Source organism: Microcebus murinus, chromosome 1 (assembly GCF_040939455.1).
Source record: "Microcebus murinus isolate Inina chromosome 1, M.murinus_Inina_mat1.0, whole genome shotgun sequence".
Taxonomy (NCBI): domain Eukaryota; kingdom Metazoa; phylum Chordata; class Mammalia; order Primates; family Cheirogaleidae; genus Microcebus; species Microcebus murinus.
In genome coordinates this window covers 3,800,201-3,870,852 of record NC_134104.1, presented here as the reverse complement: position 1 = coordinate 3,870,852, position 70,652 = coordinate 3,800,201, and the positions used below count along the sequence as shown (strand labels likewise).

At 59.5% G+C, this 70,652-nt stretch overlaps 1 protein-coding gene and 1 pseudogene across 1 annotated transcript; both read right to left on the bottom strand.

Moving 5' to 3' along the window:
* Window positions 1-33,118: 33,118 nt before the first annotated feature.
* On the bottom strand, window positions 33,119-33,723 carry LOC105863080 (large ribosomal subunit protein uL6 pseudogene; annotated as a pseudogene).
* An 8,730-nt stretch (window positions 33,724-42,453) lies between these two features.
* RIPK4 (receptor interacting serine/threonine kinase 4) lies at window positions 42,454-70,069 on the bottom strand. Its single transcript, XM_076000036.1, has 8 exons — window positions 69,822-70,069; window positions 60,906-61,197; window positions 56,056-56,204; window positions 53,769-53,818; window positions 51,387-51,545; window positions 50,564-50,667; window positions 48,995-49,259; window positions 42,454-44,983 (listed from the first exon to the last, which is right to left on the bottom strand). Exons 1-8 carry the CDS (start codon window positions 70,001-70,003, stop codon window positions 43,824-43,826), a joined length of 2,361 nt encoding a protein of 786 aa, XP_075856151.1. The 5' UTR covers window positions 70,004-70,069; the 3' UTR covers window positions 42,454-43,823.
* Window positions 70,070-70,652: the final 583 nt, after the last annotated feature.

The window sequence follows — 70,652 nt, the reverse complement described above, 5'->3', positions numbered from 1 at the left end:
AGAATGGAAGTGAACTCCTAGCACCCTCAGTTTCCTCCCTGCCCTCTGCCTCCCCACCTCTGCACTGAGCTAGAGTGAAGGGGCACGAGGAGCCCTGGCCCTGGCCTAGGACCCCGGGTGGGCAGCCAGCCCTGACTCCCCAAGGTAAGCATGTCTGAAGGTCAGATTTAGACTCCCAGTCCAGGGCTCCCATGGCTTGGAATGACAGAACAGGAAGAGCCGGTTCCTCTGGGTGCAGAACAGCACATGCCGGGTGAAAACTGCAGGCATTTCTGCATGCCCAGGGCCGCTGGGAGGAGGCTCCATGGTGGTCGGTTCATCTGTTTCCAGAAGGGTCTAGAATCCCACACCTGTACCCTCCCCACTGTCACGGCTGGTGCAGGGGACAGCCTGGGACGCCAGCCACCCGGGGCTCCTGAGCAGGGCAGGGCCTTCCGGAAGTCTCTGCTCCCATCCCGAGGGTCCAGGGCAAGGCTGGGCACCAACCCCCCAAGGGACACCCGCAGCCACCCACAGCTTTCGTGTGACTCCCCCGAAGAATTGGGGCCTTTCCTCGTGTTCGTCACACTTTCCTCCGTCTGCACCACAGCCTGGGAGCGAGAACTCCCTGCGCCCCCCTTCACAGCCCCAGCACTGCCGGCGGGACCCAGAACCGGTCAGATCCTGCAGCCCCCCGGCATTGCTCAGCGCTAGCAGGACTGCCTCGGGCTCCTCGTGCGCTGGTCCGGGCCCTCCCGACTCACGCCGCACTGCTGGCCCCTGGCCTCCCACCACCGGGCCAGCAGGCGTCATGCATGAGACCTTCACACCTGCTGTCATCCAAGAGGGCCCTTGTGCACCTGGGCTTCCTGGTGAGCCCCAGCACCAGCCTCCCAGGGAGGGTCTCCTGGTGACTCTGACGGCTGCACTCTCCTCTGGCTACCACGGTGTGCCGGGTCCGGAGCCCTTCACAGAACGACACGCTTATCGCAGTCAGAAATCACCTGTTTGCACGTCCAGGGCCCTCGTCAGGCTTTGAGCTCCTTGGAGCAGGTCGGCCCCTCCATGATGGACATTCTATGCCCCACGTAAGCAGGCCTGGAAACGGCAGCCCCCGAGATCTGGGCAATTCATGGGCGTGGGCTCTGGGCCCCAGATACCTGGGCCGACCTCCCGCTTCTCCATGCAGCTGGGACCTCCATGCAGGAGGCCACTCACCTCTCGGTGCCTCTGCTTCCTTATCTGCAGAATGGGCCCAACCTCTGACTCAGAAGATGCAGAGGCGCCTGTTGCAGGCCTCGCACCTGCACAGCACAAGCACCCCCAGACAATCTGCTTGCCCAGAGTGACCCCCACACCCCGCCTCCCCTCTAGCCAGGTGGAGCACCGGAAAGAAGCGGAGCACCTGCACTCGGGGAGGGAGAGGCCAGGGAAGGCCGGGCCACCCGTTTCCAGAACAGCTGTCGCACGAACGGCCCCACTGCCCAGCCAGCACTCTCTGCATACCCACTTGCACACATGCACAGCACAAACACACACACACACACATGCACACACACACCCACCTGCACACACACACACACACACACACACACACGCACACGCACACCCACCTGCACACACACACACACACACACACACACACACACACACACGCACACGCACACCCACCTGCACACACACACACACACACGCACACCCACCTGCACACACACACACACGCACACACACACACACACACACACACGCATGCACATGCACACCCACCTGCGAGCACGCGCGCACTCGCACACGTCACAGGCCCAAACACATCACAGGCACACCAGCTTTTATCATTTTTGCTTCAGGTTTTCACAGAATGGAGACAACTTTAAGCTGAAAACGCAGTAAGATTGCAGGTGGCTCGCCGGTCTTGAAGTCTGTGTGGGTAAGCACAGGTGTGCGTGCGGACGCCCGTCAGACACCCACAGGGAGCAGAGACGGAGGGACACGGGACTGCACCTCTGACTCTGAGGGCGAGAGGACCGCCATCGGCTGCGGCGGTGGCCCCGGAGGCTGCGTGTGCGCTTCGCCCGGCACTGCAGGACGTGCCCACGCGGGGCGCCACGCAACTGCGGGCACTAGCAGGTCGGCGTGAGCCCCACCCCAGCAGCGGGGTCCCGCCGAGTGAGCTCCCCGGCGTGCAGGGAGGAAACGGCTGAGGCAGCCCCCTCCCCCGGGCTGGGCAGGGGTCCCACGGGCTCCGAGTGGGAAGGGGCTGCAGCCGTCTGCAAGAGCGTCGGCCGCCGGGTGCTGACCCCGCGCCAGCCAGAAAGGCCGCAAGAGCCAGCGTGTCGCCGGCCGTGTAGATGAGGGCCCCGTTGCCGCCTTCCCTGCAGCCTAGTTTCCTCGTGCAAAGCTGGGGAAACACCGGCCACTTGACGGGTCCTGTGGAGAAGTGTCCTGACTCTACGCATGGCGTGAGCAAGTGTGCATGACCAGCAGCTGTTGTTAGTTCGCAAAGAGGGGACAACAGGCCACCCAAACGGGGGGCAGGGAGCTCTGCATAGAAAAAGAGCCACTTTGCTTAGGAACATGCACCTTTGGAAAGGTCCCCTGGGGAGCCGGCTGTCAGCAGGTGAGAAGGGGGGTTGTTTTGCAGGGGAGGAGGACGACTTGGGGGAGGGGAGGGGCGGGAGGAGGGCAGGGCTGCTGGGGACAGGACATTCCTGGGCGCTGAGTCAGCCGGGCAGGCAAACTGAGCCACGCTGGGCCCCGTGGGCGTGTGAGTTTTCTTCTAGCATAGCTGAGCACCAAAACGAGGAAAATAAAAATCTCCCTCGTGGATCACTCCTGACGACACTGCAGAAAACAAAAGCATTTATTGGTAGAAAATCCAAACAGCACAGGAAGGTACAGAATGAGTAGAAAGCCTCTCCCAGCCCCATGAAATGTGCGCCCAGGTGCTTTCTGTCCTTGAGACGCCCTCGCGGGGGCAGGGAGGGTGAGCCCGACTTCCCCCCCACTGCCCCTGACTGTCCTGGGACCGCAGAGTCGCCAGCAGCTGCCGCAACCAAGCGCCACAAACGCAGTGGCTCACAGTGGCAGACCTGTGCTCTCCCACACTCCTCCAGGCCAGAAACCCTAAGTGAAGCTCAAGGGCTGAGAACCACAGGTGTGGGCGGGGCCGCTCCGTCCCGCGCCCTGTCCCAGCCTCGGGGGGCTGCCGGCTGGCGTTCTGGGGCTTGTGGCCGCGTGGCTCCAGTCTGCACCGCCGTGGTCACTTGGCCTCTCTTCTGTAGTAACCTGTCCTTCTGCCTCCCTCTCACAAGGGCCCTGTGACTGCACCTAGGACCCCCAGAGAGCCTCGGGTGACCTCCCGCCTCAAGGTCCCTACCCAGCCACAGCCGCGAAGTCCTCGTCCACACCAGGCCACATCCCCAGGTCCCGGGTTTAGCATGAGGCTGCCTGTGGCCGTTATTTGGCTGAGCGCAGGGAGCAAGTCCCACCCAGCTGGGCGTTCAGTTCTGACCTGCTTTCTCCTGAGGAACCCCTCGGCTTGTACCTAAGCTAGCACCTGTCCCTCCTCCTCCAGTGCCGGCCACCCTGCTGGGACGCCTGCTTTTCTAGAGCGCGAACCCCTGATCCCCGTACTCACTGGACACGCCAGGCCCTTCTGGGAACTGGAGCTGCCCTGAGCTCCAGGCATGCGGTGTCTCCCTGCTTCCAGCACAGCCCCAACTAGCACACCCCCAACCAGCACACCCCCAACCAGCACACCCCCAACCAGCACACCCCCAACCAGCACACCCCCAACCAGCACACCCCCAACCAGCACACCCCCCAACCAGCACACCCCCAACCAGCACACCCCCAACCAACACACCCCCCAACCAGCACACCCCCAACCAGCACACCCCCAACCAGCACACACCCAACCAGCACACCCCCAACCAGCACACCCCCCAACCAGCACACCCCCAACCAGCACACCCTCAACCAGCACACCCCCCAACCAGCACACCCCCCAACCAGCACACCCCCAACCAGCACACCCCCAATCAGCACACCCCCCAACCAGCACACCCTCCAACCAGCACACACCTCAACCAGCACACCCCCAACCAGCACACCCTCAACCAGCACACCCCCCAACCAGCACACACCTCAACCAGCACACCCCCAACCAGCACACCCCCCAACCAGCACACCCCCAACCAGCACACCCCCAACCAGCACACCCCCAACCAGCACACCCTCAACCAGCACACCCCCCAACCAGCACACACCTCAACCAGCACACCCCCAACCAGCACACCCCCCAACCAGCACACCCCCCAACCAGCACACCCCCAACCAGCACACCCCCCAACCAGCACACTCCCAAACAAGCACACCCCCAAACCAGCACCCCCCAAACAAGCACACCCCCAAACAAGTGTACCTCCTCAAACCAGCACACCCCCAACCAGCACACCCCCAACCAGCACACCCCAAACCAGCACACCCCTAACCAGCACATCCCCCAACCAGCACACCCCCCAACCAGCACACCCTCAACCAGCACACCCCCAACCAGCACACCCCCCAACCAGCACACCCTCAACCAGCACACCCCCCAACCAGCACACCCCGAACCAGCACACCCCGAACCAGCACACCCCTAACCAGCACATCCCCCAACCAGCACACCCCCCAACCAGCACACCCCCAACCAGCACACCCCCCAACCAGCACACCCCCAACCAGCACACCCCCCAACCAGCACACCCCCAACCAGCACACCCCCCAACCAGCACACCCCCAACCAGCACACCCCCAACCAGCACACTCCCCAACCAGCACACCCCCAACCAGCACACCCCCCAACCAGCACACACCCAACCAGCACACCCCCCAACCAGCACACACCCAACCAGCACACCCCCCAACCAGCACACCCCCAACCAGCACACCCCCCAACCAGCACACCCCCAACCAGCACACCCCCAACCAGCACACCCCCCAACCAGCACACCCCCCAACCAGCACACCCCCAACCAGCACACCCCCAACCAGCACACCCCCCCAACCAGCACACCCCCAACCAGCACACCCCCCAACCAGCACACCCCCCAACCAGCACACCCCCAACCAGCATACCCCCAACCAGCACACCCCCAACCAGCACACCCCCCAACCAGCACACCCCCAACCAGCACACCCCCAACCAGCACACCCCCAACCAGCACACCCCCCAACCAGCACACTCCCCAACCAGCACACCCCCAACCAGCACACCCCCAACCAGCACACCCCCAACCAGCACACCCCCCAACCAGCACACCCCCAACCAGCACACCCCCAACCAGCACACCCCCAACCAGCACACCCCCCAACCAGCACACCCCCAACCAGCACACCCCCCAACCAGCACACCCCCAACCAGCACACCCCAAACCAGCACACCCCTAACCAGCACATCCCCCAACCAGCACACCCCCCAACCAGCACACCCTCAACCAGCACACCCCCAACCAGCACACCCCCCAACCAGCACACCCTCAACCAGCACACCCCCCAACCAGCACACCCCGAACCAGCACACCCCGAACCAGCACACCCCTAACCAGCACATCCCCCAACCAGCACACCCCCCAACCAGCACACCCCCAACCAGCACACCCCCCAACCAGCACACCCCCAACCAGCACACCCCCCAACCAGCACACCCCCAACCAGCACACCCCCCAACCAGCACACCCCCAACCAGCACACCCCCAACCAGCACACTCCCCAACCAGCACACCCCCAACCAGCACACCCCCCAACCAGCACACACCCAACCAGCACACCCCCCAACCAGCACACACCCAACCAGCACACCCCCCAACCAGCACACCCCCAACCAGCACACACCCAACCAGCACACCCCCCAACCAGCACACCCCCAACCAGCACACCCCCAACCAGCACACCCCCCAACCAGCACACCCCCCAACCAGCACACCCCCAACCAGCACACCCCCAACCAGCACACCCCCCAACCAGCACACCCCCAACCAGCACACCCCCCAACCAGCACACCCCCCAACCAGCACACCCCCAACCAGCACACCCCCAACCAGCATACCCCCAACCAGCACACCCCCAACCAGCACACCCCCCAACCAGCACACCCCCAACCAGCACACCCCCAACCAGCACACCCCCAACCAGCACACCCCCCAACCAGCACACCCCCAACCAGCACACCCCCAACCAGCACACCCCCAACCAGCACACCCCCCAACCAGCACACCCCCAACCAGCACACCCCCAACCAGCACACCCCCCAACCAGCACACCCCCAACCAGCACACCCCCCAACCAGCACACCCCCAACCAGCACACCCCCAACCAGCACACCCCCCAACCAGCACACCACCCAACCAGCACACCCCCAACCAGCACACCCCCCAACCAGCACACCCCCAACCAGCACACCCCCAACCAGCACACCCCCAACCAGCACACCCCCAACCACCACACCCCCAACCACCACACCCCCAACCACCACACCCCCAACCAGCACACCCCCAACCAGCATACCCCCAACCAGCACACCCCCAACCAGCACACCCCCAACCAGCACACCCCCCAACCAGCACACCCCCCAACCAGCACACCCCCAACCAGCACACCCCCCAACCAGCACACCCCCCAACCAGCACACCCCCAACCAGCACACCCCCCAACCAGCACACCCCCCAACCAGCACACACCCAACCAGCACACCCCCAACCAGCACACCCCCCAACCAGCACACCCCCAACCAGCACACCCCCAACCAGCACACCCCCAACCAGCACACCCCCAACCACCACACCCCCAACCAGCACACCCCCAACCAGCACACCCCCAACCAGCATACCCCCAACCAGCACACCCCCAACCAGCACACCCCCAACCAGCACACCCCCCAACCAGCACACCCCCCAACCAGCACACCCCCAACCAGCACACCCCCCAACCAGCACACCCCCCAACCAGCACACACCTCAACCAGCACACCCGCAACCAGCACACCCCCCAACCAGCACACCCCCAACCAGCACACCCCCAACCAGCACACCCCCCAACCAGCACACCCCCAACCAGCATACCCCCAACCAGCACACCCCCCAACCAGCACACCCCCAACCAGCACACACACCCCAACCAGCACACCCCCCAACCAGCACACCCCCAACCAGCACACCCCCAACCAGCACACTCCCCAACCAGCACACCCCCAACCAGCACACCCCCCAACCAGCACACCCCCAACCAGCACACCCCCAACCAGCACACTCCCCAACCAGCACACCCCCAACCAGCACACTCCCCAACCAGCACACCCCCAACCAGCACACCCCCCAACCAGCACACCCCCAACCAGCACACCCCCAACCAGCACACTCCCCAACCAGCACACCCCCCAACCAGCACACCCCCCAACCAGCACACTCCCCAACCAGCACACCCCCCAACCAGCACACTCCCCAACCAGCACACCCCCCAACCAGCACACCCCCAACCAGCATACCCCCAACCAGCACACCCTCAACCAGCATACCCCCAACCAGCATACCCCCCAACCAGCACACCCCCAACCAGCACACACACCCCAACCAGCACCCCCCCAACCAGCACACCCCCAACCAGCACACCCCCAACCAGCACACCCCCAACCAGCACACCCCCCAACCAGCACACCCCCAACCAGCACACCCCCAACCAGCACACCCCCCAACCAGCACACCCCCAACCAGCACACCCCCCAACCAGCACACCCCCAACCAGCACACCCCCAACCAGCACACCCCCCAACCAGCACACCACCCAACCAGCACACCCCCAACCAGCACACCCCCCAACCAGCACACCCCCAACCAGCACACCCCCAACCAGCACACCCCCAACCAGCACACCCCCAACCAGCACACCCCCAACCACCACACCCCCAACCACCACACCCCCAACCAGCACACCCCCAACCAGCATACCCCCAACCAGCACACCCCCAACCAGCACACCCCCAACCAGCACACCCCCCAACCAGCACACCCCCCAACCAGCACACCCCCAACCAGCACACCCCCCAACCAGCACACCCCCCAACCAGCACACCCCCAACCAGCACACCCCCCAACCAGCACACCCCCCAACCAGCACACACCCAACCAGCACACCCCCAACCAGCACACCCCCCAACCAGCACACCCCCAACCAGCACACCCCCAACCAGCACACCCCCAACCAGCACACCCCCAACCACCACACCCCCAACCAGCACACCCCCAACCAGCACACCCCCAACCAGCATACCCCCAACCAGCACACCCCCAACCAGCACACCCCCAACCAGCACACCCCCCAACCAGCACACCCCCCAACCAGCACACCCCCAACCAGCACACCCCCCAACCAGCACACCCCCCAACCAGCACACACCTCAACCAGCACACCCGCAACCAGCACACCCCCCAACCAGCACACCCCCAACCAGCACACCCCCAACCAGCACACCCCCCAACCAGCACACCCCCAACCAGCATACCCCCAACCAGCACACCCCCCAACCAGCACACCCCCAACCAGCACACACACCCCAACCAGCACACCCCCCAACCAGCACACCCCCAACCAGCACACCCCCAACCAGCACACTCCCCAACCAGCACACCCCCAACCAGCACACCCCCCAACCAGCACACCCCCAACCAGCACACCCCCAACCAGCACACTCCCCAACCAGCACACCCCCAACCAGCACACTCCCCAACCAGCACACCCCCAACCAGCACACCCCCCAACCAGCACACCCCCAACCAGCACACCCCCAACCAGCACACTCCCCAACCAGCACACCCCCCAACCAGCACACCCCCCAACCAGCACACTCCCCAACCAGCACACCCCCCAACCAGCACACTCCCCAACCAGCACACCCCCCAACCAGCACACCCCCAACCAGCATACCCCCAACCAGCACACCCTCAACCAGCATACCCCCAACCAGCATACCCCCCAACCAGCACACCCCCAACCAGCACACACACCCCAACCAGCACCCCCCCAACCAGCACACCCCCCAACCACCACACCCCCAACCAGCACACCCCCAACCAGCACACCCCCCAACCAGCACACCCCCAACCAGCACACCCCCCAACCACCACACCCCCAACCAGCACACCCCCAACCACCACACCCCCAACCAGCACACCCCCAACCAGCACACCCCCAACCAGCATACCCCCAACCAGCACACCCCCAACCAGCATACCCCCAACCAGCACACCCCCAACCAGCACACCCCCAACCAGCACACCCCCCAACCAGCACACCCCCCAACCAGCACACCCCCAACCAGCACACCCCCAACCAGCACACACACCCCAACCAGCACACCCCCAACCAGCACACCCCCAACCAGCACACCCCCAACCAGCACACCCCCCAACCAGCACACACCCCAACCAGCACACCCCTAAGCACGACTCTCAGCTGGGCTGCCTCCTGCCTTGTTCAGCCACCAGGGTGACACCCCCACCCCTCACCAACTGCTCCCAGATCGTCCGGTCTCCTGCACCTGGGACACCCCATGCACGCCTGGCTCCCAGGGGGACTTGGGACCAGTGCAGTCCAGACAGGTACACAGTCCCGGGTGCACTGGAGCTGGGGCCGGGAGCGGTGGCAGTGACGGGGACAAAGGCAAACCGGGGGAGGCTCTCAGGACAGGAAAGCTGCAGTGAGGGGCCCTGATGTGGGGTCCAGCCCCTCCCCCGGGGAAGACAGGGCATCTTCATAGGGAGGTGCCCTCCATCCAGCTGTGGCCATCAGCCAGCCGCCACCCGGAACACCTGTGACAGGTGCCCTGCGAGCGCAGAGCGGGGACTGGGGTCAACGTCTGGCTCCCGCCTCCGGGTGTGCCGTGGACTTGGGCATGCTCACCGGGCGCAGCTGCTTTCCCTGCAGCCGAGCACCCCGCCTGTCCGGCGCCGGGACCGCGTCCGGAGGGGGAGGAAAGAACAAGTGTGATGCTATCGGCACGAGTGGATCGCGGACCTGCGAGTCCTCGTGCTGGCCCGTCATCGCCAGGGCCAAAGCACGCAGCCATGCTTGGACCACACTGGGTGTTTCTCTTCCCAAGGGGCGGATCCCTTTGTTAGACCTTCCTGGTGCCTAACGCAGTGCTGATGCGTGGACAAAGAGGAAGGGAGGGAGAGAGGGAGGAAAACAGCGTTCTGAGTTTCCAGGAACCTAGAACTCCTCGCTAGGGCCCGAGTGTGTATGCCCTCCTCAAACCCCTGTGTTGAAACCTCGGCCCTGGCAGCACAATTCACTACTGCAAGGATGTGGAAACATGGCGGGCGCGGTGGCTCACACCTGTCATCCTAGCATTCTGGGAGGCCAAGGTGGGAGGATGGCTCGAGGTCAGGAGTTCGAAACCAGCCTGAACGAGACCCCGTCTCTACTAAAAATAGAAAGAAATTAATTGACCAACTAAAATATATATATATATATATACAAAAAATTAGCCGGGCACGGTGGTGCATGCCTGTAGTCCCAGCTACTCGGGAGGCTCAGGCAGGAGGATCGCTTAAGCCCAGGAGATTGAGGTTGCTGTGAGCTAGGCTGACGCCATGGCATTCACTCTAGCCTGGGCAAAAAAAAGGATTTGGAAACAACCCAGTGTCCGTCAATTCATGAGTGGATTATTAAAATTTGGTATATGTATGCAATGGACTATTACTCAAGTATAAGAAACGACAGTGATCTAGCACCTCTTATATATATATATTTTTGTTGTTGTTGTTGTTGCTGAGACATAGTCTCACTCTGTTGCCCAGGCTAGAGTGAGTGCTTCACCCCTGGGTCCCCGGAAAGGAACCGGCCCTGCCGACACTTGATGTTAGCCCCCTAAGGCTCATGTCGGACTTCTCACCTCCAGAACCGGAGCAGATAAATTTGTGGAGTGTTTTTTCCCAATTGTTATTTTCAGTTTACTTTTTAAAATTCATTATTTTTTTAAACTGCCAATAAAAATTGCATATATTTGTGGTATATGGCATGATACTTTGTTCCACAATGTACACATGGCTAAACTGAGCTCATGGACATGGGCGTTACCTCACATCCTCATCATTTTTATGTGGTGAGAACACTTAACATCTACTCTCTTAGCCATTTTCAAAAATACAACACATTGTTACTAACTGTAGTGACCATGATGTATAATAGATTTCTTGAACTTACTCCTCCTATCTAACTGAAATTTGGTATCCTTTGACCAATATCTCCACAACCTCCTACCCACCACCTCCAGCCCTGGCCACCACCATCCTACTCTGCTTCTGTGAGTCCAATTTTTCAGATTCTACATATAAATAAACGTGTTATTTGTGTTCTGTGCCTGGCTTATTTCAGTTAACATATGTCCTCTAGGTTCATCCATGTTGCCACAAATGACAGGATGTCCTTCTTTTTTAAGGCTGACTAGCATCGGTGGTGTGTATGCCACGTTTCTTCATCCATTCACCCGTGGATGGACACTTCGGTTGATTCCGTCTCTCGGCTACTGTGAGTGCAATGAACACACGAGTGCCGCTATCTCTCCAACATACTGATGTCATTTCCTCTGGGCATACACACAGTCGTGGGATTGCTGGATCAGATGACAGTTCCACTTGTAATTTTTGAGACCCCTCCGTACTGTATTCTACAATGCCCGCGCTAATTTACGTTCCCACCAAGAGCACACGAAGGTTCCCTTTCCTCCACATCTTCTCCGATGCTTTATCTTCCATCTTTTTGATAATAGCCATTCTAACAGGCATGAGGTAATATCTCCTTGTGGTTTTCTTTGCATTTCTCTGATGATTAGTGGTGTTGAGCATCTTTTCATATACCCCTTGGCCATTATTAGTGTGTCTCCTTTTGAGAAATGTCTATTCAGGTCCTTTGCCCATTTTTAATCAGGTTATTTGCTTTCTTGCTAATTGAGTTGTTTGAGTTCCCTACATATTTCGGATATTAAACTGTCATCAAATGATGGCTCGCAAATATTTTCTCCCATTCCATAGGTCTCTTCACTGTGTTTATTGCTTCCTTTCTTGTGCAGAAGATTTTAGTTTGATGTAATGCCATTTGTCTATTCTCACTTTTGTTTTCTGTGCTTTTGACATCATATCTAAAAAAAAACCATTGCCCAGACCAATGTCATGGAGCTTTTCCCCTATGTTTCCTTCAAGGCCCTTGCTGCTCCAAAGCAGGACCCGCGGTAACGGTCGAGTGCCTGATACTATGCACTGTCATCCCCATGGTGGAAATAAAGGGAGACCACCCAGATGTGTTCAGAGCTGGTGACAGCAGGGGCTCAGCCCCCTTCACTTGCATTTGGCAGGGACCCAAAGGCAGGCGGGGGAGGAGGAAAGCTTTGAAAGCCTCCAGGTGTGCCCTGAAGGAGGCTGTGGGCCCAAGGAAGCTGGGGCGGGTTCTCTGGAAGGGCGGCATCCTGTGGGATTGGCCAAGGGGAGCATATGTCCCTTTCTCTGGTTGGCCCTAAATTAGAGGCAGAAACAAAATCAGAAAAGCTGGCGCTGGCAGTCATCAGCCAACTCCTGGCCACTCTGGGCCAACCGCTGCGGAAGTTGTAAGCCGGAGTTCCCTTGTCACGGATGGTCTGACCACTGTCTGCGTAGGTTAGGAAACATCTTCTTCTCTACCCTCTTAGGTTCGGTTACTGGGGCCTGCAGATTAAGCTGACAAGAGACAGACAAACAAGAGAAAAGGATTTCTTTCACACGCACACAGGAGCCGACAACAGAAGTAGCTGGCTTGTTAAGTGGCTACGGGTTAATGCTGACATAACTACTTAGCAGACAAAGGAGACTAGGGGAGAATGGCTTTTATGGGAAAACAAGTAGATGTCTTTAGGAAAGAAAATGGGTTTTTAGAAGAGTCGGGCAACGAGCAGCTTTGTAGTAGTGCTCGTCTGTGCAGGCGTGGGTGGTCTTCCCAGCCTCTTCAAGGCCATAGAACGGGCCCAGAGAGGGGGTTTATAGTAGCCCCGTTTTCCAGAAGTTGCTGTTTTTAATCGGCTACTGGAAGGTCCAAGAAGGTTTTTTCTGCGTCTGTGGAATCTCAGATGTCTTCAGCTTATAGTAATCTGTATGCCAACTCTGAGTGGGGACATCTGCTTACAAATCGTCCCCCAGCACTTTCAGGGAGGTGGGACGCCTGCCCAGGCTGCCAGAGTGCAGGCAGAGCCGCCGCCCCCAGGGCCAGTCCGGCCGGTGGAGCGGATGGTGGAGGTACTTCAGCTCCGTCTTGCATTAACCCCAGTTCCCGGAATGCCTCTAAGATTTCCACTTTTACCGTAAATCCTGCCCTCTGGCCAGAACAACCTTGCTGTTATCCTAAACACATACTTACCGCGAATCCCGCCCTTAGGCAAATTCTTGTCTCTCCCTGAGGGGTGGACTTCGATGGCCCTGCGGCTGTTCTTGCCCAGGTAGTCAGATAAGCTCTCGGTCTGGGAACAAACAGTGCTGGGATCTGCCATCTGGAATCTCGGCCGCCCAAGGCATGGCTTCTGTTCCTAAGTCCCCATTAAACGTTTCTTTCCGAGAAACTGGGTTTGCCAGCCGCCTTCTTTGGCTTCCCGGCTTTCCTCCGCCTTTAGGGGTAGGTTTGCACGGACCCGCTCACCGCAGAACACAGCAGGTCCTCCCACTCACGCAGGGTACTGGACTGTGTAGACAAGACTTCACAGAAGGACAGACGTCCCTACCCATCCGTCCACCCACCCGCCCGTGCGGCAGTGACTTAGAGTCACGCCGATGCTTGCGGTAGAATCCAGCAGGACTCGGTCCCTCATTCTCACACTCTTTTCTAGGGGAAACAGAGTCACGAAGGTTACTGATGTCACGACACGTGAAAATCTACAATGACTTCTTTTGTGAGACGTGGCCAGCCACCCGCACCCTAGAACAGAATGTTGTCAGCCCGTTCATGCAAGGGCCATAAACACGCTGGCAAGCGGGCGAGATGTATTTTCCAATCTGTGTGCCTGCAGAACCTATTACCTTTATAACGAGGGTGGAAGATCTTTAAAATCCTCCGGTATTTCCTTATGTTCTAAAACGTGAGCCCACTTGGTACCGGACCTAACCGACTCCCCCCCGCTGCCCCTCGGCAGCTGCCCTCCCCGAAGGCTGGGCCCAGCCCGGAGCACCGGTTTCTCAAACCTCCAGTCCTCGCGCACCTGGAACTCTGTCTGGAACGATCCTGCCCCTGCCTTTGCCCCTGTCTCTACTCCGCAACTGCCCCTGGCCATGGTTTCTATAAACACGAAAACACAGCAGAACCGTCCACAGGCCATGCTGCACAATAAAGCAGGACACAATAACATGCACGTTCCTGCAAGCGTGAGCGCTCAGGCGTGCTAACGGCAGTCAGACGGGTGCCTCAGTTTGAGCAGACAAACCGTATTTTGGGGTCAAAAAGGGAAACGGGCCTGCTGCGGTGGCTCAGCCTGCGGTCCCAGCACTTCGGGGAGGCTGAGGCAGGAGGACCGCTTGAGCCCTGGAGTTGGAGGCTGCAGTGAGTTGTGATGGGGTGACTGCATTCCAGAAAGGCAAATGTGTTTTAGAAACCCATTCTTGTGTCTTCATAACTCCTCACCTGAAAAGATCTTAATCTTCCCATTTTACTTGCCATTTTCCCTTCGGGAACAGTCTGAGATCGCGGTGTATTTGTGTCCTCCAAATGCGCACATGCTCTGACGATGACACTGCTGCACACGCGTGCGCGGGGTGGCCAGCGGTGCCTCCCGACCCGGGCCCCGGGCTGCCCTGGGAGCCCGCGCGAGCGGACCGCGGGCCGTTCTCAGCTCCGGGCACGTTGCTCATCCTACACTTCCTGGTGAGGGGCACACTTGTTCCGGGACACCGGTTCACTTACCTGTCATTTACCTATTCTCCACCCACCTCCTTGCAGCCACCTGGGCCCCTCAGCCCGGGCTGGTGCGCAGGTGAGCCAGCCCGCGTGCCCTCGCCCTGCGCGAGCCGGGCTGTGTGGAGTCAGCCGGCACACCCGTGAGGTCGGGTCAGCTCCCAGTGTTGAGATGCAAGGCACGAAGGGTGACGGAGAGACCGCTGTCTTTGGGGCCAGATGTCCGCAGCACTCTGTCCCCAGTGGAACTGTCTTTAGGGGGTAGGGCAGGGGCCTCCTGCAAGCCAGGGGACGTTTCTTCCGAGTTTTCAGCTGTGCGTAATCAAGGCGGAGGGATAAGGGTTCCCCAGAGAGACAGAGCCACAGGAGACACGTGTGTGTACATGTATGTGCAAAGAAAGAGAGAGAGATGGACTTATGAGGAATTGGCCCCTGTGACTATGGAGGCCGAGAAGTCCCACTCCTGCCATGTGCAAACGGGGGACCCCAGGAAGCCGCTGGTGGTGCGACTCAGCCAGGTCCACAGGCCTGGAAACCTGGGCGGCCGGGGGTGCGACTCCCAGTGCGGGGGCCAAGGCGGTGAGACGCGCCGCGCAACCGCGCAGGCAGGCAGGGGGCCAGAGGGGTGCTCCTCCTTCCTCGCCCTCTTCCATGCAGCGATTGGACGCCGCCCACCGGCCCCCTGCACGGGGACGGCCCCTGCCTTACTGAGTCCCCGACTCAAGTGCTAATCTCATCCAGAAACACCCTCCCAGACACCCCCAGAAATAACATCAAATCAGGGCGCCCTGTGGCCCAGTCAAGTTGACACCTAAAATTAACCATCACGCAGTCTCTCTTTGCAGCACGAAGTCAACGCTCCCTCCCTCCCTCCCTTGCCCGCCACAGGCCGTGGCTGGAGAAGGACCCCCACCCCCACCCCGGTCCATCAGCACAGGCCGTGGCTGGAGAAGGACCCCCACCCCCACCCCGGTCCATCAGCACAGGCCGTGGCTGGAGAAGGACCCCCACCCCCACCCCGGTCCATCAGCACAGGCCGTGGCTGGAGAAGGACCCCCCACCCCCACCCCGGGTCCATCAGCACAGGCCGTGGCTGGAGAAGGACGCCCCACCCCCACCCCGGGTCCATCAGCACAGGCCGTGGCTGGAGAAGCCCCCCACCATCCCCGGCCCGTTAGCACAGGCAGGCCCTCCCAGCCCTCCCCCTGGGTGCGCCTTCGGCTCACCCGTCCTCTGAGCAGCGGACCGAGGTGCCCATCCTGGGACCCATCCCATCCAGCGTGTTGGTGACAGTGGGTGCCTGGGTGAGCCTCTCAGCCTCTGAGACCCCGGTGTGTCCGTCTGCACAGTACAGTGGGGCGATCCCTCCCCTGTGGGGTCAGCGTCGGCAGTTGGGGGGTGAGTGGGGGCGATGCGTCCATGGGCTGCGGCCGACTCGGTGGACACAGGTGGCTTCAGGTACCCTGGCTCACCTGGTAACAGGACCCGCCGTGCCGCTATCCTTGGCAGTGCCTGGTGGCGATGGGGAGGGCGTGGGGACCGTCGGGCAGGTCCCGGGGAAGCCTCCTGTGTTCCCCGCGCTGCCCCGCCGCCCGCAGCCCTGCGGCCCCACGCCCCTCGCTGGCTCCTGCCCCTCGCCGCCCACTGCGCTCTCTGCTCTCTGCCACGCTGTGCCGGGCAGAGGCGGGGCCCAGAACCTGCCCCGTGGTCCGGCCTCCCCCGTGTGCTGGGGGCCTCGTGCCCCTGGGGCCCCTCGCAGGCACCGGTCCCGGAGTTTCCACCTGTTCCTCGTCTCGTTCTCACGTGGCCCTGCAGGGTCCGAATCTGCCCCGCCCACGCTGACCGAGCACCCGGCCTCTGCGCAATGCCGCCCCCGCCCCCGCCCCGGCCAGCTTGTTATGCCCTCCCCGGGGAGACGGAGCGCTCAGACCTGGGGCACGCCTCGAGGAATGTGCTAGAAGGAGCTGGCTGTGGCCCAGGGGAAATGTGGTGGTCGGGGCCGCCTTGCTGAGCAGAGACGGCGAGCCGTGTGGGTCTGCGGTTCCCACTTTACAGATGAGGGAACGGAGGCACGGACGGGCGTCGTGACTCGGTCAAGGTGGGGAGGCTCATAAGTGGCGGAGGCTGCCCAGGAGCCCCAGTCCCACCCTGGCCCCAGGTCCCAAGCCCCCCACCGTGACCTGCCTGCCCGGCCCAGGTCTGCCCGCCCGGGTCCTGCCCTGTCCGCTCTGCCCGCGGCTGAGGAAGCCCTGCCTGCAGGAAGCTGTCGTGGGCAGCAGGACGCGGCTGCAGCAGGGACATCCCCAAAAGACCCAGCTAAGGCTGGCGGACATTGTCCACCTGTCTGTTGTCACGGGCCCAGGACTGCAAGTCCAGGCCCAGGGAGGGGCCGCTTGGCCCCAGCACAACCCGCAGAGGTGAGTAATCTCCTGAGCAAACAAGACGGCAGCCGGTGAGCCGGCAACTTCCGCGCCGGCCTTGGACAGACACCAGCTCCCGCACGGCTCCGGGGCCGCCTGCCCACTGGAAAGCTGCGTTTCATTGTCACTGTTCCTCAAGCTCTGTCACGTGCCACTCCCCGCACCTGCGCCTTTTGCTTGTAATAGTCCTAGAATCCTCGCTTTTGTCATCCCAGCTTTCCAGGTACGAAGCTGAGCTGTCAAGGGGTCAAGTGACGGGCCCGGCGTCACGCAGTAAGTTGGGGAGCCCACTCCCGGCCCCTCTCTGTGTCTAGCACGTCGGTTGACCTCTGCCCTTGGAGAGGGAACTGGATTTTGGAGAGGGACAGCGGTGCTCTGAGCCCAGGGAAGGGGCGGCCGGCTGGAGAACGCGGCCAAGAGCTGTGTGGCAAGTGGCGCTGTGCCTCAGTGGGCCGGTGGCGTCTGCCGCTGCTTAGCTGGCTCTGGAAGCCGAGCTCCTCGGCGAGTGTCCCCTCTGTGCAGAAGGGCAGCGGCACCTGGCGAAGGCTCCAGAGCCACGTGTGCACGGGGCCCACCTGCGTCCAGTTCGTCTCTGCGCCACCGCTGGGCGGGGCGGAGCAGGGGACCCGCTGCTGCCCCCGGGACTGCGCGCCCCACCCCATGGGAGGGCTGGGCCACGCCAAGCTCACGCGGTGCACCAGACACGCGTGCAGAGCTGGGGAGGGCGAGCTTCAGGCCCGACGCCCATCTCAAAGGCTCCAGCGTGTGCAAAGGACCAGACGGGAGGAAAAGCACTCCGGCACCTTCCAGAAGGTGTGGATTGAGCGGACGGTGACGAGGGAGGAATGTGTCAGGGGAAACTGAGGTGTAAACGATCTTTAAGAAATGTGGTGACAAGGGAAGAGGACACGGTGACAGCACTGAGGTTTCTGGGGCAGAGTGTGGATGAAGGGGTTTTTAAGGGATCCTCCTGCCCCGGCCTCCCAGAGCGCCAGGGTTAGTGTTGTGAGCCACCACGCTCTTTCCTCTCTGTACCTTTCTATACAAGAAAAACAGCCGCCTGGCAGAGTTCTGGTTCCAGCTGTGCTGCGGACTGGGCCACCCCAGGCAAGTGTCACCACTCCCTGGTTCTGACTGCCCTCGCCATCTTTCAGCTAAAGAGACTGGGTCAGGAAAGCATTTCCCACGAAATACTCCATCAAAGAAGCCAAACAGACCCAAAGGTATCGCCAAAAATGATAGACGAAGAGAAGCACATGAGAAGGTGCTGGGCCTAGTTAGTGTGCTTAATTGACGATGTCATCAGCCAGGGGGGTGCAAATCAAACCACAGTGAGCCACACGCGCGTGCACAGCGGGGCTGAAACGTCAACAAGTAACGAGCACAACGCCGGGTGCCGGCGGGGACGTGGGTTCGCCACATGCACGTTCGCCACGGACCAGAGTGCAAAACGGTCCAGCCACTTGGGAAGCGGCTGGGCAGCTCCTTACAAAGTTCAGCAGCTGCTGACCAAATGGCCCGGGATCCTAGCCCTGGGTGTTTACCAAGGGAAAACCAACGCTCACTCCACAACCGGCGTGCAAATGTGTACGGCAGCTTTGCTCACAGTTGTCTCAGACTAGACGCGAGCCACGGAACACCAGCCGCGGATGTTACCCACCGTGAGAAGGAACAGGCCGCTGGCACTTGCCACGTGGGTGCATCGCAAACGCGTTGTGCTAAGAGAAGCCAGACACGTCCGACCGCGCACTGTGGGGTTCCGTGAGGGTGACAGTCTGGAAAAGGCAAACCCGCAGAGACGGAAAACTGGCCAGTGCTTGCAGGGGCTGCGGCTGGGCGGGGGAGCCGGGCCACCGGGGCCATGGGGTGGCTCCGGGATTGACGTTCTATGTCTTGGCTTCACAACCGTGAGCATTAGTCAAAACTCAGAGAACTGCACACTGAAAACAATGGGTTTTTACTGTTTGTCAATTACATCTCAATAAGCCTGGCTATTGAGAAAGTTTTCGCGCAAAGACACCTGCAGAATGTTGCACCCCACACCTCTGTTTATTGAGTCTCTGAGCACGTGAGCTTAGTCAAGGCCCTGACAAGTCCTGCAGGACATTTATCCAAGAGTAACCATCCTTCCAAACTTTCTCCAAGTGACACGCTTTGGCAAACACCAAGCCAGGTGATCTCCAACGCCTCCCACGAGCAGTCTGTGATCCGTAGGTGGTTTGGGCCAGCGGCCTCCCTGCAGGTCAGTCTGGGAAGTGGGTATCAGACTTTGTACTTGGGTTTCTTTGCAGAGAGCCAGCAGCTCGCCACTTTGACACGCTGACCTGGTCTTCTCCAGCCAGGAAACCAGGAGGAAGGAGCAGCCCACATGTGGGTGCACACCCCTGGGAAGCAGCAGCTCATGCAAGGGGAGGGAGGTGGAGCACTGGGCCTGGGGACCCTGACGGCAGCTGGGCTCCCAACCCCTGACAGCCCACGGCCCCGGCCATAGGCTGGCCCTGATCGACCACTTCCTCGTGGGCTAAGCCTCGTTTGACCTCGTGGCGCCATGTCCACGTGTCGGGAGACGTGGGAAGCCAGGAAGGGTTTCCGCCTGCCTCCTCCTGCCCTCATCGCCCGCTGCCAGGCTCCCGGGGTCAGCAGCCCGGCCTGGGCAGGGCAGGTCCGTCCTTCCCAAGGTCTGGGCCACCCGCCCCGGAGTCAGAGCTGGGCAGGGGCCAAACCCTCAGTCACTTCCCATTTCCGCACCCTCCCAGGAGTTTCCCAACTCAGCGCCCAGGGGAGCGCTGGCCCAGAGCTCCTGCCGGGAAGGAGGGTGTCCGGCCAGCCTGGGGTGACTTCTGCAGCTCCAGCAGAATCCCGTCCCCTCGCCCCCACCCCCAGCCCTCCCGCCGCCCAGCCCGGCTGCTAAGGACAGTCCCAGCCCAGCCAGCATCCAGCGCGCGCGTGCTCCACACCAGGCACCAGCGTGGTTGACATTGAGACAGGTGACTCCACACGTGGCCTTCTGCCCGAGGCAGAGGGAAGCCTGAACACAGGAGGGTCCAGAGGGCGCTGCTCGGGCACTCACACCTGCTCCGGAGCTCCCCGGAGCAGGGTGGGCCGGATGGTGGTTGCAGCCGGCTTTTTAAATGCCAGGACGTTTAAATTCGTGTTTCTTATTTCTGAGCAGACCAGATCAGTGTCAACACACATAAAATAAGCCTACACATTTGGTCTACAAAGGGATTCTTGATTTTGCAAGAAAAGTCCTGAGCAAGTGCATCTTCTGAGTCTTGAAAACATATTCTGTTTCTGAAAGTTTCGATTGACACGCAGCAACCGTTTCATACTCGAAAGCAGGTCGTTGGTCTAATTACCCCTTGCTCTAGGTCGCATTTGAAAGAATACTTATCCCCCCCCCCCCCCGCACTTGGAGAATTAACTCAGATTCAGCCTCCTGGGGCTGCAGTGGCAAAATACCACGGACTGGGCGGCCTAAGCCACAGAAATGTGCTCTTCACAGTTCCGGGGGCTGGAGCTCTGGTCGGGGTGTCCCCCTGGCAGCTCCAGGGGAGGGTCCCTCCTGGCCTGCGACAGCCTCTGGAGTCTCCTGCGGGCTGTGGCGTCCCTCGGCTTGTGGATACGTCCCTCCAAGCACTTGGCATCCCCTCCCCGTCCCCGCACAGCGCCTGCCCCGCGAGTGTCTGTCCCAGGGCCCAGATCTCCCCTTTGTATAAATGAGGACTCTGGTCCTCCGGGATTAGGGCCATCCTGTGGCTCCCTTGTCACTCGGCGAAGACCCTATCTTCAAGTGAGGTCACGTTCTGAGGGCCTGGGGATGAGGACCCCGACATATCTGTTTGGGGGGGACACCCAGTTCAAGCCCCGACACTCCCATTTCCTGATGGAGGGGTAGACGGGAGAAAGGGCAAGGAGCATGGTGAGCAGAGGCCACACGGGAGGGGGGTGCGGCCGGTCCGCTCTGTGCTCGCTGGACGCATCTTCGTGGCTTGCACCGATGAGGCGTGTGGGCCCAACGGCATGCGGTGGCAACGCACAAAGCCCGCACAGAGGGAGGGTGGCCTGCCGAGGGGGAGGGCTCGGGGCCGGGGGACCTGGACAGCACTTATGGGACAGCTATTCCCCTCTGAGCTGCAGCAAGCAGGCCCCTTATCCAGCTTTGCCAGGCGGGAACGGCCCCAGGACCTTAGCGCGTGACCGTCGCTCTTGGCCAGGGCAACACCGCGGCCCCCTTGGTCTCCCGGGCCAGGGCTGGGTCCCCCGGGGAGGCTAATCTCAGAGTTCCCTCTCCAGCTAGGGTCGCTAGAAATTTAGCAAAGTTTAGATTTAGAAAACAAAAACAGCTCTTTAAAATGCATGCGCAGCAAAATTTCAATTTCAATTTCAGATAGCAAATGTTGCATGGGATATACTCAGACCAAAAAGTTATTTGTTATTTATCCATCGTTCACATTTAACTGGTCGTCCTAAATTTTATCCGGTGACCCTGGTCATGCTGTTTGCCCTTCTAGTGTCATGCGACCAATTCCCTGCATGAAACTCATAATATTGTCAACATTCCCAGCGGTTTCTGTAATTACTGCCCAGTGGACGCTGACTAAGTTATCGGAAAAACGAAACAAAAAACCCTGGGAGGAAACACGATGAACTGTTACCGATGGTCACAGTTATCTCCAGCCGGTGAGCTTGCAGGTGGTTTTTATTTTTTTGGTTTACGCTGTCCTATACCCTCTAAATGTTTTTCAGCCAACATTTATTTCACAGAAAATATCTTAATGATTGCAATGAACAATGCTCCCTGCTCCTTGGAACCCCAAGTCCCAGAGGCCGGCTTCCGCGGGGACGGGCGGGAGGGAGAGAACTTTGCACCCGTGGGTCCCGGGCCCTGTGAATGATTAACCCCGGCCCAGGGGCCTTGGGGACAGGACAGGCGGGAAGGGCCTGAGCACGCGCAGAGGTCTGGCTCCGTGCTCGAGCTGTCCTGGTTCCGGGAAACGGTCCCCAGATGAAGAAGGAGCCACTAACCACCCCCCCACCCCCCCACCCCCGCCCAGGTGAGCAAGTGACACCTGGCTGTCTCACGCACCTCCCAAGTCGCCGGATGCAGACGGGGCCCTCCCAACCCCCGACACCACTTCCTGTCTCAGGCGCGGTCAGGGTCACCAGCACAGGTGGAAACCGGACACCTGACCATTTCCACAGCCAGAGGCCACCTGCGGCGGGAACTGCGTCCCAGGCCTTCCCTGTGGAGCGGGGACCCAGACGGTGGCGGGCGCAGTGCCTGTGCCGGGCGCCAGCCCCACCTTCCCAGAGCCCACCTGGGACCCCGAGGCCAGGTGACCCCATGTGCAGCACCTCCACGGCCTCACCCAAGCCCATGAACGCCTGTTTCTTCATGCTGGCACCCCTGCGGAACAGCGAGGTGGGGCACGCGAGTAGCCCTGGGTGCCAGTCTCCACCCCAGCCCATCCCGCAATCCCACGTGGGCAGAGCGAGCCCTCCCCAGCGGAGGGTGCCCTGCCGGGAGGGACGCGTCTCTTTGGCACTTTGCACCCACCCGACAGGATGGGGGAGGAAGTCTGTTGCTGTCTCCTCCCTGCCAGGCTGACAAAACAAAGGACATCAGCCCCGGGCCTCCTTGGAGGCCTCTACTCTCAGACCCTCTGTTTACAGACGAGGAAACTGAGGCACTTGCAAAAGCCAAGTGAGTTCCCAGAGTCACAGAGCAGCAGGGTTAAAACAAGCCGTCTGGGATCTCCCGGCTCCTGTTCCCCTCCCACCTGGGGCCACTGGCTCTCCTCCCCTCTGCCCTGCCTGCTGCTTGTCCTGGAGCAGTAGGGGGTCACCTCTGTCCCTGTGCTGCAGCAGAGCCTGGGGCATGGGGGTGGGGAGGGGGAAGGGAGCGCAGGGCAGGTGTCTCCCTGCCTCCGGAGTGCACAGGTAAGTCCCACGGCTGTATTCCAGCCTGGGGGACAGCTGTTTTTTAAAAAAAAAAACAGCTTTTTTTTTTAAAAAGCTATTAGTACTCCGGGAGTGGGGCAAGCCAAGAAAACTCTCCAACGCCATGGCCTCCCTTCAGGCTTTGTGAGGCAATTAGAAGCATTGCTTCAGCCTCTGAGAGTCCGAGATTCTGCGAGTTACGGCCCAAAGCACCCCAAGGCTGCCCTCCGCACCCACAGCCATTCCGCTGGCGGGCACAGGGCCGGGAGGATGGCTTGTGTTTGCTGCTCTCTGCACTCAGTCATTCTGGGTAGAATTTGGCTCCGAGACCTGGCCTGACACCTTCACACTGTTCACTGGGAAAAACCAAAGCTTGTGCTTTGGGAAAAGGAGAGTTTTATTTCTCATGAAGGGTTCTTGGCTCGTGGGGGCCTTTCCAGTAGACTGGGAGGCTCTGCCCCGACGAAGCCAGGATCACGTGTTTCGGGGGGGACGAGAGGGAACGGGGCTTCATGCTGGGCTGGGGCGGCTACGTGTGCATGTTGAACAAGCTGTGGGAGGAGTCACGGACCTTCACGTAGAGAACACACGCAGCACGTGCTGCTGCGCTTTATACCTCCCTCCACAGCAGGGCTGGGAACTCAGCGTTAAGGTTTGTTCTGGGGTCCCCTTGACCGAGACCGGGTTGGTTCATTCAGTGGGGGCTCAGGGTTGTGCTTTTAGTTCACGCCACCGAGGTGCCATAAATGCAAACTTTGCTCCGAGACTCTCCCCTGCCCACGAGCCTAATCTTCTATTTGTGAAATGATTCCCGGTTGTCATGGAGACCAGGACACCTGCAGTGGGGGCGGAGCTTTAGGTGGGGTCCAAGGTTAGGTCCTGGGGGTAGGACGTGGGGAGGGCAGATTGTCTGGCCCCTCTCCTTAATGGCCTAATTATTCTCATTCTCACATGATAGTCTTCGTGAATCCTTTCCCTAGGGGACAGGGGACAGGCCTGCCCAGGGCCACCCTCCCCCCCTTCCCTTCCAAGTCCTGGCCTTCTGATTCCCAGGGGGGCTCAGCTCAACGAGGCCCCGGGGCCTGGCACCCCAGGACTCCCAAGGTGGAGCCCCAGGAGAATCTGCACCCAACCCCACCCTCCGTGGGAGTCAGATCAGGGCAGAAGTTCTGTTTCTAGGAATCTCAGACCTGCTGACCTCCTGTCAACGGAGCAGGCAGACTGAAAGCTTCCGAAGCACCCACTGGATACATCGTCTGTTCTTAGCACCTGAGACCCCTGCAGCCCCCATCGCACCAGCTGCTCAGGAGGCTGAGGCAGGAGGATCGCTGGAGCCCAGGAATCTGAGGCTGCAGTAAGCTGTGATGATGCCACGGCACTCCAGCCTGGGCAAGACTTTGTCTTTAAAAATAAAATAAAATAAAAAGACCCCCAGATCACAGAACCTCTGCACTCATTTTCTGTTGCTGCAAAACAGATCACCCAGCCCGGGCAGCTTACAACCCCTCCTGAGTAGCTCTGAGCTCCGCAGCTTGGCAGGTCCTGTCTCCCAGGGTAGAATTTGGGGGTCGGCCCTGCCATGTCAGCAACAGAATCTCCCTCGGGTTGAATCCTTCTTGCACTTCAGATCTCTGCCTTCCTCTCCTCCGACTCCAGACCCAGATGTAAAGGGCTGGCATGTTAGGTGGGGCCCGCCTGGGTCTTCTCATCGTAAGATCCACTGGCTTGGGACCGTAATCACATCTGCAGAACGCTCACGGCAGCGCCTGGATGGTGTTTTGTTTGGCTGGGAGAAGGTGTGTGCGCACCAGGCCCGTCTCAGAACCCTGCCCACCACGACTTGCACCCCTTCCGCTCGGCAGGTGGGGCCTCCCTCCAGCTGCTCCTGCCTGGACAGAGCAGCAGGCAGACTGGGTTCCGGGTAAGTCTGGTCCGCTGTTGGCGTCTGGAGGGCTAGACTTCCACTCACTGCCACCCAGGCCTGCACACCCACACGCAAACACACATGCACCCCTGCACTGGCCGTCCTTTTCCTTTCTCAGTGAACATACAAGCCGCCTCCAGTGCCTGTCTGGGCAGTCTTTTGTTTGTTTTTTGTTTTTAGGAAGGGGTGTCACTCTGTCGCCCAGGCTGGCGTGCAGTGTGGGATCACAGCTCCCTGCAGCCTGCAACTCCTGGCCTCTGGGATTATAGAAATGAGCAAGCCCGCCAGCACAAACAGCCATGATTAAAGTCCCCGGCCCAGCTCCTGGCCTCACCCCTGCCCCGGGGCAGCCGTCAGCCCCCACATCCCCAGTTCTCCTCCATTGACTACCTGACCTGCCTGGAACCTGCCAGAGGGAGAATGGCTTTTCTCTGATGGAATCTCTGGGAGGTTTGGGGGAGCCACGTGGGGGGCCCTCCCTGGTCCGTTGAAGCAGACTCTGGGGACAGGCAGCCGTGGGGTGAGGCCCCGCCTCCTACAGGGTCGTGGGCGAGGATGCGTCTCACCTGGGCGTGGGGCCAGGTGGCTTCCTGGAGAAAGTGGCGGAGGCTGGGCAGAGGAGGAGGAAGAGGAGGAGGCAGAGGAGTAGGGCCGGGGGAGGAGGGGGGCGGACGTGCTGTCCAGGCCGCAGGACTGCAGGTGCCAGGACAGAGACAGGGCCCAACCTGAGATGGGGCAGGGACCAGCCAGAGAGCGGGGCCTTTCCCAGGGCGAATCTGCCAGCTGGGGGCTGCAGGGCTGCAGGGCTGGGGTGAGAGAGTCGGAAGTTCATTTGGAGCCACCGATTGCTTAGGCAGAGGCAGGAGGGGCCAGAGGGAGGGAGAAGGGGAGGGAGGGAAGTAGGCCTGGACACCTGGAGCCTCTTGGAGCCCCTCCCCAGAGAGGAGGAAAGCAGGGGTCGGTGCTGGGCTTGAGAGAGAGTTGGGACAGGACCCAGTGCTCGGCCCCCAGCTCGGGTGGTGATGGAGACCCAAAGAAAGGCACGGGGTGCAAGTGGGTCCGACAGGGGGTCAGGACACTAGAGCCCCCCACATTCTACCTGCCTCTTGGGGACCCCCAGGCACCTGAGGGGCAGGCCTGGGGGCTGGACGCCCGCTCTGGGTCCCAGCACAGTGGGCGGGGGCACGGAGGCAGCCGGAAATGCAGTCACAAAAACAAGCCCTACCCACCCCCGACTCGTCTAACAAGGTGCATTCACACTAAGAGGCAAAGCCCACGAGGGCTTTGAACCCTCCAGCCCTGAGGAGGGATGAACAGCCTCCCGGAGCATCAGCCTGCTCATCGGGACACGGATGAGATTCCCTACACCCCGGACTGGCCTCCAGGGTTAAGGGTGAAAGCAAACGCAAGTCACGCCCCGAGCACCGGGCCCAGCAGAAGCGAGTGTCAAACACGCCCCGTGCAACTGTGGCTATGCCGGTGTCCGTGGGCGCAAACCCTCTTCTCCCTCTCCACCCTGCCTGGCGTCCCAGAGCCCTGCCGACAGGCTCTGGGTCCTGGGGGTCAGGGGAAAACCTTCCTCCCACCTCCCCGCTGCCGACGCCGAGTTCTCGGGGGCGGGAGACAGACGCCCTTGACCCACAGCTAGCAGGAGCCCAGCCGGCACTGCCAGCCAGCACTCCCGCTTCACGCCGTCCACCCAAACCTCCTCTAACCCCCAGGACTCTCACGTGCTCAGCGCCGTCCCGACCCCGCCCTGCGGGGGAGACAGCAGGTTTCGTGGTGGCTTTGCCGGTCCGGCTCCTCTCCCGGGTCCCTGCCCGCCCTGTCCTGGTGCTCACGGTGGAGCCGCAGCCCCTGCACGTGGGGCCGGGTCTACACAGCACTCCGATCCCATCATCTACACAGCCCTCCCCAAAGTCCTCGGCCTGCAGTGGCCAACAATGTGAAATAGGACACTCGACATTTGGGGAGAACCCCTGCTCCCCACACGCTGTGTCCAGCTTTGCAGGTGACAAAGCAGCACGTGGTCCATCTCGTGCGGGGAAGGAACCTCTCTGCTAACAGAGTCACGGTACCTGCGGGTACAGTAAACCCCTGGAATAAACCTATTTGGGGGAAATCCAAATCTGGAGCATTCAAAAACAAAATGTCATTATTTTCAAATAACCAAGCACTGCCAGGAAGATATGTAAGTACAGCTGCCAGATGAAATTCAGATAAAACAAGTACTCTTTTAGTATGAGTATTCATAAATAATAAAGTATGTCATAAGCATTCATAAATTATTCATAAACTTTTAGTATAAGTGTGCCCCACGCAAAATTGGGGATAAAAATTTGAAAAAAAAGATTATGAATACTTTTTAATAAAAATTCTAAATAAGATTTTAGTAAAATTGGAAGGTTTTCATTTTATGTTAAAAATTTAGCTAAGTATATAATGGGCTACTTTTCGGCGTGTGCATGTGTCGTGCGGCATCTGGGACATGCAATCAAGAGGGTTTGCCGCGTACCCGAAACCCACACGCGGCTGCGCACCTGCATTTTCTTGTCCTGGGCTTCCATTTGCTGACATTGGCGGCAGCTGTCACAAGCCAGGGCTGGCTGTGCCCTGCCACCTCCTGCTCGCAGGTTCGCTGAGGCTGCCCGGGACACCCGTGGGCCGGACGCCGTGTGAGCGTGATGGCGGGCAGGTGCCCTGGCGGGAGGACCCTGCCAGGAACGGCCCTCACCTGGGGCGCAGCTTCTGCACTGGGGCAGCCACAGCAGACGCCCTGAGGTCCCTCCCAGCACCAGTGCCCCTCCCCGCCTTGTGTCCCCCTCTGCGGGGAGGGAGGGGAGGAGGGGGGCACAGAGGGAAGCCCAGCAGGGGGCATGGGGGAGGGGCCAGGTCAGCCTGTGCAGCCCAGGACGGTGAGCCTGCGGCCAGGCTGTACGGTCAGTGGGTCCATATCTTTGAGCACTTCCCTTCTGTGACCATCCAGCCACGAGCATCGGCTGGAAGCCGGTCTAAACCTGTTGTCCACCCCAGCACCTTCCTTGTGATGGGACCCAGAGCCTACAGTTGCTTTTCTTAGTTCCCTAAGAGCCTGCACCGAGCCGGCCACCAGCTGGGCATCGCATGACAGTCTCCGGGCCAGGCTGCCTGGTGGTGCCCGCGGCCTTCCCTGAGCCTCCCCGGCGTCGCAGCCCGGGGAAGCCCTCCTCTCTGGGGCCGAGTAAGGCAGCGCTGACCGGCTCCCTGCCCGAGGACTGAAGGGCACATGCTCCGGAGCCAGGCGGGCCTGCCGCTGCGTGGGCTGCAGTGACAGCCAAATAAAATCAGTCTGTAAGCGCTTGGCATGGCGCCCACAGGTAATCTGCGTTCTGTGTGTGCTCCCTCCCTCCTCCCCCCTCCTTCTTTCCCTTCTCACTATTTTCCCTCTTTCTTTCTTTTCCAAAGTAACCACAGTACAAAGCAGAATGAACTCCCTGCCACAGAGCAGTCCCAGCAAACGCCGCCAAACCAAGAGAAAGGGAACTTCTGCCCAGATGGCAGGGCTGGGACTGTTTCTTGGAGGAGGTGGCGGGCGGCCTGCAGAGGGTGGCTTTGGTTTTGCCTGTGGCTGAGAGGCAGTGGCAGGGCGGGGGGGGGGGGGGGGGGGGGGGGGGGGGCGGGCAAGGTCCTGGGCTGGCCCCTCACAGAGCTCCCTGCTTCAAGCTCAGCTGGGGGACGTGACGCCCCAGGACGGGGACCTTGGTGTTCCAGGAAATGCTCTGCAGCTGAGGCTGACTGCAGGACGAGGCCACGGGGACGACAGAGCGCAGGGAAAGTTCTAGAAGAAGTTGGGAGGCAGTGAAGCTGGGCTGGCGAGGCCCAGGGAGGAGCCACGGAAGCCTCCCCGGGCCCAGCCGGGGCAGTGGGCTGGCGGCTGGCGCGTCCAGGGCAGGCAGGAAGAACAGGCAGGTTTGGGGCAGTGGACATGGTGGACAGGCCCTGCCTGCTGGGCGCCGCAGATGCACAGCTCGCGCCCCACACCCGGGCAGCAGGCAGGACTCGGACCCAAGTCTCTGGTGCCCTGGCCACAGGCCCCCTGTGCGTGTGGGAGGAGAGGCAGGCCCCAGGCCCCCCGCCCAGCACCCCGGGGAGCCCCGGCCCCGCTCCTGCTGCTGCCTGGCCCCACCATGCACTGGTCCCCGGCAGGGACACACACGGTGCTGGACTCTCAGCCTTCTTGGGGCTGAGCTGGTCCCCGCCCCGGGAGGGACAGCCTTGGCCTCGTTTTTAGCAAACAAGGCTGGGGCACTTGAGCCCCTGGCTGCCATTCCCCGACCCTCCAAGCTGGTGGTGGGGCGTGGCGCTCCAGGCCCCGAGCTCTGGGAGGATGGTGGGGGGAGGGGCCGCCACCCCAGGAAGGCCATGCTCAGGTAGGCCGTGGTGACGATTGCCAGTGGCAGGTGGCAGGTCACAACAGGCCATGGCTGGCTTTGAGAAATGAAAGAAAAATGTGCCCGAATAAGTAGAAGCGGTTTCTGGTGACTCGGCAGCCGCAGAGGGCCAGGCGGGTGTCTGGTTAACCCCTTCCCCCGACACGGCCTGGCACACGCGTGGGGCCACCAGGCCACCCTCGGTCCCCCCAGATGCCAGGTGGGGACCACAGTGCACGTCCAGCTGGAGCCGGGGCGTTCAGAGCCTGGGCGGTGTGAGCAACCCTGAGCCGGGTGCCAGTGGTGAGGGCAGGGGACCCGAGCCGGGGAGACCCCCAGGGCTCAGACCCACAGCCCCCCAGGCTCGGTGGGGGCTGAGGGCCGCCTTCAGGAGGGGTCAGACTGGAGCCAAAATATCAGCCCAGCAGACCCTGCCGAGCCCCCCGGTCCCCTCCTGCGTGTGCCAGCCCCACGCTCCAATGTGGATGCTGTCATGGCCGGGTCATGGTCATCATCACGCTTCTGGGGTCCCTCGGGAACCCACAGCCCTGGCACCCCAGAGAGCTCTGTGCCTGGGACCTCCCCTCCCCCTGCCTGCTGCGGGGTGTCTTGGATCTGCCATTTGAGAAGTGCCCCCAGAAAGGTGTGGTTTTCCAGAACACTCTTCCTGTGAGCTGAGACTCCAGCCACACAGGGAATCCCGACTGACCCTGACCACAGGGAGCTGCAGGGAGGGAGCGGGAAGAGGGCAGAGCGGGGCAACTGAGAGCCCAGGTTTGGTGTTCCCATCTGGCCACGCGCCCACCTTCCAGGTGGGAAGAAGCCTTGTCCTGAGAGTTTGCCCTTGTTTTGGGCAAAGCAGCACAAAGGCCAGACTGGCCAGGACGCTCTCCTCATTAGTGTCCCCTCCCCAAGCTGGGCCGCAGGGAGAAGGGTCTAGACCGCTGCCCAGCCGGCTCCAAAGTGGGTCTGGAAATCACATTGAGGGTGATCCCGGGCTGCTGCCTGTGTCCCCACTTTCCAGCAAGCAGCGCCCAGCCCTCCTGCTGCCGGGGGTGGGGGGCGCCCCTCCTCACCCCTGCCGGACAGGGCTCCCGTTGCGCCCAGCCCTGCAGAGGCCACCCAGCAGCCGTGGGGCTGGCTGCAAGCTGGGCTCTCCCTTTTCCTTTCTCTTGCGGCGTGTCCCTCCCTGACCCGCTGTCCTGCAGAAGGGCAGCGGCGGGACGGGAAGGCAGAAGTAGAGGTGGGCTCCCGCCCCTTGGGAACCAGAGGACAGGAGGTGACCAGCGGAGCTCGGGCTGCCTGCCCCTGGGCGCCCCTGGGCCTGGCACGTGGTCCTGTGCAGCGAACGTCTACCCCGTGACCAAGGAAACGCACACGCCGCCAAGCGCTGGAGCCTGACTTCACGCCGCAGGGCCGGCCGGGTGGCAGGACTCTAGCACAGCCACAAAGGCAATGGGCAGACAGTAAAGCAAAGAAGCAAGGGGACAAGCCAGGGCGAGCTGCCCATCCCCCGCCCCGCCAGCGTGAGCAGGAAGCCACCGCTTGCTGATCCCTGTGTCCCCCGACCCCGGCCCCGGGACTTGCTTCTGTTGGGGAGCCGCGTTTCTGTTCAATCTATCGAGGTGAAATTCACCAAACATAGAATTAGCCATTTTAAAGTGAGCCATTCCGTGGCATTCACAATGCCGTGCAGCCCCCACCTCTAAATAGTTCCAGCACATTCTACCCTGCCAAGTGAGCCCCAGACACACCACGCAGTGTCTCCCCGTCTCCCCGCCCCTGGCCACCCCAATCTGTCTCTACCGCCCTACCTACTCTGGATACAAAGTGGGTAGTCCCCCGTGTGGCCTTTCTGTCTGTGTCTTTCGTCCGGCAGAATGTTCTGGAGGGGTGTCTACCCTGCACCTGTGTCGGAACCTCGTTCCTCCTCACGGCTGAATCATGTCCCATTGCTGCATACACGTTCGTCACTCACTCTTTGATGGGGACTTCAGGTCATCTCCCCTTTCAGCTCCTGGGAATAGAGCCGCTGTGACTCATTCATTTGTTTGTATTAATAATGCCTATGTTATCAATAGTTTTTCATTGCTTATAAGAAATTGGACAAGGCCGGGCGCCGTGGCTCACGCCTGTAATCCTAGCACTCTGGGTGGCCGAGGCGGGCAGATTGCTAGAGCTCAGGAGATCAAAACCAGCCTGAGTAAGAGCAAGACCCCGTCTCTACTAAAAATAGGAAGAAAATTAATTGACCAACTAGAAATATATACACAAGAAAATTTAGCCGGGCATGGTGCGCATGCATGTAGTATCAGCTGCTTGGGAGGCTGAGACAGGAGGATTGCTTGAGCCCAGGAGATTGAGGTTGCTGTGAGTTAGGCTGACGCACGGCACTCACTCTAGCCTGGGCAACAAAGTGAGACTCTGTCTCTAGATAGATAGATAGATAGATAGATAGATAGATAGATAGATAGATAGAAATTAGACGAGGTGGATTATCTATTTCAACACCCTCCGTTTGGGGACATCAGGACTTGACCAAGGGCGCACAGTCGGCAACCCGGGGCCAGCCTGGGACCACGCTCTCCTGACCACACAGACGCTGCCCTGAGGATGAGGTCCCCTGGGGAGATGGAGGGTGTGTCCCCCGCCTTAGTGGGTTGGGCAATGCCCAGGGGCCGCCGCAGGCAGCGTTGTCAAAGGCAGGGCCCAGTGGCCTCCCACCCACCCCCCACCTCCCGCCAAGGCCACATGAGAAGGCCACGTCTGCCCACGCCTGGGGGCAGCCCGAGGGGACCTGGCCAGGGCCGCAGAGAGAGATCCCGGTTGGAGCCTCCCACGGCCGGAGGCCAGGGCGAAGGCCTCCTGCTTCCTTCAGAGGCTAATCCGGAAGGAGGCAGGCGAGCAGGAGGGACAAGCTCATTAGAGCAGCTCCACCCGGTTACTCAGCACCAGGTAAACATCGATTATTCCCACTCGGGGCTAAAGGACTTGAACTGGAAGGAAAGTTCCGTGATGCCGCCTCCCCCGAGAAGCCTTGGAGGGTTCGTTCGTGTGGAACGAGCAATGTGCATCGATCGTAAACCAACGCGGCGGTCCTGTCTGCACCGGCAGGGCAGGTGTCTGGTGTCCCGATGGCTCTGCACCCTCGAGGGCCTCACTTGACAGCTGGACGTCGCCTGCTCTCCCTCACGACAGCCGGGAGATTCTCAGCACCTGTCCGGTCACTGGCACTTGGGGGACGCTGAAGGCAAGCTTGCGGTCACAGCAATGCTGGGATCCAAGACGGCTGCTGCAAAGAGGGACCGCAGAGCCCCTCGTTCCTCTAACTCAGGGCCCGTAGGAGGGAAGGACGTCTCCCTCCCTCTCGCTCTGTCCTGAGCTCCCCCCGCACCCTCTTGCCACCAAACCAACTCTTCCCCCCCCCAAACCAACAGCTCTTTTATTGCATCATCAAAATTACAAATACAACTTAGTAATCATGCGGTGTCTCCATGTGGCTGGACAACTCTTAGATCTTATTCATCAGCCTGCTGAACTGTTCCTCTTTCAGAGACATAGACACCATCCAAAATTTTTCTGCTATCCTTGTTTTTTTAGCTGTTGTGGCTTGCTGAATCAAAGCAGCCGACTCTGAAACAAACTCAATGTCATTTCCTTCGAGGACCGACCCATCTCTCTGTGCTTGAGATGCCGAACGAGCAACACCTGGCCTCGTCCGAACCCTGCGGGTGTATCTTTCACCCAAGAAATTTCGCGTTTTTAAATACGAAGAGGCCCGTTCTCCTGGATGACGGACGGCGTTGACGGGGAAGTGAGCAGGCACAGACCTCAGCTTGTGACGGAAGCCCCGTGTAACACGCTCCGTCACGGTCTGCACGTGGCTACAGGCGGTGCGGACGGCGGCCAGCTCCTTTCTACTTCCCCACCACTCGTCAACCCGGAGCCTCTTCTTTTCCTTTCCGAGGAGACTAAGTTCTACGTTGATGTGATTGGAGTCCCTCCGCAGGGTTCCTCGGGGACCCTTCACGATAACCGTGCGTCCCTTAAGGGTGATGTCGACGTTTTCTGGAATGTGGACAGTCTGATTGCTGAGAATGGTCTTCATTCTCGCAGCAGATGCGGCAAAAACCCAACTCTTTCGTGTTAACTAGATTCTTTGTTTTTTCCCAAACCAATAAAAGCACACAGCATAAAAAGTGAAAAACTCACCAGGAGGAAGCAGAGTGCAGCACTGCCCCGCCCCCCGCCCCTCCCCCACGGCCTCACTCAGCAGGGCTCCCCAGCATGCCCTTGCACCGCTGCTTGCTTGCCTTTTTAAAGATTCTATGGAAATTTCACCTTTTCTATAGTCCACCCCCCGCCAAAATATATTTTATGCATTAATTTCCAGCCCTGGAAGAAGATGAAGGTTTAGCTCTTCCGCAATGACCCCACCCACACCCACAGCCACCCTGGAGAGTTATGCCATCGTTTACAATGAAATCAGAATCCACTGTTTACACATCATTATGACTAGGTCAACATTATTCGGCCCGCCCTTTGCCTGATAATTTGGCTGAATGTCAGAGTTCTAGCTTGGAGGAGGAATTCCTTGTTGGCAATCGTGTGGGCTAAACAGGAAAACATTCCTACTGCACAGCCAGAAATGTTAGGTACAGTGTGAGGATCCCTTTAAACACTAGCCATATATGCAAGGAAGGAAGGGGACAAGGTCTTCGGTGGCCAAAGGAGAAGAGGGAACTGAAGACCAGTGTAGTGCACACAGCTGGCCTTCAGACGTGGGGACGGCATGAGTCTCTGTATTGGAGACCTGGGGCTAACAGCTCAGGGACAGAAGGTAAGGTCCTTCCACACAAGGCAAGGTCCTATAAGCAAAACCCTTGAAGGGCCACCCCTCGGGGGAAATACACAGCCACCAGCACAGGGAGATGACCTGAAAGCACTTGTATCTCAGCCTGAGCCATGGTGCAATGTCCCCATTGAGAACTTGCAATGATGGGCTTGTCTTGTGCAGGTTGGAGGTTTGAATTTATACTCCCTGCATAGTACGGCACCCACAGAGCCAGGAAATTAGCATAAAAATGATCACAGGCTGGCAAGACAATGGAGAATCTCACAGACACAAAAATCTCTCAGTAAAGACAGACATACCTTCAGCCCAGGCACAAAAGATTCCCACAGATAGAGCCCTACTGAAAATGAACTCACAATCCAAAATTACAAAACACGCAAAGCAATCCACCAGGAGATCCAAACAAACAGAGGGATTATATCCCTAAGAACCTCGGGTAGTAGGGTTATCAGATGATGGGTTTACACAGCTATGTCTAAGATGATTGTGGATATAAGACAAAGGACTAAGCAAGCACAAGACACTACTGAGAAAAGGCAGATTCAGAAGGCATGGAGTCAGACGTTTGGAAATGAGAAATACAGTGAGTGATATGAAAAAATTCCATAGATAGGTTAGTCACGGATAGACACGGCCTCACCATGACAAAGTCAGCCCAACTCGGCAAGCAGAGGAGCAGTTCCTATTTAAAGGTAAATTATGGAGAATGTAGCACAGGGAGATAAAAAGATGGAAACATGAACAGGAAGCTGAGATTTGAAGGAGAAAATTAAAAGGCGTTCTGGATTGAAAGTCACTTTCCTTAGAATGCTGTTGCCTCCATCGTTCTCTCGTCTTCCAGCCTCTGCTGGTGCCAGGAGGTCTGGGGCGTCTGATTCAAGATTTAGCCCCCAGCCCCGCCCGGAAGCCCGTGGCCCCCCCTCCCCACCCCTATCCTAGAGGTTCTCCCAGTTGCTCTGCACACGGGTGGGCCCTCTGCATGTTCCTGAGGGTCCTGAACTTCAGTTTGGGGACATTTCCTGCTTTTTTCTTTTTTCTCAATCTCTCCTCTCACCCATTCCACTCTGCTTTCCACTTGTGCTGCTTTTTGTGGGAACTTCTCACCTTTGCTTTCCAGGCTCATTCCCTCCTTTCGAGAGTTCTCTCTCATCCAGTAAAATGTGTTTTGATTTCTGTTCTCTCAATGTTTGCACACACATGTCCACACACAGGCTCACACACTCCTGTGCTGGTTTTCTTTTTTTTTTTTTTTTTTTTTTGAGACAGAGTCTCACTGTGTTGCCCAGGCTAGAGTGCCATGGCGTCAACCTAGCTCACAACAACCTCCAACTCCTGGGCTCAAGCCATCCTCCTGCCTCAGCCTCCCGAGTAGCTGGGACTACAGGCATGCGCCACCATGCCCGGCTCATTTTCTCTATTTTCAGCTGTTTGGGCTAATTTCTTTCTATTTTTAGTAGAGACGGGGTCTCGCTCTTGCTCAGGCTGGTCTGGAACTCCTGAGCTCAAGCCATCCTCCCACCTCGGCCTCCCAGAGTGCTGGGATTACAGGCGTGAGCCACCGCACCTGGCCCTGTTTTCATTTCTTTAAACTCTTCTGTGTTCTCTGTGAGGTAACCGTAGATGTTTCAAATTGTTCTCCTGGTCCAGATTTTGTCTCTGTTTCCCCTGACGTTTTAATCTGCTTTTGGGGTTGGTTGGCAGTGGCGGTATGTGTCCTCCTTCCCGTCTAGCGGGCTCTCTCTCGTTCCCCAGACACCGCGAGTTAGCGGTAGGTGCTTGGAAGCCTTGTGTGCGAGGGCGGGCCTGTCCCCGGTGAGTGTCACTGCAGGATGGTGGGGGACCTCCAAGTGTCAGGTCTGTGGGTCCTTCCCTGCTTGGAGGGGCTGAGAGCAGGCAGAGCGGCTGGGGGTGCGGGGACACAGGTGGCACCTCCGGGGTACAGAGCCCACCTGACTCCCCCTGTTGAGCTCCTTCTCCCACTGCAGATACTCCTGGTGTCGTGGGGCCTGGGCACATCTGGCTCAAACCTGTCCTGTCTGCTGACGGACCCGGGTGGCTGGAAGACACCCCAGATCAGGTGTCTAAGTGCTCCCAGTAGAGACTCCGGGGGTGGCTCCCCTCCTGTCCCTCTCCCCTCCAGCTCCTCCACCCCAAGCATTTACACTGCTACTGCTGGATTCAGCAGACATGAAATTACCGCCTAATGACTACACATTTTCCAAACGCTCATTCCGTGTTTCGCACGTAGCTCCTTGTGATCTGGAAAACAGTTCGCAGAGCCGCACGGTCCCCAGACGGGCTCCCACCGTCTCCCCACGTGGTCTCACCAGCCGGTGGCTGAGCCCTCGGTGACAGTCTCCAGACACAGCCTCACCCCGGCAGCAGGTGGGCCTGTCTGTCGGGTGGCACACCTCCAGCTGGTCACCAGATGAAGGGAAACGCCAGCAAACCTTCCCCGCCGCAGTGAGAGGTGCTGTCCAGCTCCGCCTCGGGGACACATCTCTCCGCGCCCTTCTCTGCCAGACCCACCATAGACCCTGCCCCTCCACCCTCCCTTCCCGTCTCCCCGGGAGGACCAGCTTGGCCGGGATGGGGGTGGGGGCCTGGTCCAGCTTCCTCTGAGCCCACAGAGACCTCAGGTTTGGCCACGTGGCCACACTCTGTCCCTGAACAGCTGCAGCACCATCCCACATCATTTGCCTTTCCCTGTCCCACTCTGATTGTCATTTCCCTGAATGACAGCACCAGGCAGGGTGGCCCTCGCCTAGCCAGTGCCCCCAAGGCCTCGGGGAAGATGGGAAGAGAAAGGAGGGGCCCGGGCGGGAGCTCCCGTGGCCACAGCCCGCGGAGGAGGCCGCCTCCGCGCTTTCTCCCCGGGCCAGGGCCACCTCCCCGGCCCCGCCCGCGGTCCCCGCAGGTGCCACCTCAGCCTGGTCTCGTTTTTCCAGTAGCACCACTGGGTCCCGGCAGTGACGCGAGCAGGAAGGAAGACACTGGCAGGCGACCTCGCTCCTGGTTGCCGCAGAGTGATGGAGGCTGCCCAATCCCCCAGCCTCCTTCCGAGCGGCCAGGACGGCCCAGACGCGACAACACAAAAGCGGGGTCCACCCCGCACCCCAGAGTCCCACCCCGTGGGGCCTGCGCCCCCGGAGCTTTTCTGAGGACCGACACTCGCTGGCAGATTGATTCTTTTAATGGCGTACAACTCTAACGTGGAAACGATAAACGGAGAATCCCCCTGTCCTGCCTGCGGCCAGCTTTCTGACCTCCTCTTGCATTTTCTCCTTAATCCTAACGCGTTTTTTAAAAATTGAAGTTTCCTTCTTTTCGTGCAAACGCTTTAATGCAGAGTACAGCACTTTTCGTTACCCGGGGAAACAGCTTGCTCTCCGTTTAACGCCTCCGCCGTGGCCACGGCAGTTACTCGGGAGGCTCCGGAATGTTCCTTCATTCCCGAAGCCAGCGGAGGCCGTCCCCCTGAGCAAGGGGGTTTTGCATCCCAGTGTCGGCCTCAGTCGGGGCTTTGTCCCTCTCAGTCAGGTTGGCGCTCTCTCCTAGGTCCTGCACTGGGTCCCCCAACTCTCCTCTGCGGCGACCTCCGCCTTGGCCTCTGCACCTCCCCTTCCGGCCGGCTGGGGCTCAGCGCCGGAGCCGACTGTCGGACTGTCGTCCTCACTCTAGACGCTCGCGGTTTGGGACTTCACTCAGGACCAGGAGCTCCTCCCCCACCTCTGGCGGTCCAGCCCCCAGATTCCCACTCTGACCCACCCACTACGGCTTCGAAGCCACTGTGAACAGTCTCCAGTGCTGGGAAGACAGGCAGCCCTTCCAGAACCTTCCAGAATCTCCCAGGATTCCAAGAGAAGATGCTCTGGAGCAGGGACCCCTCTGACCCACTTTCCTGCGAGAATACACGGACGCGTTCTACGTACAACTCCAGCGGTTCCACCCTCCACGGAGGGTCCCTGTGTGGGACCCCCAGGTGGGGACAACTGAGCTGTGACAGCCAGTCTCTGGGCCACCTTCTCCAGTAAGACCATCCCTGAGTTTCCTCCGAGGTGTCACCCAGTGGCCTGACCCAGCCTGGGCAGCCACAACGTCCTCTCCCCTGGCTGCCTCGGCTGGTGTCGGCAAGGAGCACAGCCAGGCAGCGGGGCCACCACGCTGCGTCAGCTCTGAGATGCCACAAATTAGAAGTGTGCCGCTATCCCAGCCACCTCTGGAAAGGAAAGCAGTGCTGCCAATCCCAGCTGCACAGGGGCTCGGCTCTCTCAGCTGTGAAAATGTGCAAGAAAGAAAGGAGAGCCTGCAAGAACCCAGGGACGACACCTCCTCTGGGGCCAGGAGGGGACTCTCCTGGGAGAAGGAGTCTCTACCGCGACCCTCGAGCAGAGGCCATTCAAGCTCGGAGATGACGGGGCCACTTTTGGCAAGGGCCCTGCCCGCTGGTAAAGCCAACAGAGGAAGGGGACTCTGCGTGGACGCCGGGCACAGCCATCACCGACAGCGGGTTTCAGGAGGCAGAAGGGCGAGGCCTGAAGCAGTGACAGCTCCGCTCCCCGGGGTGCAGCTGCCTCTCCCAGCCCACAGTGGACATCATGCTGCTGTCCCCTGCACGCCCTCCTCGGCGAGCAGGGGCAGCAGAGGGCCCGGGCCACCCGAGAACAGGTTCTGAACTCCTGACCTCACCGCACAGTTAATGATGAAGGCAGGGGTGGGGAGGACGAGAGGAAGGAAGGAGGGGAAGGGCAGGAAAGCTCACCCAGGGTTAATGGTCTAAGGCGTCGAGAACCTGGTGCCCAAGGTGTAAGCTTGGGGCAGGATTCTCTTTCCCCCGACGTCACCTGCTGCCAACGCCTGCCCTTTTCCTCTGCAGAGCCAGCACCACTCACCACACCCACTCCTCTGCAAGTAGCTCACCTTGGCACTGGGACGCCCCTTTGTTTAAAGGCCCCCGAGAACGGGATCAGGTTCGATGATCCTGGAAAAGACGGCAAGCCCTGGCGCCGCAGGCTGGGGAGTGGAGGGTCCAGGGCAAACTGGCTGCTTGCCGAGGAAGTCCTCAGTGCACAGGTACACGCACGGCCAGCCATCCTGCCGTCCTGGCGATGGCACCAGGAGGCTGACGGGCTGCCACCTTCTGCCCAACAGGGACTTCAGAAGGACCCTGCATCAGGGCCCGAAACTTCCTATGATTTGTAGGACTCAGAGTCCTGAAACCATGAACCGGAAGGGACACACCGAGCACAGGTCAAGCCCCCCCCCCCCCCCCCCGCTCTCCGAGAGTGGGCGCAGGTGGTGCTGACAGTGAGGTCCTGACGCACCTGAGTCCGAGGGCAGAGTCTGACCTGCTGCTGTAGCTGAGGAGGGACAGGCACAGGAAGAAAGTGTCACAAGGACTTGGGTTTCTCGAGTGCAGTGTCCTGGGGTGTGGAGGATGTCAGGACTGAGCGGAAGGCGGGGCTGAGCCCTCTGCCACTGCTCTTCGGCTGGGCTGTGCCCAACCCGGACCCCTGGTCAGTACCAAGGGCAGCTGGGATGGTGGCAGCGAGCCGGACCAGCTGGGGCCGGTTCCCGATGTTGGCACATGCGGACGTGGCTTGTGTCTCAGCTGGCTCTGGTCAGGGAGAACCGCTTTCCTCCTCTGCTGCCACCACCCACAGTCAGAGCCGCTGCGGGCAGGCTGGCGCTGCCCCGCCGGCCTTGCTGGGGCCCTGCAGGGACAAGCTGGGGTGGCCTGAAGGAACCACAGAGCACGTGAAGCTTAAGGCCACCTTTGTTTCCCCTCAGGGACAAAGGGGCAGTTTTCCTCCTAAAGTGGAAGGTCTAAGAGAAAAGTTCACTTAAACCAGAAGATGCCCCAAATGAAAAAGCAGGGAATAGTGACCAGAGGGAAAGGAAAGAAACGCCCAAACTTTCTCATGATAGAAGAATGGTTAATGTTTATTGCATATTGCAAAATATCTAGAAGGAAAAACTGTAAAGTTGCAAGCACAGAGGTAAACAGCTGAGGGGACGGGTGTCCCAATCACCCTGATTTGGTCAGTACACGCTGTGTACATCAAAATATCAATATACCCCTGAATACATGCATCTATACAAAAATTTTTTAAAATAAAATAAAAATGAGGGGAAAATGTGAACATTGTTAAACTACCACTATTTCAAGACAGGAAGGGAAATAATGTAGGGGAGAAAAGGGCTAAGCCAAGTGGCGCGGTCTTAGTAAGAAACAGTCACAGGCCTGGATTTCTGGCAGAAAAACACTTGTAGAAAGGATCGTCCTTCTGCAGGGCGGGGACTCAGGTGCGAGGCGCGGTGGGGCTGAGCTGTCCCAGGGAGCAGGGCGTCGCCACGCCGGGCCTGAGCAGGCAGGTGCGTCCAGGATGGAGGGAGCGTTTCTTGCTGCGAGGGACAGCCAAACGTGGGCAGGCACAGCCCCTGGGGCGCCGGGCAGTGACTGAAGGCACGGTTGCCGTAGGATATCGAGACATGTGTGTGTGCATACATGCAGGTCACACACGCACGTGCCGCATCCGTCAGCTCGGAGGGCCTGGAAGCAGTGACACCCCGATAACACGGGCACACGCAGCGCCCAGACCTTGGTTTCTAAATACCGTTCCGCACCGAAAGCCCAGATTCCCTGGAGACGTGGCTGCTCCCGAGGCTGGGGCGGGGGGCGTGCAAGGCGGGCCTGTGGGGGTGGGGCAGAGCCGCACGGGAGAAAGACGGGAGGCGCCGGCGTAACACCGGAGCCTGTGCGCAGGCGCAGACCGGCCAACTGGGGGTGGGGGTCGTCCCTGCGCAGGCGCAGACCGGCCAACTCAGGGGGGGGGTCGTCCCTGCGCAGGCGCAGACCGGCCAACTCAGGGGGGGGGGGTCGTCCCCTGCGCAGGCGCAGACCGACCGACTCAGGGGGGGGGGTCGTCCCGTGCGCAAGCGCAGACCGGCCGACTCAGGGGTCGTGCGCAGGCGCAGACCGGCCAACTCAGGAGTAATCCGAGCGTCAACGTGGTCAAGGGGGCACAGCCCACCGATTCAATAGGGGTCTGTGACCATGTGTTGATATAAAAAAAAAAATTGAAAGGGGCAGAGGGAAAAGTTCTACTTCATGCACAGTTATCTTGTCTGTGGTTATTTCTGCCAAAAACGCATAATCTAAACCAAATCCTGAGGAAAAGTAGGCAAACCTAAACCCAGGACAGTCTGCAAACAAACCGGCTGTATGTATCTCCCCAAAATGTCAGGGCCATGGAAGACTAAGGAACTGAGGACTGAACAGTGAAGACATGTGACGACTAAATACAAGAAAGAGTTGCTTCCCGCTGTCGTTTTGTGGGGTTTTTTGTTTTTCTTTTCATTCTGTAATGGACATTTTTGAGACAGCCAAATTTGAAAAGCATTTGTGGCTTAGGTGGCATTCTATCAAAGTTCATTTCCTGATCTTGCTGGGCCAGTGCGCTATATATAGGAGAAAGCCCTTGCTTTTAGGAAACACACACTGACGTGTGGGCACGTTGTCTGCAGCCTACTCTCGCGTGGGTGGGTGAGGAAGGCAGAATGACTGGGCAAATGAGATCAAACGAAAACAAGTGGGGAATCCAGGTGGAAGGGACACCAGAGCTCCAGGTGCTATTCTTGGAACTTTTCTGTAATTTGGAATGATTTCAAAACACAAAGTTAACAGAATGTAAGAATCATAAACACTTAAAAAGAAATAAAAGCTTTGGTGCTGGGAGCTCCATCCATCAAGACGAGCTAATCTCCCCGCTGGGTCAGACACTGGAGGGGCTGGGCTGAGGACACGCAGCCTGTGCCCCATGCCATGGGGTAACGTGACACCTAGGTGCCCTTCCAGAAAGGGATTCTCCAAGCCACCCACCCCTGCTTCACACCTCTAGTTTTCAGAAATCGGAGCATTTGAGCTCATTTATAAGAAAAAGTAGTCTCACTGACTTTGAAAAAGTAGACAAGTACTTTGCTTTATCGACATCAAACAGGACTTTATTTTTTGCTCTTCTTCTAAGGCATTCCATATAAGAGTAGCAGATGTAGTAAAAGCACAATGAGGCATATTAAAACATAGCCAGTTCTAACAGTGTGGATATTTCTTGTCATGGAAAAGAAGTATCCTGCCCACAGATTCACATTAACATACATGGTACATTAATATCAATCTCTGTATCATACACAAGACCACGGTACATGTTTGCACACAGGGTCATGTTCTGCAACAAACTTGTTCTAATAGTAGTATTCAGAAGGCACCCCATGGGACACAGGTGACAATGACATTACAAGGCCAGATGGTCAAACCTTTCCCATCCAAGAGCTGCTTTGGGGTGACACCCCGTCACAGGTGCGCAGGGGAGCCATTTGCAAAGCAGGTCAGAAATCCCCTCTGAGACCCCAAACACAAATCCCCCTCAGTACAACCATTTTACCAAAAATGAGAGCTGGAAAGAGACCAGAGGAGTGACTCAACTAACTAGATAATACTGTTTTATAACTTCAGTCCAAAACTGAAGTTATAAAGTGAGAATTTGTTAAATGACTTTTCACAAGTGGCTCTGGAATTCCATTGCACATTTCTTGTGCAACAAGAAATGCACAATCACAACTAGCATTGTTGGGACGTGTGTGTGTTTGCCCCTCGGGAACTGAAATAAGGACAAACTGGGAGATAAAAGAGTTGGCCACACACATATCCCAACAATGCTAGCTGCTGTTGCTCATTTCTCGTTGCATAAAACATGATTGTTTTTAAAGCCAACCCTGACTTTAGTCACTGCTAAATGACTAGACTATCCAACGATAGGAATGTTTTTAAAAGGTTTTAAGAAATAGTTGATATGGTACTCATCTATTAAAGATATTTTATAAAATGAGAATTCCACTGAAACTTTGAGACAAATGCTTCTCTGCTGGCAACCGTGTATGAAGATGAGAAACAGTTCTTCCTGCACCTCTTGCTCCAGACCAAGGTGCTCCGAGCAGTCAGGCGGCAGCTCGCCTGGGAACAGAGTGGACCTGTCCTTGCCTGGGGCTTTGCCACTGCTCCTGTAGGAGCACAACGAAATGTTCCGACGCACTGTCCCTTCCGACACCAGGGGCTTCCGTCGGCAGATGGGTGAACGGCCAAGCACATTTTAGCCACCTTCACTCGGCGGCCACACACCTGTCAGCAGGGCCCCGCTTCCCAACGGCACCTGTCACCTACACTCGGTCAATGTCTTGGCAAGCCGTGACAGGGCGCATGGAGCTGCCCTGTGCAGCATCGTTCCGTCCCCACGAGGAACACACAGCGGGACAGGAGCCGCCGCGCACGGACCCCCGTCCCCGAGGGCAGCAGGCTAGGTCTTGCTCCGCCGCAGCAGTGTGGCAGGGGAGCCCTGGCCACCCTGGAACTTGAGGCTCTGCAGGTTGATGTGTGCCCCGTGCTTGATCAGCGTCTCCACCGTCTGCCCATGCCGGCCCTGGGCGGCCAGGTGCAGCGCGCTGAGCCCCTGCGCGTCAGGCAGGTCGATGACGTCGGCGCCGACCAGCGCCTCCACCACCTCCGAGTGTCCCAGGGCGGCGGCCAGGTGCAGGGCCGTCTGGTCCAGCGGCCCACGGGCCAGCACGTTGGCCTTCTCCTCGAGGAGCAGCTTGACGGTGGCCAGGTGTCCGCTGCGGGCGGCCAGGTGCAGGGCGGTGCAGCCGTCCGCAGTCACGGCCTCCTTGCTGGCACCCCGATGCAGCAGCAGCCTGGCGGTGCTCGTGTGCCCCGTCTCCGCGGCGACATGCAGGGGCGTTTGGGCCAGCAGGCTGCAGACGTTGACATCGGAGCACAGGTCGATGAGGATGCGGGCCACGCGGTAGTGCCCGCGCTGGGCGGCCAGGTGCAGGGGCGTCCTCCCGTCCAGCGTCTGGGCGTTCACGCTCACCCCCGGCTGCTTGGCCAGCAGCTTGACGATGGGCAGGTGGCCCTGCCAGGCGGCGTAGTGCAGCGGCACCCAGGCGTCCTTCCCCTGCAGGCTCACGTCCACGCCGCGGCGCAGCAGGATGCGCACGATGTGCTCCTGCCCGTGCTGGCAGGCCACGTGCATGGGCGTGCGGCCCTCGAAGTCCACCTCGTCGATGGAGGCGTTCTTCTCCAGCAAGAGCCGCGTGCTGCTCTCGTCCCCGATCTGCGCCGCGAAGTGCAGCGCCGTCCACTGGTCCTCGTCCTTGGCGTTGACGCTGATCTTCCGGGCCAGCAGGAGCTCCACCACGCCGCGAACCCTCCGCTCCACGGCCACGTGCAGCGGGGTGGAGCCCTTCCTGTTGGTGAGGTTGGGGTTGGCGTTGTTCAGCAGCAGCCACTTGACGCAGTCCTCCTGCCCGGCCTCCACGGCCAGGTGCAGCAGGCTGGCGCCGCTGTCCAGCACCAGGTCCACGTCCTGCGGCTGCAGGATCTTCATCAGCTTGCTGGTGTCCCCAGACACGATGGCGTCCACGAGCTTCTTCTTCTGGATGTCTGTGGTGCCCAGATCTGCGGGGAGAGGACAGGCAGGCAAGGGTCAGAGCGCAGCCGTGCACCGGTGACCTTGTGCGCTGCGCCCACACACCACCATGCAGAGTAAAAACCAGGCTGGCTGTCCTGCAGGGCTGTGATTAGATAAAGGAAGTAAGACTCCTTTGGTGCTTAGAGATGGCAGAGACTGCAACGTTCCTTCATTAGAGAGAGGAAAAAAGCTGACTTCAGGATGCTCAAGTGGGAGGGTCGCCTCAGCCCAGGAGTTAGAGGCTGCAGGGAGCTATGACAATACCACTGCACTCCAGCCCAGAAGACAGAGCAAAGCCCTGTCTCTTAACAAAAAAAAAAAAAAGAAGAAGAAGAAGAAGAAAAGAGAAGAAAAGGCATAGGCCACAAGGCCAGGCAGGAGCCCCTCACTGAACGCCCTGCCAGCCCCACAGGGAGCCTGCAAAGCTGGTGCCCGGAGCTGCCAGGGGCATCCAGCTCCCTGCCCCCTTCGAGACAGCACTTCCTGTCCTGGGGACACCAGGGGAGTTTTCTACGATAATCCTGAAAGGACCGAGCCTCCCATTTCAGGGGGACCGTGAGTCCGGCACATGGGATGAAACGTTCTGTTTCACACAAAAATCCCACCTCGGTGCCTGGAGTTTGACTCCACGCAGACAGGCCCCCTCCTCCTCCTCACGGGCAGCAGCCTCAGGCGCTTGGACGAGGCGGGAGACGCTGTCAGATTTGGTGCGTCCACACTGACACTTTGAGTCTCGCCAGGGAGCAATCATCTCCAGATGTCATTAGAGAGTAGGTTCTAGAACGCACTTCTCCACGGGAGACAGTGATGTTTCCTTCCAATTAGCCTCTGACTCGGCCCTCGCTTTCCTCCTGCACCCTGCTGCCCACTGTGGACCTCCAGCCAGACCAGGTCCTCCCTACCCCTGCCTCTGTGCGGTGTATCCGTACCCCAGAATGCCCTCCCTCACCCCCACTATTCCACTAAACATCCCAGGAGGCCTGTACGATCCAGAGGAAGTCCTCCCTTTCAGAAGAGTGTCCCCCTAATCCACTAGGAGAAACACCCCAGCCCCACCCCGACTCTGGGGCTCTCAGCCCTGGCACTCAACCTCGCCTCCTTGCACTGCAGCCGGGTGTAGACACCCCCATTTACACAGGGACAGGCCGGGACCACACCGAATCCCCGAAGCTGGCAGAGAGCTGCAGCACTCTGGAACAGCGACAGGAAAACAGGGATGAAAAGATAAGATTAGCTAGCTGAGGAGGGCCCCACCCTCGCAGGTGGTTACAGAGGTGGCCAGGGTGTCGTAACCTCCAAGGGCACCCAACGAGGAAGTGCGGGTGTCTACCCGGCGCCGACTGAGCAGGGGGCTGCAGGGCTGGCGTACACAGGAGAGAAAGCTCTGCAGGCCGTGGGGCTCACTGGCTTCTCCACCCTGCAGGCCTGAGGTCAGCGTCTGTCCCGGGGCTGGCGCAGGTGAGACCCCACTGGCACAGACGGGTGGCACGGCCTCCTCTCCTTCCAACCTAGCGACCCCGACAGAGTCGCTCCAACTGGCACAGACGGGTGGCACGGCCTCCCCTCCTTCCATACCTAGTGACCCTGACAGAGCCGCTCCAACTGGCACAGACGGGCGGCACGGCCTCCTCTCCTTCCAACCTAGCGACCCCGACAGAGCCGCTCCAACTGGCACAGACGGGTGGCACGGCCTCCCCTCCTTCCAACCTAGCGACCCCGACAGAGCCGCTCCAACTGGCACAGACGGGTGGCACGGCCTCCCCTCCTTCCATACCTAGCGACCCCGACAGAGCTGCTCCAACTGGCACAGACGGGTGGCACGGCCTCCCCTCCTTCCAACCTAGCGACCCCGACAGAGCCGCTCCAACTGGCACAGACGGGTGGCACGGCCTCCTCTCCTTCCAACCTAGCGACCCCGACAGAGCCGCTCCAACTGGCACAGACGGGTGGCACGGCCTCCTCTCCTTCCATACCTAGTGACCCCGACAGAGCCGCTCCAACTGGCACAGACGGGTGGCACGGCCTCCTCTCCTTCCAACCTAGCGACCCCGACAGAGCCGCTCCAACTGGCACAGACGGGTGGCACGGCCTCCTCTCCTTCCAACCTAGCGACCCCGACAGAGTCGCTCCAACTGGCACAGACGGGTGGCACGGCCTCCCCTCCTTCCATACCTAGTGACCCTGACAGAGCTGCTCCAACTGGCACAGACGGGCGGCACGGCCTCCCCTCCTTCCAAACCTAGCGACCCCGACAGAGCCGCTCCAACTGGCACAGACGGGCGGCACGGCCTCCCCTCCTTCCAAACCTAGCGACCCCGACAGAGTCGCTCCAACTGGCACAGACGGGTGGCACGGCCTCCCCTCCTTCCAAACCTAGTGACCCCGACAGAGCCGCTCCAACTGGCACAGACTGGTGGCACGGCCTCCCCTCCTTCCAAACCTAGCGACCCCGACAGAGCCGCTCCAACTGGCACAGACGGGCGGCACGGCCTCCCCTCCTTCCATACCTAGTGACCCTGACAGAGCCGCTCCAACTGGCACAGACGGGCAGCACGGCCTCCCCTCCTTCCAAACCTAGTGACCCCGACAGAGCCGCTCCAACTGGCACAGACGGGTGGCACGGCCTCCCCTCCTTCCATACCTAGTGACCCTGACAGAGCCGCTCCAACTGGCACAGACGGGTGGCACGGCCTCCCCTCCTTCCATACCTAGTGACCCTGACAGAGCCGCTCCAACTGGCACAGACGGGCGGCACGGCCTCCTCTCCTTCCAACCTAGCGACCCCGACAGAGCCGCTCCAACTGGCACAGACGGGCGGCACGGCCTCCCCTCCTTCCATACCTAGAGACCTGGACAGAGCCGCTCCAACTGGCACAGACGGGCGGCACGGCCTCCCCTCCTTCCATACCTAGTGACCCCGACAGAGCCGCTCCAACTGGCACAGACGGGTGGCACGGCCTCCCCTCCTTCCATACCTAGCGACCCCAACAGAGCCGCTCCAACTGGCACAGACGGGTGGCACGGCCTCCCCTCCTTCCATACCTAGTGACCCTGACAGAGCCGCTCCAACTGGCACAGACAGGTGGCACGGCCTCCCCTCCTTCCATACCTAGCGACCCTGACAGAGCCGCTCCAACTGGCACAGACGGGTGGCACGGCCTCCCCTCCTTCCATACCTAGTGACCCCGACAGAGCCGCTCCAACTGGCACAGACGGGCGGCACGGCCTCCCCTCCTTCCATACCTAGTGACCCCGACAGAGCCGCTCCAACTGGCACAGACGGGTGGCACGGCCTCCCCTCCTTCCATACCTAGCGACCCGGACAGAGCCGCTCCAACTGGCACAGACGGGTGGCACGGCCTCCCCTCCTTCCATACCTAGTGACCCTGACAGAGCCGCTCCAACTGGCACAGACGGGTGGCACGGCCTCCCCTCCTTCCATACCTAGAGACCTGGACAGAGCCGCTCTAACTGGCACAGACGGGCGGCACGGCCTCCCCTCCTTCCATACCTAGCGACCCCGACAGAGCTGCTCCAACTGGCACAGACGGGTGGCACGGCCTCCCCTCCTTCCATACCTAGCGACCCCGACAGAGCTGCTCCAACTGGCACAGACGGGTGGCACGGCCTCCCCTCCTTCCATACCTAGCGACCCCAACAGAGCCGCTCCAACTGGCACAGACGGGTGGCACGGCCTCCCCTCCTTCCATACCTAGTGACCGGGACAGAGCCGCTCCAACTGGCACAGACGGGTGGCACGGCCTCCCCTCCTTCCAAACCTAGCGACCCCGACAGAGCCGCTCCACCAGCACGAGCATCTGTGGATTTGTGGATTTGCGCGCAGAGAGCTAGTCACGCCGCTGACGCCCAAGATCACTTAGTTGAGGGAGAGAGCACGGTGTGCGCCGGCCAGGTCACGGCCGCTGGCTGCGGCACACACTCCCGCCGCCCCGCGCCCAGCCCTCCTCTCCAGGACGCGAGTCACATCCGGCACTCACCGCCCGTCGAAGGCTCTCTCTCGAAGGACAGCGACAGCGAGCCCCTGGAGGAGAAGGCCGAGTCGACGGAGGACACGCCCGAGAGCCGCTTGCCGCTGCCGGACGAGGGCAGCCTGGACTCGGAGGAGCTGCGGCTGAGCTCCTCGGGGCCCTCGATGGTCTGCGAGATCCCGGAGTCCAGCTGGGACAGCAGCTCGGAGAGGCTGTAGTCGTTGTCGAAGGTGGGGGCGGAGGCCCGCTTGAGCCGCGTGGACACGGGCATCGGCTGCAGAGGGAGAAGGGCGGCGGTGAGGACCCCTCCACACACCCTGCTTGGCCCGTCTGCCACACGAGCACGGGAGGACACGGAGGGGCCGGGAGGAAGGACAGGCTCCGTGGGCGACGCAGACAACGGAGCCGCCGGTCACCACACGCACAGCGGGGGAGCCCAGGGCCCCGGGCCTCGCTGGGTCTGCCCGGCACGGCACAGATGTTGGAAGGAAAAACTGGCTTCGCAAAAACGGAAAGCCCAGCCCCGCCGGCGGCGGCACCCACGCAGCGGCGCTACCCGGGCACGAGGCAGACCATGCGCAGGCCGCGGAGTGCGGCCCGGGAGTGGCTGGACGGCGTCCACCCACAACAGCCACTTCAGCCCGACACAAAGGGAGGAGACGGGACCGGGCCAGGGCCCCCCTGTCGCCCACAAGTGGGACCTCTCCCTGGAGCCGCGTGGACAGGGTGGGGGCGGGCGCCAGCTGCAGGGACAGCACGGTGACCCAACCCGCTACATATGGTCGGCCCTTTGAAAGGCTGAGTGGACCACAGGAGCAGAATTCTGGGGACTGACTAGACTCTGACGGTTTCCCTCCCTTCTTCCCCGACTCACGGCCGTTTGTCCCAAGTCCCTGCTCTCTGCGGGAACAGCCAGAAGCCGGAGCTTGGCACACGGAGCTCCACTGTTGCCTGCCGTGCTCCCCTCACTGGGGGCCAGGCTGCCTCGTTACTGCCACCTCCCCGGGCACCTCCGCCCCCAGCTCTCACGGCCACACCCGCCCCCATGCTCAGAAAGTGGGCGCATCCTAAGTGTGCAACCTTAGGCCTGGGGCCGACCGCCCAGCCCCAGATAAAGCATTATAGAGCAGTTTATCAGGCATCACTTTGCAGGTCTGTGACTGCCTTACGGGGTGCCTGGCCGGCCCTGGACTTGGAGCTTCTTATCGCGTCTTATGTAACCAATGTGCACCCATGTGCACACACAGCACAGACCATTCACGAGCAGTTAAAAGGTGACCAGATCCTCGCGCCAGGGGTGCAAAGACACCCAGACACCCGCTGTTCCCGCCCTGGGCCCAGAAAGGGCCGGGCCTTCCGACCCCGGGGTTCAGAGCGAGTCCCATGAGCAGCTGCTTAACGCCAGGCCCCGCGGGGCAGCATCAGGCAGGGGGATCTGGAGCCACGTGAGGCACCTGCTCCTCTAGTGGCGCCGGGCACAGCTCCAGGCCGGCAGGGAGCGTGACGGGAGGAGGGGCGGTTTGGGAACACCACCGTGGAGCCAGGGAGACCAGGACGCCGCGGGAAGAGGCCCCTCACCTCGCCCCTGGGGTCCGGTGGGCTCTTCACATCCGCCTCTTGAGCCGTTTCTTTCACTTCATCGTCGGGTTTTTCACACAGGTCCTCGGTTTCAGAAGTAATTTCTTTTGGGGAGAAAACAAAAAGGAGCGTGTCACTTGGATGAGGACATCTGCGGACGTTCCACTGACATGGGGACAGATGAGGCGTTGCCAAAGCCCCCGTGCCGTGCACTGTTGGTGATGACATGTCTCATGCAGGGTGTCCCAGGCTCGCCCTGGGCAAGCTCAGGGGACCCCACATGGGCGAGTGGCCGGCCAAACCACCAGTGGGTCCCCACCGGCACCCACCAGACTCAGAGCAGAGGCCTTCCCCGGGGAGCCCGCCCGCCAGGTGCACCGGCACAGAGCTGCCTGCAACCTGCTGTTTGCAGCTGCGTTTTAAATCGATTAATTTTGATTTCCTCAGGGTTACTTTCCTATCCAAAAGACACCTGCTCCATGAGGTCAAGACCTTCTTTGGCCAAGTCTCCTGGAAGATGCATGGCTGTGTTGGAACTTGAGGCAGGGCCTCCGGGCAGCAAATTCTGCCCTGGCCGGGAGCAGGAGGTGCACGGCTGGAGTTGCCCACTGGGCTCCGGCCGCCCCATCCCGCTTGGAGTGCTGGAGGCCTCGGGCAAGAGCCAGGCCAACGTGTCTGCACCGGGCCCATCTGGGCCCACCTGTCTCTGGGTTTACGTCGTTTCCCATCCGAGCCTGGTCCGCGACCCCTCCCGGCCATCAGCTGTCTCCGGTGATACCAGCAGAATGTTCTGGGGAGACGGGGACCCTCTCGGGGCGCTCACCTTGGAAGGTGGGCCGCTCCCGCGGCTCCTCCCGCCAGCACCGCTGCATGAGGCGGATGAGGTTGCCACAGGCGCGCGGCCTGGCTCTGCAGACGGGCGGCAGCTCCGGGCGGTGGCCCTTCACCACCTTCACCATGATGTGCAGGATGTTCTTCTCATCTGCAAGGGAAGGCACGGCGTCAGGGGGCTCTGCGGGGCTGGGGGCCGGCTTCTCGTCTCTCGGAGGAAGTGCCAAGTGTGGGATCGTCCTCGGGCACAACGGGACACGTCCTCGGGAGACGGCTTGCCTCCCTTTGCAAAGCTTAGAGCTTCCCGAAACCCTTCTCCTTACAGGGCACACTTTCCCCATTTTCCTGGTTTTAAACACTGCCCCTTTCCCCGGGTTACGAGCTAGAAAGCGGAGTCAGTGTGTTAGGTCATAGGGCAGATCCTCCGGGGCGTCCAATGCAAAGGAGAACATCTGATGAGACACGGAGCCCACCACAGGCGGCCACACTCACAGGCCGTGGGCCACGCCGTGCAGGCCCACGTGGGCCCAGCTCTCCCCACGGCGGTGAAGAATCTCCCTCAATTCCAATGCCTGCCCCGAAGCTCAGGGCCCGGCAGGCCATCCAGGGCTGGGAAGTGTAGTGAGGGCTCACCTGCCCCCTTTCCCACTTCCTTCCAAAGCATGCAGGGCTCTATCATCGCACTATTACTAATATTATGGCCACAACTCCTTCCATAACTAGGAGCGGCCCAAGGTCCTTTTCTGCTCAGCCTAAATAAAACCACACGGCCTGTGCAGCTGGACTCCCCCGCCCCACAGCTCCAAACACGCCCACGGGACGGCAGGTCATCGGAGAGGCAGGTGCACATCAGCGGGCACGGAAATCAGCCCCCGTCACCCACAGCTGCCAGGATTCTACACTTTCCCGGTAAGCCTTGCACAACACATACCTGAAGTATCTACATGTTATTTCCACGATAACGCAGACTTCACTTCCAAAACCAACAGGTGCAATAAATAAAGCGAAACTGAACACCTGGAATATTTTCAGACACAGGTGCCTTGCACTCCTGCACCTCGACCCCTACTATCTATCTGCCAAGCAATAAAACACGACGGCCTCGAACCTCGACGTTCACGCCGTACCTGGCTGCAAGTGTCACCTCTATCAGACAATCTCACGCCACCTGGCACGTGGTCACATTCAAAAGCAGTCGGACCACAGGCCTCCGTTGGGAGAACGCAGGCCAGGGAGGAAAGGGGGGCCGGCGGGCAGACAACAGACCCCAGCTCGCTGGGAGAGGCGTGTCAGAGCACACGCCATCCTTTCTACCCGGATTTTAAAAAGCTGCCAGGACACTCTACATCTTGCAATGCTCGGAAGGTCCTCGCTTTTTTCATGTGACGACTCCCACTGCTGCCTCAACCAGCCAGGGGCTCCCAGACTGTGGGCCACACTGTGACTCACCTTTATATTTGGATGTTTTTGGTCACGCCACAAAATATGATGAGTAGCCCAGAAATGTCTATAGAAGAAGAAGGAATCTTTCTCCCATGAAGCTAAAACGTACTCCGTTTTTACGATAAACAAGTCAAGGTATGAAAGCTTTGAGGGCAGAGATCGGAAAGGCAGCTGTCTGGCAGGGGAAGGAAACCGCCGGCGCTCGAGCTGGGCAGTGGGGACCTGGTGCCTGCGTCCAGATGCACGGGACGGTTTTGGAGACCGGCTGCCCGGCCACGTGGACGGACTGAGCACCACGGAACTGGATGCTCAAAAACAGCTAACATGGTAAATTTAGGTTATGCCTATTTCACTGTAATTTAAAAAAAAAGAAAAAATATTAACTGGAAATATCCATAACGGTAAATCCAGAGAGACAGAAGCAGCTGAAAGGGCTGCCAGGCGCTGGGAAGAGGGAGGGAAGGAGGGTGACTGAGTAATAAATAGGCCAGGGGCTTCTTTGTAGGGTTATGAGAATGTTCTGGAACTAGACAGTGGCGATGCTTGTGCAACACTGTGAATATGCTTAATGTCACCGGATTACACACTTTAGATGGCCAAAATGATAAATTTTATGACATGTGTATTTCACCAGCAAAAAAATTAGCTGGCACCTAGAACATTCCACTGACGGCACGCCTGCAGACCTGTGCTTTTCCTGCATGCAAATGACACCACAAGAGTGCTCTGTCAGCGCACGGGAAAACCTACGATGAGGTGGCCGCGGTCACCCGGACTGGCCGGGCAGGACAGAGCAGCGCCCCCACCCTGAGGACAGCCCTGCGGGCCCGGCCGGAGCAGCACAGCACCCACGGAGTGCGGCTCCCGGGACAGAGAAAGTGCAACGCCTCCCAGCAACGACAAACCTCTACACCTGGGGACGTCCACTCACCTGCAAACGGCTTTTTCTGTGTGAGCACGCCCCAGATGACGATGGCGAAGCTGGAAGAGAAATTGGCACGTTAGCGCCCGGGAGCGGGGTGGGGGTCGGGGGTCAGGGAGTCTGACGCACAGCAACCGGGTTGAAGGAAAGCACCCCACGCCTTCCAAAGAGAGAGGATACCACGGTATTCCTCGTGAGTCTTTCTGGGGGTCCCCTCCACTGCTGGACCCTGAGCTCAGAGGGAGAACGGCCGTGAGCTCAACTCACCCCCCCAGGCACCGGGCAGAGGGCAGGCGGCACCGGGCAGAGGGCAGGCGCTCCGGCCCTTGCTGAGTAAATGGATGAATGGCGGGAACTCCCGCCCCCACCCCTCCAGTGACTTCATTCTTGGAAAACACAGATTCAGGTTCTGAGCAAAACACTCCTCACCAGGGCCGGCTGGGACTTCGCCAGAGGCTGTTACAGAAAGTGCACAAGAAGCACCAGGCCGCAATCCAGAGGGACGGCCCAAAGCCTTTTTTGGCTTTTTAGGAATGTATATACATATATAAGAGACATGTTTATATTTTACATACATATTTAAAGTACTACTCTGGATATACCAAAAAAGAGCCCCATCTTGATAAATTCTTCTTTTTTTTTTTGAGACAGAGTCTCAACTCTGTTGCCTGGGCTAGAGTGCCGTGGTGTCAGCCTAGCTCATAGCAACCTCAGACTCCTGGGCTCAAGCGATCCTCCTGCCTCAGCCTCCCGAGTAGCTGGGACTACAGGCATGCACCACCATGCCCAGCTAATTTTTTCTACATAGTTTTAGCTGGCCAATTAATTTCTTTCTATTTTTATTTTAGTAGAGATAGGGTCTCCGTCTTGCTCGAACTCCTGACCTTGAGTGATCTGCCCGCCTTGGCCTCCCAGAGTGCTGGGATTAAAGGTGTGAGCCACTACGCCTGATAAATTCTTCAAAAACAAAACAAAACACCCAGGAGTTCAAAAACTGAGCCACCACCGGGCACCAGGTTGATGACATGGGCTGTTTGTAGATACACAAGAATCCACCATTGAAAGTTCACTGAAATCTGCAAGTTCAAAAGTTGAAACTCCCAACTCTAAAACAAACAGGAAGTATCTCATTTCCCCGAGCTCTACAAGCTGTGACTGGTCCCCGAGGTGCCATTCAATCCTCCGCGGGCTTGCTGCTCACAGGCAGGCTCAGCACGCACAATGGTGGCTGTCGAGCCAGTCGGCCAGCACTGCGGGCGGTGACAAAAGGGTGGGGAGCAAGTGCTCGAGGGCTCGGATCAGAGTCACAGCACACAGGACCCAAGCCAGAGAGAGGCTGAAGTGCACCCACACTCTTCCCTCCGTCTTTTCCGCTCCGGATGTGTGATGGAGACCGTCACGATTTGAAAAAGGAAGGGACCGAGTGACCTGGGGGCTGTCACCCAGGCACACATATCCCACTGACGTTAGTTTCCGAGCAGCCTCTCCCGCCGATGTTCCTCACCAAAGGGAAGTGATGCGGCCGGGCGCAGTGGCTCACGCCTGTAACCCTAGAACCCTGGGAGGCCGAGGCAGGAGGATCGCTCAAGGTCAGGAGTTCAAAACCAGCCTGAGCAAGAGTGAGACCCCGTCTCTACTAAAAATAGAAACAAATTAATTGGCCAACTAAAACTATATAGAAAAAAGTAGCCAGGCATGGTGGCGCATGCCTGTAGTCCCAGCTACTCGGGAGGCTGAGGCAGGAGGATCGCTTGAGCCCAGGAGTTTGAGGTTGCTGTGAGCTAGGCTGACGCCATGGCACTCACTCTAGCCCGGGCAACAGAGTGAGACTCTGTCTCAAAAAAAAAAAAAAGGCGAGTGACACCAGGAGGTGTGAGCTGCTCACGCCACAGAATCGGAGTGAATTCTGGAGCCCGATCCATGTGCACACAGACACCTGGACCACTCGGGGCAGCAGCTTCTCCCAACAGATGAGCAATAAACCCACGTTTCATAAAAATGCCAGAGCCTTGACAGGGCAGGGCTGTCAGTCCGGTTGTAGCTGGCTGCAACAGGCGCCAGTCACGAACACTGTCCTCGGCCAGCGACACTCACAAGAGAGAAACGTCTCCTGTGTCCCTGGGGCAGCCCGTACCGCTGGCTAACGCCCCGAACCCCACGAGCACGCCCCGTCCACGTGGACGGGACCCACGTCTGACTGGCACAGCAAGCTGCCGCTCAGGACGAGAAGCATCGGGGTTTCAGAGCTCCCAGCCCCACCAGGGGTGGGGGACGGAGGGCGGGGGCCGTCACACACCTGTAAACGTCGTGCTTGGTGTCGAAGAGCCGGCTCTTCTCCCGGATGCGCTCTGGGGGCAGGTAGGCGATGGTGCCGAACAGGCCGTCCATGCTGAGGTCGTGCGAGTGGGACAGCCCGTTGCACTTGGCCAGCCCGAAGTCGGAAATCTGCAACACAGCAGTCAGACCCGTCAGGGCTGTCTCGCCAGGCCTCACGGGCTTTGGGACACTTTATCAAAAGCGCCCCTCTGCAACCTCGGGGGACACAGTGGGAGGAGGTGCCTCTCCAGGCAGCCAGGCCCCATGGCCGGGGCGGAAGCAAGTCTGGAGGCGTTAAGAGCAACGAGGTTGATTGACGGAGGGAAGAGAACAGTGCGCTTTGAGGAAGGAAGGGAGGGCTGGGAGAGAGGGCTCAAGAACTACAGACTTACTTCCGCAAGGCATCACACGCTTGCCACTGTGGTTGACAGCCCGAGTCAGCATGAAGGGAAAAGCAACCCTCAGACTGTCAGGTAAAGGGGGACACGTGACAGTCAGGTCTGCCTGCCAAGGGATCCGGTTATGCAACCGGCCAGCCGGCCAGCTGGGGAGGCGGGCAGGCGGCAGCAAGCCCTTTAAAGGGAGACACCCCAGCCGCGGCCCTTCAAAGCAAACAAATCGCACACCGCGCAGGGGTGCAGCCTCTTCCACCCGGGACGCCTGTGACGGGCAGACGCTTCTCGCTGGTTCCTTCACCACACACGTGCGATTTGAGCAAAGGCCTGATAAACACCCCTGTCGGCAGGGCCCACCGCTCCAGGAGTGCCGGACGCCAGCCCCCTGCCGCTGCAGGAGGCAGGTCTCCTCTAAGGTGTCCCTAAAGCTCATTTAGGCCAAAGCCGGGGCCTCCTCCCCAGAGCCCCGGCTGACCTGGCAGGACTCAATGCGGGGCACCCCTTTCCCCTCCCCCAGCAGCGCCCAGCGTAGAGACCTTGTGGGACGAAGCCACAGCTCATTAGCATTAATGGAACCCCGGTCTACGTGGAAAACGGCCTCTATTCTCCTTCCAGGCTTATGGATTTTTTTTTAAAGCCTTTTAATCATCTCCTGGGCCTCTCCTCAAACACACCTAGAGAGCCATAGGAAACCGGCTGAGTCAGACCTTTAGTCTGGGCTGGCCGAGCCCACAAGGTGAGCCAATGGGCCTGGCGTCATCACCGCTGAGCGACAGGGCGGTGACTGGGCTCCCAGCACATCTGCAGTGGGGGTGGGGGGAAGAAAGCTCTCGGGGACGGGCGCCCCAGGGTGAGGCACAGACCCTGGGCTGTCCTGTGGCCCTTGAACCTGTGCAGCCCTCAAGAGACACCCCCACTCCAGTGAGCAAACTGCCCGTTCCGGAAGTAAAGCCAGCCCCCCATCCTGTACATCCCGAAGGCAGCTCAAAGCCGGGAGACAGAAGGAGTCGTTAACTCTCAAAGCAAATCACGCCCAGAGGAAGTTTCCGTGCCGCCATCAGCAGCTTGAAACGGTTTAGATTCAGAAATGAGAAGGACCAGGATGCGGAGATCTCACCTTTTCTCTGTCTGTCACTGTCAGATACACCCAGCCACTCCCAAATATATTTGGTGAGAAGAAAATGAGCAGAAATTCTCTGTAAAACCTCTAGCATCAAAATGCAAACTCGGAATTCAGAATGTGGGAGGGTCACCGACCCCCCAGCACACGGCCCTTTGAGGTCAGGGTCTGGCTGGACGGGACCACGCCAGCCGCCGGACAGACAGGGTAGAGGACCAAGCCATGTGACCCCCTGAACACAGTGTGGTCCGGGCAGACGGGGCATACAAATGCGGCCTGAGTTCTAGACCAGGGTGTTTCATTCTTAACTTGAAACTGGTCACAATATTTTAATGTTGAAATGTTTAATATTGAATACTATATCAAGCATTAGCTTAAAATATTAAGTATATTTAACATTCTTTGCAAAGCAGGTGGGTGCTGTGAAATTTTCGGCTCCAGTCCCGCTAGGTACAGAAAGGTAGCTGGCCTGGAGCGGCAGCTTAGGACCTGAGCTCAAGATTCTAGATTAAAGTCGTCTTGCTTGAAATAACTGTCTACTAGGCAAAGCTTCCACGTTTTGTCTTCAGGGACAAAAGCGCTGCCTCTTGGAACCCTAAACGCACACTCCCAGGCACCCCCCATACACCCCAGGCGCCGTGTCTAAGAATAAAAGAAACACATAAATACATTTTTCTGTTTGCTTTTGGGCTTCTAGCAGCACGATGACTAACACGCCTGATTAAGAAGGGCATCACACACGAGCAACCTTTCCCAGGGCCCGCCAGGGTACACGGGGCGCTAGCGTGTCCCAGGGTAACACGCAGAGGCGTGTCACTTCCTGTCGAACTAGAATGGTTCCCACCAGGGCCTCAGCGGCTTGCTCCTTAGCCGTCCTGGGCTCCCTGCTGACACCCGACTCCACGGAGTCTTCACCTGCAGAGCCAGGCGTTTCCAAGTAGAGGGGGGAGGCTCTGACCGGCGGGGACAGGACAGGCAGGAAAGCGAGCCCACGGCGCGAAGACGGTCTAAGAACAGTACTCACTCCCGCACTGGGCAGGCAGTGAGTGCCCACTGTGTGCCCAGGGCTGGGGAAGACGCCCAAAGCAATAGCAACACCCCGACTTGGAAGAGATCATCTGCCGGTGCCAACAGCAGCAAGCCCTGCTCAGCGAGCACTTCTAGGGGCCGGGCACTGCGCTGAGCGCTTTATCGTAATGACCTTCACCACAATGTAGCGACAAGTACGATCACCATCAACCCCCCATCCCCGGCTGCTCACCCCCAGGCTGGGTGACAGGGGCTGGCCTCAGACACACCTGTCCAACCACACCTGCGTGCCTGGCAGTACCCGGTGCACACTCAACAGCAGCCTGAGAAAAAAGCTCCTTCCAAGAGCCTCCTCCCGTCTCCGCAGCTCCGTTCTTTCTACTCCAGCTGTGCCTTCTCCCTCCCCGGCACGGAGACCCAGAGTTTCCCAGACTTTCCTTGGGCTCCTTCCTCCACCCTAAAGGCTCTTTCTTCTCCCACCTGCACCCCCGACTCCTGACTCCGTCTGAAGGCCCGGCCCCAGAACCCCACCCCCATCCCGGGGGCTGTCCCCACGCCCTGCCGGCCGGCCACTCGCTCTGCCCCATGTCACACAGCAGGACGACCCTGGCCGCTAACCTAACCCGAGCCCCAGCTTGGCGAGAGCTGGAGGCCACCGTGCACCCCGCGCCTCTGCCGGCTCCCGCAGGCGAAGGCTCCGGCACACAGGACCCGCGTCACTTCCCTTCCTGGTGCGAGGTGCACGCAGGAGGGCAGAGACTTTACTGTTCGTTGGGGGTCCCCAGGACCGGCGCCACCTGGGAAGAACCCCAAGAGCGCCAGCCCCAGGTGGAGGCGCCACGGGTGACGCCCAGCCCCGCCAAGCACCAGGAAACGGAATCCCAGGGCTCCCGGGACGTGAGCAGACCCCAGAAGCCACCCCAAGGCTGATCCCAGCCGAGGCGCTGGACTTCTATCCCTGGACTTCTATCCCCGCTTCACTCAGCAGGACGGCGCTTCCACCTGCCAGCTAGACTCTCATCACCCAGCAATACCCACCTGCGAGACAGCTCACAGTCACGGCCCCAAGTGAAATATCATCACCCGCCGTGCCAGGTGCTCTGCACGGCCAGAGTCTGGGCGTGGGGCTCAGCCGGGACATGGCGCACGGGCGACAGCTCCCCGGCCCCCGAGAGTGCTGGGGCTCGGCCAGGGAAATGGCGCAAGGGCCACGGCTCCCCGGACCCCGAGAGTTCTGGGGCAGGGCCAGGGAAATGGCGCACGGGCCACAGCTCCCCGGACCCCGAGAGTGCTGGGGCAGGGCCGGGACATGGCGCATAGACCACAGCTCCCCGGACCCCGAGAGTACTGGGGCAGGGCCGGGTCTGGACCCAGGTCTCTCCTAACTAGCCGACAGAGAGGCCCAGAGGCGCATGCAGCCAGGAATGGCAAAGCAGCCAAAGCACGGGGGCAACTCCTCTGCCCGCCCCACACGGACTGGAAGTGATTTGCCCCGGGCTCTGGGCTCCTTCTCACTCCCAGGTCGACAAAACCGCACCATGTGGACCAGCACGTAGCCCCAGGCGTCCTGAGAGCGTGCAAACATGACCACACGGGGGAAAACCACATGTGTCACCCATGGCATTGGCAACAGTACAACCCTGGACACAAAGGCCACCAGGGGAGAAACAAGGAAACACAGCCCCTGCGGAAATGCCGCTGTTAACACCTGCCAGCGCCGGGCAGCGAGGGCCGGTTTTCAGTTATATCATTGCTTGTGCTTTTCTGTCTTACAAATGTATCAAAGAAGAAAAAAATGCAAGCTCCCAGGCCTTGCAATCGTATGACATCCTGCCCCGCGACACTCTCCCCTGCAGGGCTCCTTCCACAGCACCCTGCGGGCCCCACTGCAGCACACCCCACCTTCCCACCACCACAGCCCCAAAACCACTGGGGGGAAACACGGCCCTTCGCCGCGGAACCCGAGGTCCCGCAAGGATCTGGTCCGCAGCCTGACTTCTAATTTCCTAAGACGTTAAGAATGGAATCCATAAGCCCATAATCTCTGTTTCCAGCATTGGTCACGTGCAGGATTGGGGGAGCGCCCCAATGTCACAGGGCCCATCCTCCAGCTCCACGATACAGGGTTACACCAACCATTGCACTCAGACCCCCACTGTTCCTACTGGGGAAAGGCCCGGGCCTCGAGTTCCTTCCCCCGGAAGAACGGCCTCCTTTCCCACCCATCCTGACCTCAGGGCCACCCCGGGGACCCCCTCCCTGCAGACGTGCCCGCCCGAGGCCCACCTTGACGTGGTAGTGGGCGTCCAGCAGGATGTTGGCGGGCTTGAGGTCCAGGTGCAGGAGCGGGGGCGACATGCAGTGCAGGAAGTTCATGCCCACGGCGGTCTCGTGGGCGATGCGGAAGCGCAGGTCCCACGGCAGCGGCTCGGAGGCCAGCAGCTTCTCCAGGGAGCCGGTCTCCATGTACTCCATGACCAGGCCGACCGGCTCGCGGCAGATGCCGTACACGGGCAGGATGTAGCGAAACTTGGCCATCTCCATCTTCTTGGCTTCTTCCAAAAGCTCCATGCGCTCCCTGGAAAAGTCCAAAGGTGTGAGGGACACGCAGGGGTCTCCCGGCCACAGACAGGGCGCACCCTGACCGGAACGCGACCGGCCCCGGGTGGCCGGAGAACACTCAAACGCACGCGCAAGGGACACGCTTTGACGTCGGCTCTCTAAACGCCGAGCCCTGCAGACCCTCGGCCCGCAGGCTGCTCAGACACACCTGGGCCTCCATCCTGCGGCTCTCAGAAGTGAGAAGAGACATTCTGACGGCCCCGGCCAGCGCCCGGGCTTTGGGAGGCTGCAGGTACGCACTGGCAACCCCTCTCCCGGGAGGAGGGAAGAGAAGCGCACGTCCGACTCAAAGCTCTACCCACTTACCTATCCCAGGACCCAGCTCACCTTCTGAGTTTAAGCCTGGTACCGTGGCTGGCCCAGTTACTCCTGAATCCCACCGCACACGCTGATGCAACAGAACACGGCTGGAGCACGGAGTGCCAGGGGCCAACTCCAGCCAGCCACCGCTTTTTTTTTTTAATAAAAAATGTAAAATTTACATAACACAGTATGTATCATTTTGATCTTTCAGAAGGGTTGAATTCCATGGCACTACACGCTTTCACACAAAGTTGTGTAACCACCACCACCACCGTCTACACCCACAACTTCTCCATCATCCCAACACACACTCTGCTCCCATGAAACACTGACCCTTCCCCTCCCCAGTCCCGGGCGTCCTGTTTCCTACTTTCCATCCCTCTCTATGAACTCGCCTCCACTGGGTCCCTGACATGAGTGGAATCACGCAATATCTGTCCTTCTGTGTCCACCTTGTTTCACTAAAACCGTGTTTCCAAGGTCTATTTGCAACGTAGCATGTATCAAAACCTCCTCCTCTTTATGGCTGAGTGACATCCCACCGTGTGAACACGCGACGCCCTGCTTTTCCCTCGTCTCTGGGGAACAAGGCGACACATCTGCGCACACTGGCGTACAGACATATCTGTCAGAATCCTGCTTCCGATCCCTGTGGATGTGTACTAGCAGTAGGATTGCTGGGTCAAATGCCACTGCGTGTAACTGCTGCCCACAGCCTGCCACCTGTTTGTGTAAATAAACTTTTACTGGAAGCCGGTCTCACCCAATCATTTACATATTGGCCTTAGTGGCTTTCGCTCTTCAAGGCAGAGAGGCGTCGTTGCCACAGAGGCCCTGTGGCCTGCAGAGCCGAACACACTTACTCTCCAGCACTTCCCGGGGAGAGTCCGCCAGCCCCAGGCCCCTGGTCTCAGGCCGCTTCCCCGGTGCAGGCTGAGTTTCCACAGACTAGAATCCCAGTGCAAAGGTCTGCATTAGCGGTCAAGTGTGTCCAAGTGCATTCGGGGCACAAGGCTGAATCCCACAAGGACATGTCTTGGCCACAGAGGATCGGGGTCAGCGGCTGTCAATCACAGACTTGGCAGAAAGCGCTCAGGAAGCTGGCGGGAACGCAGGCTCCCAGGCCTTGCCCTTGTTTCCCGGTTGGGTGGGCAATGGGCTAATAATAACAACAAGCCCCCTAAGCCGCACCGGGCAAGGCCCGACTACTGGAGCTGGGAACTGACCGGCTTCATGTCCACAAACTGGCCACAGGCAGCAGGCCGGGGCGGCCCCGGGGGACTCCCCCAGAAGGGGCGTCCGGAACGAGCCCCTGCCCAGGACCCGACTGCGGTTCCCACCTCAGAGCGGCCACAAGGAAGCCGCTAGCCCACCAGAGGATCGGAAAATGCATCTGTTTCTTGCTGATCTGATCTACCACAGCCCCCCTTGCAGTCAGGAAAACACTTCCCCTGCAGGAAGGACGGCAGGCCAGGAGGAGCGCCCGGGGTTCTACTGTCCACCAAAAGCTCTTCCCTGTGTGAGGCTCTCGGCCCCTCCGCCCGTCTCTGCCGGCCACAGCGCGAGCCCTGCACTGGGAGCAGGGCCCATGACGTTCCTAGGAGATGACCCCAGGGTGCAGCCCGCTGGTCTCAACTAGGGGTGATTCTGCCCCCAGGGGACACTGGGAAACATCTGGAGATGCTGACATCCTGGCTGTCACAACCAAGGGATGCTACTAAACGCCCCACAGTGGATGGTCCCAAGTGTGAGAACCGCTGGTGTAAACCAAGTTAATGCATTCACGGCCAAATTTAAAACAAACCACTACAGGGCTGGGATCCTAGCACTCCCGGAGGCCAAGGCGGGAGGATTGCTCAAGGTCAGGAGTTCGAGACCAGCCTCAGCAGCAAGAGTGAGACCCCCGTCTCCATTAAAAATAGAAAGAAATTAGCCAGACAACTAAAAATAGAAAAAATTAGCTGGGCATGGTGGCATACGCCTGTAAGTCCCAGCTACTCGGGAGGCTGAGGCAGGAGGATCGCTTGAACTCAGGAGTGTGAAATTGCTATGAGCTAGGCTGACACCACGGCACTCTAGCCTAGGCAACAAACAGAGTGAGACTCTGTCTCGGAAAAAAAAAAAAAAAAGGAATAAAACAAACCACTACAGTCTGGAAGCAGCACGTAAGTACTCCCAGCATTTACCTTACCCTTAAACTGCTCCATCATGGACAGGTGTTTGCTGTGCACCCACCAGGTGTTAGACCTGAAGGCCAAGAGGCCCCTTCCCTGCCCCCACGGTGTGCACGCTCACCTTCCACGGCAGAAGATGGAGAATTGCAACAGAAAAGAAGTGATGTTGAACATCTAGGTCATTTGAAGGGAAAGTCCAGGGGCCTGGGGGGCGGGGGCTGAAGTCAGAGCAGAAACAGTAGCAGGGAAGGGAAGGCTCTGGGAGGAAGAGCCCTGCAGGGGGCTGGGTACCCAGGAGGCTAGGAGTGGGGAGGAGGGACCCACAGAGCAGCCACAGCCTAGAGGAGACTCAGCCACATGGTGAGGACAGATAGATGTGGGAGGAAACCTGCAGGGACCACCCCATCTCTACCAGGAGTCACTGCAGTTCCCCTCCTGGAGGTGAGAGCACCCCAGCAGGGGTGGGGGGATGTGGGGGGATGGGAAAGTCAAGAGTTTGTATGAATACACTCAAGGAGCCGAGAACCCCTTAGGAACAAGTGCAACAAGTACCAGGAATGAATCATTAAATTACTGCAAGGCAAAGATGCACTTAACGTGGCTTGCTTTCTTAGCACTCTGTTAAATGACCGAAATTCATAGAAAACAAGATGTCGAGTGTGGGGTGCTGGCCTGCAGGGGTCCCTGGGCCAGGCTGAAGGGCTGCCCCTTCCAGCGGGGAAACTCCACAGTGACAGGTTCCCGTGTGCCCAGGACAACCAACCCCCTCTGCAGCCTTGGGGCTTAGCCAGGCACTGGGACCCCACTCCAGCTGGGTGACAGTCCAGACCAGGCTAGTGGGACTCTCAACCCTGTTCCCAGTCTCAACAGACATCTGCAAAAAGGAAGCAGAGGGCCACATGCCATTCTAGCACAGCATCTAAAATGAAACCGGTCACCCAAGGAGAAAGAAAAGGGCACCTCTCATCTCCCTCCTTCCCTGCTCCTTTGTTATTTAAACCAGGACTAGCACAGCTAGCACCGCTAACTCCCAAGCTGTAGCACCTGGGACTCAGTACCCACAGCTGCTTCTGTTGTGTCCTGCTGTTGTGGCCAGCCTGCCACCCCTCCCCTACCAACCAGCCTGGGCGTCCCTTCTGGGGCGCTGTGCCCAGGGGCACTGGCAGGAAGACCTCCTGCAGGACTTAGACCCACTTCAAACTTAGAACCGCACAAGGCACAGCCTCCTCTGAGGGACGGTTTGAGGAGCTGCCAATTCAAGTGTTTACAGGCCGGCCACAAACAAAGGGTCCTTTTCCAAGTAGACATTCCCAGAGTGTCCCCTCTAAGCCACACCTCACAAACACACATGTATTTTGAGAACAAAGTCAATTAAAGGAAAGCTGAATAGCTTATTAAGGGGAAGCTCTGAGCCGCTCTGCAGATAAAGTGTTGCTCTGCAGATAAAGTGTTTTCTTCCATTTGCCCAAAGGGCTTAATGCATAAAACCCAGGTGATTTCAGATTGCAGAGCTCGCTCATTAGTGACTTTTAACAGCCACCGGCTGGCAGCAGATCACACCTGCCTCCCCGATGCACCAAGTTCAGCAAGTTCTCCACTCTCTCCTGCCCGGGGCCCTTTCCGCAGAACAGAGACCCCATTTACCTTATTTAAAAAGAAACAAAGAGCATCCAAAGCTGGTTTGCTCCCAAAAGCTGATCCCAGCTCAATCTCCCAAGGGAGTCTGCACCAGCTTCCCACGACTGCCTGTGGGGAGCCGGGTAAGATCCCCCCCTCACAGGCCACACCTTTCTGGACATTTCCCCAAGGAAAATCAGCCTAGTTTACGGGACAAATCGCCTTTCCCCGGAAGGAACAGCACCAACAGAAATGCCTTGGGGCAGACAGGACTCCAGGGAGGAAGAGGGTCCCGGGACCACCCGGCGACAGGTCACAGTCCGGGAGCAGGGGCGGTGGGGGCTCCCTCCCACGCCAGCCCGGATTTTGTTTAGAAAGGCGAAAGGCGAGGGCATCCACAGAAACTTTCCTACCACTGACTATTTTGCACCCAATGAGCCAAAACTCAAACAGCCCCATCCTTTCAGGCTTTCTGCAATTGCTCCAGGAAGGCACACCCTGGGGTGCCCCGTGGCTTTCCAAAGCTCCGGCCCTTCCCGGGTCAGGTGTCGCCCGCAGCATTTGCAATTCGATAAGCCTGAAAAGGGCCTTCTCGGGAGCCTGGGGAAAGGCATTTCCGATAAGGGAGACTGGACGATAAGGGAGACAGGAGGAAAGAAAGAACCCACCAATTGCCTTTTGTCAACGGCAATTCTTTTTAAAAGACTTAAAAGCCGTTTTTTCCCACTAAGCGGTGCTTCTGGTTGATGCCGACAACCACACACAGGGAACTGCCCATTTCACCCCGTTAACACCAGGAGAGATTCTGACACCAGCCCAGGGAAGCCCAGGTCTCGGTCAGGTCCGCAGTCGAGAAATCACATTTCTCACTGTTAATAATAGAGAAGAGGACGTTTCCGGGGCACCGAAGCCCCTCACGTCTTAATTAAAACACCGCCCCAAAGCCGCGGCGGCCGCCAGTGCAGCTCGCCAGTGCAGCTCGGCTCAGGCACCCCAGCCAAGTCAGTTTTCCCAGCAGGAACGGAGAAAGCGCCCCACCCCCCGCCCTTGGAACCCCCTTGGGTTCCAGATGGAAGATCTCAGGGCACTAACAGGACCAACTGGGGGTTCAATCTTTCAAAGACACACCTTCTCACTCAGCCGCATTGACATTAATTCGGATTTCCTTCTCATTTGGGGCCAGCCCAAGTGTAGTGGCCCCCGCCAGGGAGGGCACTGGGGCAGGGAGAAATAGCACCACTATCACCACACCAATCATTTTTAAAAGAAACTTCCTAAAGAGGCCACAGGGCTCTCCGGGCTGAGAAATTCCCAGGCAAGCTGCGGTCTCCCTCTCCGCACGACCGCGTCTGGGAAGCGGGGAGGAACGGTGGGCAGGGTCCCCTGAAGCGGAGAAGCAAAAGCCAAGAGAGGGAAAAAGGACCGGGCGGGGGTGAGACCTGTTCGGGGAGCAGAGCTCCGCTGGAGAAACCTGGAAACCTCTGGGAAGAGGCAGCCGGAAAAACGCACTCATCGCTTGTTAGCTGATGCCTCTGAGCCAGGCCTGCCGCGCACCAGTCCAATTACTTTCGTTCCCAGGGCGCCTCCGAGGGGTTCCCACACTGCTATTTTTAAAACTGACAAGAATCGGGCTTGTCCGATTGTCAGCTCTGTAGCTGCAAACCCGGGGTTTGCTCGGGCTCGCCCCGACTAGCTGGCGAGCTGCTCCCGGGCCAGGAGCTTTGCTGCTCTGAGCCTCCTCTTCGCTGGGGGCTGGCAGGGGAAGAACAGGTCTTTGGGGGTCACTTTATTCTCTCCAAACTGGTGGCAGCACCCACCGGACACTCCACCTGAGGCCCTAAGCTCCCTACAGTGGGGGAACTCGGATCAATGGGGTCACTTCCCAGGGGGCTTCCATGGGTGTCCTTTCAGGCACAGGATTGCATGCTCCCGTGGCGGCAGCCAGTTTCTCAGGGGAGCCCCTGGAGGAGCCAGGGATCAGGGCGGGCTACAGCCAGGGGGTGATAAAGGCTGGGGACAGGGCAGCCACAGGGAGCCAGGAGGTCCCAGCCCACCCTGGGGGGCAAGCAGCCCTGGCCAGTGAAAATGGGCTTGGCCCACACATGTACCTATGCGACAAGCAGAGAGGGCCATAAATGACTCTGATCACCATGGATAAAGGCCCAGACCCATGTGGCAGTGGTGAGGGGTGCCATCCTTCAAATGGGTGAGGCAGGACTCAGCCAGAAGGGGTGCAGGGCTGGGGGGTGCACACAGAGACCCCAGGAAAATCCTATTCCCCAAGCCAGGGAATACCTTGCGAAGACGGGGGCTGGGGTAGGAGGCGACTCATCAAAACAGCACTGAAAAACTTGGCAGGACGAGTAGCACGACTATCTCAAGGCTTAGGTGCAGCCTCGCAGGACCGCGATACAACCGGCTCCCCCTGGAGGGCAGCAACACCCACGCACATTCCTAACGAGGACCTCAAGCTGAATACCGTCAATGATTAACCTGAAGGAGTCGACTCCTTTACTAAGAGCAAGAGCAGGGGGTTTGACTGTCTTTTTCAATCAGATAAATCAACCACTGCTGCAAACGTGACAAAACTCCAGCCTGCTCCGCTGGGCCCAGCAAAGTGCAGGAGGTAAAACGCTTCCTGCTACAGGCTGACCTCCACCTAGCCGCCCAACAAGCCAGCACCTGCCCGCCTGGGCAGGGCAGGAAAGGCTTCCAGTTAAAGGACAAAACACTTTTCAAACCAGGCTATGCAATATCCTAAGCGACCCGCCTCAAGTGGAGAAACCCTACCTTGAACTAGGCCACCCAAGAAACAAGGCACCGGTCGCTGGAAATAACAGATTCTACGGATGCAGGCTGGTGAGTCAGCCTGGGGCCGTGCCTGTTTACTCTGCTCTTCCGATCCAAGAAGCTGCTGTTAAAATCTTCCCTGATGAACAAAGCTCACTTGGACTAGGAGACTGCATCGGACAACCGCCCCCAAAGAGCATAAACATGTTCCTACCGGGAGGGTCTACCCTTTCAGAATCTAACCACTGCCTGGTATTCAAAGTGGTTTGGTTTTCATCAAAACAACCACAGCGCCCCTCCCGGCCTGAGAAGTCCCCAGGGTCTGGGCTCAGCCTCAGCAAGCGTCTCACCTTGAACTAGTGGTAGTTCAGATAAGCATCACCACTCTCCTGAGGTTTCCAAGAAACCCTGGGTTTGAGGGTTACAGAAAAAGCCACCGATCTACTCTGTAGTCTCCCTAGCCTCAGAGGCAGTTACTGGGCATGGGCAGCAGCACAGTGCCACCTGGACACAGCATCACAACCATTCTTTGGAAAAGCTGGGGCTCAGAGGCCCAACCGCTGGGTCAGGCCTGCATCTGCAACAGGCCTCCCCGGCAGCAAAGGCTAGGTGGGGTTTAAAAGGAACTGCCTTTTGGGGGTGTGTGCGTGTTCAGGGCTGACCACATAAGGGAACTGCCAGGTTACACACATTGCAACTTCATGCAGTGTGCGAGTTTCATTAAAGGACAAACGACTAAAACGCGCTAAATTGAAGCGTACATACAAACTATTAAAACTCAACCATAAACGGTGAAATCCACCAAAAAAAAAAAAGTTGCTTTTAAAAAATCTTCTTCCTGACCCAAAATCATGCACACACCACAATCGACCCGCCGAATTTCACCGGGGCGGCTCTCGTCTCCGCCAAGGCGAGCGAGCGCTCCTGCTAGGGAGGCAGGCAGGCTGCGCCCGGCGCAGGAGGGCCCCGGGGCGCCGCGACGGAGCGGGTCGGCACAGGACGCTTCCCCAGAGGTTGGCTTTCGAACTGAAGTCAGCCAACGAGGCTGCAGCGAGGAAGCGCGAGGCGAACCGGACCCCGGGCCCCTGACCGACCCCCCGAACCGGGCCCAGCCCGGCGGCACCAACGCGCAAGCGCCGGGGCGCTGACAAAGCCTCGCCCGAGCCAAGCCGGTGCTTCCGACCGAAATAATTACCGTCTTACACCAATTTGTGCTCCAGCGCAAATTACTGAGTAAGTGGGACGGAGTGCAACTCCACTCACAAAGCCCAGGTGCCCGCACGGCAATTTCTCTAAGCCGCGCGCAGACCGCAGCGCCCAGGGGGGCCCGGGCCGGCCGATGCGCCTCCGAGCGGCGCGCGTCCACGGAGCGGGGCGAGCTCGCGACCCTGGAAATCCGGGCCACGCGGGGTGTCAGGTAGCCCGACGGGGCACCCCAAAACGTCCCGAGGCCCCCCACGGGGCCGCCCGCCCGGGCCCCGACGCGCAACAGATCCTGAGCTCCCCACAGCGCCGCCGCGTCGGTCCGGCCCGCTAAGCAGCGCAGACGCTGCCGGGGGCTGGCGGCCGCGCCGGGCGCCTCGTTTCCCCCAGGCTGCTCCGGAGGTGGCTCCAGGGGAGAGGAGGACCCCGCACCCAACTCCAGCCCCGGCCGGGCCCCCGCGCCCGCCCCAGCGCCGCCGCCCGGGCCGCTGACCTGTCGTCGACGTGCAGGCTCGGGGAGCACTTGATGGCGAGCCAGGTCTTCCAGTGGACGTGGCGCACCTTGTACACCTGCCCGAAGCCGCCCGAGCCGACCTTCTCCCAGCCCGCGAACTCGCCCGCGTCGAAGGTGCGCAGCAGCCCCAGGGCCCACGGACCCCCGCCGTCGCCCTCCATCGCGCGCGTCTCCCAGCCGCCCGGCGCCGCCGCGGCCGCCCAGGTGCCCAGGTGCGCTCCGCCCCGCCCCGCCCCGCGTGCCGTCACTTCCGCCCTGCAGACCCCGCCCCGCCCCGCCGGCCCCGCCCCCGGCGCCCGGTCGGTGCCCGCAGACAGACAGACCCGCGGACGCGCGGGTCGCCGTGCTCTGCCCGGGCCGCGCGCAGCGTGGGAAGGGCCTCGACGCGCGTCAGCTGGCCGGCTCTTCTTTGTCTTTAAAAAAATAGTTGTAGAGTCACACGCAAGTGCAAGAAATAATTCACTTTGCCCGGTTTTCTCCAGCGCTCTCCCTTTGCAAAACTTTACCGAAAAGAGTAAAATTGCACAACCTGATATTGAGTTTGATATGGTCACAGTCTCATTCGTTATTTCCCCGAGTTTACCGTCCCCGTTTGCGCGTGAGTATTAGGTTCTGCACGGTGTTATGGCCTGTGCGGGTTCCTGCGTCCCCCACCACCAAGCCCCTCCAGTGCCCTTTTATAACTGCGCCCCCAGGCCCTGGCATCGCTAACCTGTCCTCTGCGTCTAAAATTGCTTTATTTCAGAAGTGTTATGTCGAGTGTAGGGACCACGCACGACCTCATCTTTTGAAATTGATTTTTTTTTTTCA

Bases quoted from the DNA above. Each gene is read 5' to 3' on its own strand.
- RIPK4 (XM_076000036.1), bottom strand. From the start codon at position 70,003: ATGGAGGGCGACGGCGGGGGTCCGTGGGCCCTGGGGCTGCTGCGCACC. The intron at 61,198-69,821 runs GTCAGCGGCCCG...GGACTTTTCCAG, and splicing joins AGCCTGCACGTCGACGACAG to GGAGCGCATGGAGCTTTTGG. The intron at 56,205-60,905 runs GTGGGCCTCGGG...GCTGTGTTGCAG, and splicing joins ACGCCCACTACCACGTCAAG to ATTTCCGACTTCGGGCTGGC.